A 72089-nucleotide genomic window follows, 5' to 3' on the forward strand; every position below is an offset into this window, starting at 1 on the left:
TCTGGTGAGTGAAGCCAGGCAGATGGAAAGTCCTGTGAGTGAAGCTAAGTAGATGGAAAATCCTAGTAAGTGAAGCTAGGTAAAAGTCCTGGTGAGTGAAGTTAGACAGATGGAAAAACCTAGTGAGTGAAGCTAGGTAAATGGCAAGACCTGGTGAGTGAAGCCAGACACGTGGAGATCCAGGTGAAGGTTGACTGGTGTAACGACCCGGCCCCTTGGGCGGCCCAACTGGCGGCCCCTTGGCGGTCCCTTGGGCGGCCTAATTGGCGACCCAACTGGTGACCCCTTATGTCGTCGACCGACGACCCTCGGTCGTGTCATTACTCACTAGGTCTTCCCACCCTTGGCCAGTGGATTTTTTCCTTCACCAGGATTCGAACTCTAGACCTCCAGGCTAAGTGCTAGAATTTATGAATCCTGGTAGCCAAGTGAGCGGCCGAGGGTCGTCGGTCGATGACATAAGGGGTCGCCAGTTGGGCCGCCCAAGGGGCCGAGGTCCCGGATCGTTACAATAAAAGGCACCTTTTTATTGTAATGACTTGACCCCTCAGCCCCTTGGGCGGCCCAACTGGTGGTCCCTTGGGCAGCCCAACTGGCGACCCAACTGGCGACCCCTTATGTCGTCTACTGACGACCCTCGGCTGCGTCGTTACTCATTAGGTCTTCCCACCCCTGGCCAGTGAATTTTTGCCTTCCCTAGGATTCGAACTCTAGACCTCCAGGTTAAGTACTAGAGTTTATGAATCCTGATATCCAAGTAAAAAAATCTATACCTGATACCATATCCTAGGCTAGTAGTATAGAGTCAGAAGTATCACAAACTACTATAATACTGCTCATAACTACCTAGTTCACATGTAAGGTATACTGTCAAGGTAAGCAGTGTCCAAGCATATATAACAGGTATGTGATAATAGAATTGCGTAAGTAAACAACTAACAACATACACAAACAACAGCAATATAAACATGTAGGATAACAACAGCGTATGCAGAAATGGCCACCCCACCCACCTCTCTGCACCACGACCCCTGTATAGTCGAGAGGCCGGATCGGTGACTATTGAACCACTCTAGCCGTCACCACTCTCGGGTAACCGAGTGGACAGTTTGCTTAGTAGCTATCTAGCTACGTCGCAATAGGGTCCCTGTTGCTCACAACTCTAGCCACCACTACCCATGAGTGACCGAGTGAGTGCATGACAGGACAAGTGGCACACTCCAGCTACCAATACCCATGAGTGGTCGAGTGTGCAGCTCTGGTCAACGACCCTCTCAACCATAAGGAAGATATGGTCGCCAACATGCATGCTATGACATGATGCGGATAATGCAACAACCATCATACGTATACAACAGAAATCAGATATGCTACATGAAGCTGCATGCTCAATACAAAATATAAATAAACAATAGTCACACAAGTAAACATAGTGTCTAGTATCTGCTAATTATCAAAGATAACAACATGAGACTGTATGGATACGAATTCGAGCAGCTCGAAGATTGAGTGGACAAAGTATCAATCACAAGAAACAAATACGAGTGGAGTCAAGATAGATACTACATATCTGAAACTAACTCATGCACTAAGATCGATAACCAAAGAAGTAAGTCAAGAAGTACCCACCTCGAAATGTAGGCTGAATCCGATGTCACTACGTCATGACACCTGCCTCGATCAAAGTCCTGCGTCAACGTACCAATTTTAACCACATACTTAAGTAAATGAATAACTAAGCTAACACACAATACAGGTAATTAAATCCGGGCTCGCTCATCCCCATTTCTGATCTACTCGAACCAATCCAAAACCCTAGTTTTAAACTATCACAATTTAGGGTTACCAATCATGATTTAACCCCCAATTACTAATGAGCGAATATGGTTTAAGCTATAGCAGATATCTAAATTCCAAGATCTTACCTTAGGCCCAAAAATCTCTTCTGTTAGCCCACTGCCAGAAACATAAATCACCGACACCGGCACAGTGGCGCTGCCCGTTGCCACGAATCCACACACCTAGCTCCTACAGAGACTACACACCATTGAAATCACACAAATAGCACACGAGTCACACTGGAAACAACATCAAGCACTCCCGATCTACAACCTAATGCTGTAGATATCTTACCTACTGCCTCACCGCCGGAAATCCCTTGTTGAAGATGCCCGCCAGATGATAATTTGTTGTTGGAATTCTTGGCCGAGACTTGTGCCGTGAGGCATTACCAAAATAGCATTCTCAATCAACACAACCTCACATCTTGCCCTCAACTCACAGATCCAGAGTACCGAAACCCTATTTAAAACCATACCTCAACTTACCTCACTGCCAAGAACCACCACACGCGGCGAAGAGAAGCCCGACCAAAATGGCTCAGCTCTAAGGCTTGGGAAGATGAGGTATCCCCTTGGAGTGCAAATCCTCGACCAGCTACGAGCTCCGGAATAGGTGATTCAGCCCTCAGTGTCTCCGGAGTTCAGGTCTGCTCCTCCTGCCTGATGGTCCTCGTACGAACCCGAAATTCGAAGAGAAGGGCCTCCAGTGATGCTGCAGACAAGGGTAGAGAGCTGCGAGGCTTCGGCGAACGGCGGACTACTTGTCGCCGTGAGCTCGGGTGTGGAGACGCTGTCACGGCGCTGGATCAGCAGACATCGGGCGAAGGGGCGTGAGCTCGGCAAAATCAAAGGGAAAAGGTAGGGAGGCGGCGTTTTCTTTTAGGGCTTGACATTGTAGCTCCTTAGCGGGGTATTTATAAGAGTTGGGTTTTGTTTAACCTTAGGTCCTCCCTTAACCTCCTCAAATGTGATTTCGTTTACCACCTTATACCTAAGGATTTATCCCCTTAAACCCTATCATACGACCTCCAAATAATGCTAGAGAAATGTCTGAAAATTCCCATAAATCCCGATAGGTTATTCTCCTATAACCCTTTATTATTTATTTTACCGTATTTCATAACTGGACACTTGGTGTTGGGAAGCCCAAGTAGGTCAAAGGGTTGACTGGATACTTAGCACAAGGAAATCCAGATGGGTCAAGGGTGACCGGACATCTGGTGGAAGTCCAAGTGGGTCATGGAGGACCGAACACTTGGTATGAGATGGTAAGTCCAAGTAGGTCAAGGTTGACCGGACACTTGGCACGAGAAGAAAAGTCCAAGTGGGTCAAAGGATTGACTGGACACTTGGTGAAAAAGTCCTAGCAGGTCAAGGTTGACCAGATGCTAGACAGAAGGAGTCCCAATAGGCCATAGTTGATCAGATGCTGAGTTTGGGAACCTTGGACTTGAGTTTAGGCAAGTCAAGGTTTGGACAATCGATCAACTGATCGATTGACCTAAGCCCAATCGATCAGCTGATCGATTGGGAGAGTGCTGCAACAAGAAGCGACCCAATCTATCGGCTGATCGATTGGGAGCAATTGTCGCGAGCACAGAGAGCTACCCAATCGATCAGCCGATCGATTGGGGCTGGATTCTTACGAAAACGCGAGCAAGTGTGAATCAATTGGTCAATCGATTTGGGCCTTCTCCAGCAAAGCACAGAGGCACTCTGAATCGATCGACCGATCGATTCAAGCCTGCCCAATCAATTGGTCAATCGATTATGATATGACAGTTGTGAAGGAAACGCTCAAAAGCCTTCTTCCTCGCAGTGATTCGATAACCCTTTTCTCTCCACTTCTTCTTGCGCCGTTCTCATAGGTTCACGTCAGTTCTTGAAGCTTTCTTAGAACAAAGTGTTGCTGCACTTCCAAGGTTAAGATGCGTTCCATACAAGAAGGAGAAGCAAGATAGGGTTTTGCAGATCTTGTAAGATTTGATATTGTATTAGCTTGTTTTTTATTCCTCCTGTATATCTATGTATGTGAGTTTGTATAAGGCTTGTCCGCCTTCGGTAGTTACCGTAAATGAGTGTTTTTCATAGTGGAGAGCGTATCGTGTGTGGATCCTTGGATTAATCACCTCTTCTTGAGGTGGATACCAAATAAATCCTTCGTGTTAGCATTGTAAGTGTGTTTCATGTTTCATTTCGGTGTATATCATCATCACGAAGCAAGATAACGAACGCGATGACCTATTCACCCCCTCTAGCTACAAATCGACCCTAACATAGAAGGCCTTCCAGGCACTTGTAAATGTTCTTTATAAGCAGTGATAAGCAAAGCCTTCACAATAGTTCTTCCATTCTACTCTCTGTCTCTATGCTCAAAAGAACGTTCTGCAAAGCTCTGTGATCAAGGAAGCTCTAGGAAGGGTGAACTATTCTCAGGACTTCCGGATCAGCCACAACATTCTGTTTATGTTTTACTTTACAAGTTGTGCTATATTTTAATATTCTTTTATGCTTGTGATAAAACTATAAGACAAGTTTATCCACCTCCGGAAAGCTTCAGGAAAGAAGACCACTAGTGGATTCATGCTTAAGTGTGTAGGCATTGGACGTACTTGTAAGTACCCCAGGGTGGTTTTGATATGATCAACCAAGTTAAGTTAGGCTATGCTATTTTGATATCTTTTGTCTAAGTGTATAGGGACTTAGGAGCACAAGAAGTAGAGTGAATAAATGCAGCAAGCAAGAAGGATGACACAGAAGTGAGTCGACGGGCTCGATGTATCTAAGGGACTAGGAGCTATAGAAGAGTACATCGATGACAAGAAGGACACGCGCAGTGCTTTCGTGGAACAAGAAGCTAGGGAAGAAGATTGCTCGAGGAGAAGGTAAGAGTTGAGTTTGGGTGAGCTCAACTCTGGACGGCCGGAACATCACCCAAGCAAATGAACAAAGTCAAATGATAAGTTGAATTTATCCAGGCGCTTAGACCAGGTCCAAGTGCTCAGACTCTAGGCGCCTGGACTAGGTCCAAACGCTTGAATTTCATTGGGCCACATTAGCGAGCCATTGTCAAAGAGGATCAGCACGGAGTCTATGTCAGTCAACTATAGGCGCTCGGACTAGGACTAGGTACCCGAGAAGTGAAGACCCATAAGAAAGAAACCGTTGCAGAGTGGATTGAGGCGACGAAGTCCAGGTTCTCGGAAAGGATCCAGGTGCCCGGGAGTTGCCACATCATCCAATGACTAACTTCAACCAGTGGCTATAAATAAAATCCTGGTCATCGAAGTTTATAATAACACACTTGTTTTAACTTCTGTAATCTCTGGTTGAATTGCTAGTACTTTCAACGTTTGTAAGAGACTATTCCGCCTTCATCAAAGGATTCATTTTTAGTGAGCTTACATTTATCTTGGATTAACAACCACCCAGGTTGTAACCAAGTAACTCCTTGCCTATTACTTTTGTTTATTTTTATTTGTTTAATTAATGTGTGTTCCTTACTAAAGATAGAAAGCAAGAGAAAGTATTAAATTTTGATTACAGGGCTACTCACCCTACTCTAGCTGCCTGTTGGATCAACAAGTGGTATCAGAGCAAGGTTCGCTTTAGAAGAACTAACCGCCAACTAAAGCAACAAGGAAATTGACTAATCTAGTATTTACCTGTCAAAATTCGAAGGGGAGTTTGTACTATGGAAGCAAAAATAGAGGTATCCTGTAAAACTAATTTTGACATTTTATGAACTATAAAATATGGATTTGAAGTGCCTAGAGATGAGAATGGAGATGAAAAGTAGCAAATCAAGTTTATAGCAAATAGTAAGGTCGAGTTTCACCTTCTTAGCATGCTACCACCTTAAGAAGTCAATTAAATCGGCACCTACAACTCAACAAAAGAACTCTAGGAAAAGTTCCTAGAGCTACATTAAAGAACATCGGAAGCAAAACTAGCCAAGAGAGATCTTCTCCGGAACCAACTTAGTAACCTTTGACTTGAAGAAGGGGAAACAGTTGCTCAGCTATACGATAAACTCAAGGAGTTGATCACCGAAATCACCAACCTCAGAGAAATGGTAACAAATCAAGACTTGTTAAGATATGCACTTAATGCATTCCTGAGGACCTAAGATTGGACATCGATAATAAATTCTTAGTACATCTCTAAGGCTCTTGAGGTAAATACCTTAGAAAGTTTGTTTTCAACCTTAGAATTACATGAAAATATATGTATAGGTCTAATAAAGAAAAGGGAGTCAAGTCAGAACCTAGCATTCAAAAACTAAGGAGATTGATCCAGACTCAAAATTGTCGCTCGACAAAAATAAAGAAGCCTACATGGTAAGGAAGTTTAGTAAATTTTTAAAAACTAACAATTTTGATAAGAAATAGACAACAAAGCTAATCCAAAGTAAAATGAAGGTTCGGTGCTACAACTATAAAAAAGAAAGGCATATAAAAAATAACTGCTTGAAGCTGGAAAGCAAAGGAAAGGAGAAAGATAGAAGGTCAAGACACAAGAGCCTTAAGGTAACTTGGGACGAAAGGTCATCATTCGAATCCGAGATGGAGCAATATGCCAGACTAGCATTAAAAGTGAGTTACCAGAAAGAAGAAGATAAAAGTTCGTCCGAAATGAGCATCGAGAACAAAATGAAGGGAGAGTGTTGAACTACGGGTCTGACATGGTAAGTGAAGAATGTAACCTTTCCTCTGAGCAATTATATGAAGTTGTTCAAATGCTAAGTATATCATTGTGTAAAAATATAATCAAATACTTAAAATCAAAGAAAGACTTTACATGTCTGTTAGAAGATTTTGATAAAATTCAAATGAAAAATTTTAAATTAAAAGATCAAATAGACTTATTAAAAAAGGGTTATGGATGCTCCAATTCTTTACCAATTTTAAATGTTAGAAATTAAAAAGGGCAATTGGTATTTAAGAAACCATAGGAACCAAATTACAAAAATTCTTAAAAATTATATTCCAAGAAAATTTTTGATAAATCCAGTAAGGGAAAATTTATTTTGGGTTCCTAAATATGTTCTAAACTATTAAATTGATTTTATTTTCATACTTAAATTTAATTTAATTTAATATTGTTAGCAAAATTAATTATTTCGTAAATCAACTATTCATATGTTCTGTTAATTTTTTTTATGCATAAATGAATTAACTATTAGTATAAAAATAATTTTTTATCCAAAAACAAAATTTTAAAATTTAAAATTTTTCAGAGATTAATTTTTGAAAAACCTGATTTTTTTTACCTAAAGACCGTTATATTTTGAATGTTTAAAAAAAATTAGCAAAATTTTTAATTGCTGTATTCTATTTTTAATCTTTTAATTTTGAAATTTAATATTGCTATTCAAAAATATTTATTTTTTTTTAAATTAGAAATATTATATTTGTGAATATTTTTCTATTGGTTTGAATATTCATTCTTCATATTGTCAAAAATTTTAGGATTTTTTAAAACTTAAAAATATTTTTTAAATTATTTTTGTTAAAATATAGAATTAATTAGTAAAAGCTACTGTCTTTGAAAAATAATTTCGGTAAAAAGAAAAACTTTTCTATACTTTGTTTAAAATCTCTAGAAATTTTTTAATATATTTCTATTTTTCATATTTACCTAACCTTTTTTTAATGCGATTAGAGGAGGAGAAGTAAGGATTACATTAAGGGAGAGGTTTAAATTTTTTTATTGAAAATTTATTTACTATTATAAATGAAAATAACTATTTTATTATTTGTTTTAACCCTCATTTAACTTGGGTTGATGCATATTAAAAAGAGGAAGATTGTAAGTACCCTGAGGTGGTTTTGATGTGATCAACTGAGTTAAGTTAAGCTCTATAATTTTGATGTCTTGTGTCTAACTATGCAAGGACTTAAGAGCTCAAGAAGTCGAGCAGAAGACATAGTGAGCGAGAAGGATGACGCATGAAGCGAGTCGATGGGCTTGGTACATCTAAGGAATGAGGAGCTGTGGAAGAGTACATTTGAGGATGAGAAGGACATGCACGGTGTAGGATCGACGACACGTGAGAGGGGGGGGGTGAATCATGTGATTTTAAAAACTATTTCTTTTTCAGTTTTGAAAATAAGTATGCAGTGGAATTAAAAAAAACTAGATAAGAAAATACAAGTATGCCATCAGTTACTTGGTTTGGAGCCTTCGGCGACTCCTACTCCAAGACCGACAATCACTCGGACCATATTAACAAGCAATCCACTAAAAATCTCTTTCGAAACCTTTGAAAGAGGGAATCGAATACAAAAATGATGTAAAAAGGTAGTGTACAACAAAAATAAACAACTTAAATAAAATTGTTACCAATACAAGGTTTGTGGAAGTTGAGAGTTCGAGTATTGGTGTAGGTCTACCGGCAGCGGTTGGAAGTAGAAGAGTGGTAGTGTGGCGGCAGCACAGCAAATTTGAAGTAGTCAAAGTAGCAAGAGGATCATCCAAGCTTGTATGGAAGTTCTATCATAAGCCCTGGCCATATCTTCCTTATATAGATTGGAGGTGCCTCCAATAACACTCGAGGTGCCTCCAACCTCGAACTTCATCCCTGAAGAATAACTCTTCTTATTATCGACGAAGTATTCGCCATTATCCACTTGAGGACACCTCTAACCATGCAGAAGGTGCCTCCACACCAAGCTTCAGGGCACCTCCAACCGCAAGGGAGGTGCCTTCATACCTTTCTGTGTGAGTCTTCGACCAAAGTAGCCGAGGCACCTCTACTCGAACAGGAGGCACCTCAGATCACTATTCATCCAAGGCTTGAGGTGCTTTCCCCCCTACAAAATGTGTTAGTCCCAATAATAGACTATACGTTGTAAAATAGAGTTAGCATAATAATAAAATGACATTATTAATTAGATCATGTCTATCTAAGACTAGGATCTAGTCATGGTCTCAGTTTAGGTATCCAAAATATACCTAAACTAAACCAGTGCCAAGTTCCTAATTAGAACTCGCTCTCACTGGATCTCTCCTCCAGTTTTTTACCTGATCTTGCCAAATATCTAGTTCTCAAGATTTATTTAGACTTTCTTTGGTCCCGCTTAGTGTCCAATAAATCTGATCTACTAAGGCTTACCTGCAACACTAAGTTAGCACAATAGATATAAAACAGTAAGGTACAATAATGTTAGCAGTATTAAGAATTCGCTGGTTGGGTCGACTGTGCGCGGTCGACTATGCATGGTCGACTGGAAACTAGTTGCTCACACATTCTTGGAGTTTACTCCTCCAAGACTTCTCATTTCCTAGGGTTACCTCCCGCTAGGGTTGTCTAGCTTCAATTACTAGGACTTCCATTGTCTGTCTTCGCTTACCAGGACTTTCCCCACCTAGCTTCACCCACTATGGCCTAGCTTCACTCTCTAAGACTTCCATTGACTGACTTCATTCATCAAGACTTTTACCACTTAACTTCACTTACTATGACCTGACTTCAGTCACCAGGACTTTCATAACTTAGCTTCACTCACTAGGGCCACGCTTCACTCACCAGGACTTCCACCACCTAACTTCACTCACTAGGGCATAACTTCACTCACCAGGACTTCCACCACCTAGCTTCACTCACTAGGGGATGGCTTCACATACCAGGACTTTCACCACCTAGCTTCACTCACTAGGGTCTTACTTCACTCACCATGACTTCTTCTTGCCTAACCTCCAGTTAGAACTAGACACTTAGTAGACTTCTCACATGCCTAACCTTCGGTTAGGACTTATCCTTGCTAGTCATCATTCCTGACTAGACTTCTCTCTTCTAAATATCAAGTCTTATTTTGATCAACCCTTGGTCAAATTGACTAGACCTAGGTACATTGTCAAACATCAAAATCTTAGAGGTTAATTGCATCAATAGTCTTCCCCTTTTGATGTTTGACAATTTTCTTAAGTTAGGATTGGGTCTTAAGGGTTTTATACCAAAGTTTAAGAGATTCGAAAAGTTTGGGAGATTAGAAATATTTCTAACTTAAGATCACTCTCCCCCTTTGACACACAAAAAAAAGATATATAAACTTAAGGTCACTCTTCATAAGGTTTTGCACCAATTATAATTTTAGAAAGGCATAATTAAGGCACATATTGATTTTTGAAAACATTTAGAGTATTTAAAATCATTTTCAAAGAATTTTTAAAGATTTTTCAAAACATATGCATTTTGGTACAATTTTCTACCATCATTATGAAAGTATTTTGAAAACTTATTTCAAAGTTTTCAAATATAGTTTTAAAGATTTGCAAAACTAATTTTGAAAGAATTTTAAAAATTATATTTAATCTTTCAATGGACTTCCCTCAACTTGACACACCCTTAGGAATTCTTGTTGACCATAAGAAAAACATCAAACATCCTTTGTGTATTAGGGGTTGATCCAACAAATCAAAAGAACAACTAAAGTATTTTTTAAAAAAATTCAGACAATTTTTAAAAATATTTTTCAAAAACCATGTTTCAAAACTTTTTTTTGTTAAAGAGAAAATGTATTTTCATAGTAATTTTTTAAAAGAATTCTTTACAAGGATTTTAAAAAATTATGTTTTCAACAAGAGTTTTTCATAAGGATTTTGAAAAATTATATTGAAACTATTTTATCAATCATTTGAAGATAATTTTTTAGAATATTTTTCAAAAGATTTTATGTGATTAACTTTGTCTTTCAAATAGTCTCCCTCTTAACTTGACACTTCCTTAAGAAACTTTTATTATTCACAAGGATTGTATACCTATGTATCTGGGAGTCTAGATGTTTTATGGTTGACATAAAGGATCTAGATACTAAGTATTGGTCAACAATCATTTTCAAAAGTGTATACTTTTGAAATCTATACAAGTATTTGCAATTATGAATTTTCTTTTCCTAGCATCTCAACCATTTTAGATTTTCAAATATTGTAACCTTATGTGTTTAAAGAGATGCTTAACATGTATTATCTCAGGTAGACATTATTTGATTTTTTTTAAAAAAAAATTCTAACTTAAATAATCCAAGATTAACCATGAATCTTTAATTAAGTTTGATTCATAAAATCATTTATAAAATTTTAAATTAATCTTGAGTTATATTTAAGTTAATAAGATTATTTTAATATTAACTGATTTAGCTAAATTAATTTTAGATTAAGTGAATTGATTAGTTAATAATGTATTAGGTTAAGATTGAGTTAATTGTTAAATTTTCAATTAACTTATTAACTAGGATTAACTATATTTTATTTTAATTTAAATCATTTTTAAGTTTTAATTGAAGTGTAATTTTAGTTTTAACTTAAGCTTTAATTATAGTTTAATTAAACTTTCTAATTAAAGTTTTACATTTTTTGAAAGTAAAGTCTTAACCTTCGATTTAATTAACATTTAAACATAGTTTCGAATTAAATGAATTAAATTTGGATTAATAAATAAGTTACAATTATTTTAATTAAAAGTTAACTTAAAATTAAATTAATTTTTAGAGTAAAATAAACATTGGATTAATTATTAAAATTAAATAATTAATATTAATTTTACTCAGTTGATTAATTTATTCTAATATTGATTTGATTAATTATTTGTTAATTAAGGAATGATTAAATTCATATTATTAAATAAATTATTAAAATAGGATTAATTAATTAGTTATTAATTTAAGTTGATTGATAATTAAATATGAATTATTACTTGAATTAAATTCAGATTTGATTAAATTAATTGCGATCCATTAGGTTGTTTAAAATAATTTTTTAAATAATTAATTTAAATTAAGATAAAAAATATTGAATTTCAGATTTAATTTATGTTTAAATTTAAGTATTATTTAAAATTTTAATTAAGTTAAAGTTTTAATGATGTTTAATGTTTAGTTAATATTTCAACTAAAATTTTAAATTACGTGTTTAAATTTTTTAATTAAGTGTAATTAATTAATTTAAATTATGTTTTTAACTTCATTTAATTTTAATTTAATTTATTTTTATTTTAATCTAAATTTAATTTAATTTAAATCTATTTTACTTTAATTTAATTTAATTTAGTTTTAATTTTAATTAAAATTTTACTCTTAATTTCGTTTAATAAAAATTTTAATTCAATTTAATTTAATTTTTATTTAATTTAATTTTTATTTGATTTATTTTTTATTTAATTCTATTTTAGTTTTACTTTAATTTAATTTTAATTTTAGTTTATTTTAATTTTAGTTTAATTTATTTTAATTTTAATTTAATTTAATTAATTGAATTCAAATTTTATTTAATTTAATTTTAATTTTAATTTTAATTTTAATTTTAATTTTATTTTAATTTTAATTTAACCTTAATTATCTCACCTTTTCTATGTTTTTATTCAAGGACATGCTATAATTTTGTGAGATGATTATATTTCAAATTTTATTTTGAAGATAGTTTGATTTTATGTTTGATTCAGGTTTAACCATCAGTTAATTAAATATACATTTCAAAAATTTATTTCCAAGCTATGACGAGACACATGAACCTTCTTGGGTATCAGAGCAACAACTACTTCTAGGCAGTTTTTTTAAAGAAATTGGACATTTAATTTTTCTATTGATAAATTTTGGTTTAACTATCTAGGATGTGGTGAGGTTGCTTCAGTTAGTTTTACGGTACATCTTACCCTACTTGACTTCTTGGAGTAACCTTCCCTAAAGTACTAACATCTTTTCCCACCTTGGTACTAGGTTGGATAAAAGTCAAATTATTTTTTTAACCTAGTCCTAATTACCCAATCGGGTAGATTATGTTTTTAAGGTGCCAACTAATTTGGTGTCTTCTCCTAAATCATATAATCTCTATTTTAAGTTTTAAGTATTTTAATTGAGTTAAATCTATATTTAATGAATTTTAATTTATGTTCCTAATTTAGATTAGGTTTGTTATTATTTTTATTGATTAATTTCATAATCAAAGGATATTTAATTATATCTTGGTTTTTTATTTAGATTTGGCTTAGACTTGTAATCCAAGTCATGATTTAGTGAGTTGGTAAGATTATTAATTATCTTTTCTAGTTTATAAATTTTATTTTTCAAAAGACTATTTTATTTTTTTTTATTTTCTAAACCTTGATATGAATTTTTAAAGATTAAAGAATTATTTTTTAAATTATTATTTCAGTTTCTATTAGTTAATTTATTTATATCTAATTGTTGAGGAAAATCTAAACTAGAGCAATAATAATTATCAAAGTTATTAACGTGTGTAGAAAAATAGGATTTTCATGTACTGTAAATTTACTAACCTTTGTCCCGCTAGATTCTTGGGTTTTTTTTTTTTTTTGGGTATTGATGTTTATAGTGACTCATCTGTCTGCACTTGAAGCATTAGATGTGCTCCTTCCCTTTCTAGACTTTTGATATTGATTTCTCCTTTGCCTCTGGTTGTGTGGTTCGAGTCTTATAAGTATGATACTAACTTTTATAATACCCTCTTTCACTGCATTTAAAACATATTATATGACCTTTAACTTTTGAATTTAATAATTTACCTTTTGAATCCTCGTTAGGATTCTCCTCCTTGTCTATTGTCATTTGAGATTTGGTCTCCATCTCTTGCTTTGGCTCGGATTTGGATTCAACTACCTCCTCCGTAGTTATGAGTGCCATGAATCTGGTCTAGTCCAGTTCTTTTGAGTCTGATTCTAATGAAAATTTTTGGGATTTAGACTTAGATTCAAGCTCAAGTTCGACTTGATCTTCTAGTTGTGGCATATCCTTGTGAAGTTTGTTTAGCTAGGTCCAAAAGTCGTAGGCACATTTGACTTCTCCAATTCTGCATATAATTTTATTAGGTAATAATCCTGAAATTAAATTAATTACTTTTTGGTTTACTTCTGAATTTTGGGTAGATTTCTTCAATGGTATGCTGCAATCAAAGTTGCCCATCATAATGAAGCACTCCATCTAATGCTTCCATATTCTAAAGTAGTTCATTTCGTATGGTGATAGTTCGTGGATACTTTATCCTTCTTGATAAGATATTGGTACACTTGAAAGAGATACAGACAAGAAAAATTTCCAAGACTTTGTCTTGGGATTAGTAGTGAGGAAAAAAATAACGCGAAAAGAATAACTTGAGTGGTGTTGCACCAATTTCGAGTACTTCAAAGAAATCATAACGAAAAAATTATCTGAAAAGGTAATTATACTAATTTAGAAAGATTCAAAAAACTTAAAACCAAAATGAAAGAATGTAAAGAAAAACAATACCTTGCACAATTGGTGGTTTCACCAATTCAGAGCAAATAGGGTTCTGATACCACTTGTAGGATCGACAATACGTTAGAGGGGGGGGTGAATCACGTGATTTTAAAAACTATTTCTCTTCCAGTTTTGAAAATGAGTATGTAGTGAAATTAAAACAAACTAAACAAGAAAACACAAATACGTGATTGGTTACTTGATTCAGAGCCTTCGGCCACTCTTACTCCAAGATCCATGATCCCTTAGACCGTATTGACGGGCAATCCAATAAAAACGTCTTTCAGAATCTCTGAAAGAGGGAATTGAACACAAGAACAATATAAAAGGACAGTGTAACAACCTACACTACCTTAGCAACAAAAATAAACAACTTAAATAAAATTGTTACCAACACAAGGTTTGTCAAAGTTGAGAGTTCGGGTGTTGGTGTTGATCTGCCGGCAGCGATCAAGTAGCAGAGTGGTAGCACAATAGTAGCACAACAGATTTAATGCAGTCAAAGTAGTAGAAGGATTGTCCAAGCTCGTATGGAGGTTCTGTCATAAGCCCTAGCCAAATCTTCCTTGTATAGAGCTGTAACGACCCACCTTCTGGGTACTGGCTGTAAGGCCGGTCGCTACAATTATGCTAAACTAACTGTGCGGAAAACTGATCTAATTTAAATTTTTGCTAATCTAATTGCTGGGAACGCTGAAACTGAATGTTCTACATGTACCTAATAATTGTACACATGCTAGGGGAGGTATTTGCCACTGATATCGGACTTCTGATCGGTCCACGGACCGGTCCACTGACACTGGCACGGGGAAGAACCTTTGGATCGGTCGACTGACCGATCCATGATTCACTAGAGTTTCTGTACGCACCTAGATCGTTCTGCCGACCGATCCAGGACCTCACTGATCGGTCGGACTGACCGATCCAGTGGCTCACTGATCGGTCAGCTGACCGATCAGTGGTGTGCTGTTCGCGATCCCGCTATCGGGATTCTTTCTGTTCGCGGCTGGATCGATCTGCTGAACGATCCAGCTGCGAACAGAGAGTTAGGACTGCCGAAACCAGCTCCTTGATCGGTCTACCGACCGATCCGAGACCCCCTGATCGATCTGCTGACCGATCAGGGGTTTCTGATTTAGTATCAGAAAATCTGATATCAGCACTGATACGTGCCAAAATCATTATACAACACTATAAAAGCTAAATGAACATTCTACTAGATAATGGCTAATATACTAAACGTGATGTGAGATATGATTCATTACTTCATGACAAGTAACCACGCTAAGTGCAGAAAAACAACTAACAATGTTCTGATAGTTAACTCTCTAAAGTTGTAAGGCAGTAAACTTGCTAAATATTTCAAAACATAAGATAAACTTGCTAGATCCCTAAGATCTTTATTCCAGGTTCCTCCCACACACATCTTGATCTGCATTGCCCTCTAGCCTCCACTAGTCCACTTTTCTTTTACCTGTATCTGCAGTATAAGAAAAGTAGCATCTGTAAGCTAAAAAGCTTAGTAAGAAACCATCTACCTCACAAAAACATGCATACGATGCAGATATGGTTTTTAAAACATGCCATTTGAAATATACTGACTAGGCTAAACATGGCATGGCATGTGATCATACAAGCATAGCAATCAAGAGCTGAACATAAGCTATCATAATGTATCACAAGGAAGAACTAAACTGAAGCTGATCTCACATAACTGATTGTGAATTTGAAAAGCTATACATATAATAAGTGAAAATACTAAACATGCTGCTGAGGGGCCCTGACAACTGTACTTGCTGTGCGCGCATCCCTATCTAAACCCGGGATTGCAAGTTCCGAATCTAGTAGGGTTTACTAGGTTAGCTAAACCTAGGGATGACTATGGGAGTCCAGCCCAGTGGATATCTAATCCAGTACAGTGCCACTGTTCAAAGTAAAATACTGAATGCTATATACTTATGTTGCTGAATATAGGTTATCTGAACCTAGAACTAGGTTGTCTGAACCTAGAGGCTACTGTGGGAGCCCACCCATTGAACTGTAGTCCTACATAAGTTGAAATAAAACTAATTTGCTGTTTTAAATGCTTCTAGTGCATTTAATAAGTTAATTAAACTGTCTATTACTGAGCTAGACCTTTAATCGAACACCTAGGATACTCTAACTCTTCTCCCTATTAGGAAGACCACCTCTAGGCACCCGACAACGTCTAACCTCCTATCTGAAGAGGGAAAACGTGCCCGGCCCATTTAGAGGTACTCAACTAAATCCCTAATCTGCGAAGAGAGTTAAATACACCCTAGATATCGATAAAAATCTGCATACATCCTAACTAAAGCATAAAAACTCAAACGGAAGCTATTATACTGCAGGTGAGGGGTTTCTTACCTGGTGTGCTAGATTTCTTACAAATCTAATCGCTAGAAATTCCGGTGGAGACGACTTCTCGACGATTCGCTCGCGTCCACGTGCTCTACTCGCGGAGGGGAACGTCCTCGTGCTGAAATCGTCACCGGAAAGTGTCCTTGGGGCCCTAGGGAGAGAACCCTAGGTCTTCTTGGTGTGGCGCCGAGAGAAGGAGGAAGAGAAGAGAGGGCGGCGTGCAAGGTCTCGGTGAAGAGGGAATTGCCGAACCAACACAACCAAATAAACCAAACCAACTTAAGTTCTTAATTTATATTAAGTGGATAACTAGGCCCAACTTAAATATAAATATAAATGTTTCCCTTCTCTTTCAGCATGGCCCTGCTGGGTTCACCGGTTACTAAGGCTAACTAAAGGTTTAGCGGACCCGAGGGGTCCCGGGTTCGATTCCCGCTTAAACCATTTTACTTTTCTATTTATTTTTGCTACTTCCGATACTCGGAAAATTCCGGAAAAATATCTAATAATTCCAGAATAGCATATTTCTAAAATAGTTTTGAGAATTTTCGGGCGTTACAATCCCCCATACCTTATAAAAAGTTCGTCCTCGAACTTAGAATAATTCTGGGTACTTCTGTCTCATGCTGGCTTCTGTCTCCTAAGTTGCCTCTTCTGCTGTGTGACTGTGCCAAATGACTTTGACTAATGGTACTTCCTTGTTCCGCAATTTCTTAACTGCTCGGTCTATTATCTGAATAGGCCGACTATCATAGCTGAGGTCTTCGCGGATCTGTACCGACTGGGGCTCAATCACCTGGGTGGCATCTGGGGTATGCTTCTTCAACATAGAGACATGAAATACGTTGTGGACAGCTGACATTTCCTGGGGTAGCTCTAGCTCATATGCTACCTTGCCCACTCTTCTGCTGATAAGGTATGGTCCCACATATCTGGGACTTAGCTTGCCCCTTTTTCCAAAACGCATTACTCCCTTCATGGGAGCCACTCTGAGGAACACTGAATCCCCGACTGAAAACTCTAAGGGTCTGCGCCGCGTATCAGCATAGCTCTTCTTGCGGCTCTGAGCTGTTTCTATCCTCTGGCAGATCTGCTGTATGGCTGCTGTGGTATCTGCTACTAGATCTGTCTGAAGCTCTAGTTCTTTCCGTTCACCACTCTCATACCAGCAGATTGGAGATCTACACCTCCGCAGGTAGAGAGCCTCGTAAGGTGCCATGCCGATAGTGGCCTGATAGCTGTTGTTGTATGCAAATTCTGCTAAACTCAGATATTTGCACCAACTTCCCTTAAAGTCTAGGGCACACGCTCGGAGCATATCTTCGAGTACCTGGTTTACTCGCTCCGTCTGACCATCTGTCTGAGGATGGAATGCTGTGCTGAACTTTAACTTAGTGCCCAATGCTGACTGTACACACTCCCAGAAGTGTGATGTGAATCTGCTGTCTCTGTCTGAAATGATGGTTCGTGGGACTCCATGAAGCCTGACAATCTCCTGGAGATATAACTGAGCTAGATTTTCCATGGAGTAGGATATCCTGATAGCTAAGAAGTGGGCTGATTTAGTCAACCTGTCGACTACTACCCAGATGACGTCAAAACCACTCGTGGTTCTGGGCAATCCCACTATGAAATCCATAGAGATATCCTCCCACTTTCATTCTGGAATCTGTATAGGCTGCAGAACTCCTCCTGGTCGCTGATGTTCTGCCTTGACCCGCTGGCAGGTGAGGCAGATGCTAACATATCTGGCGATGTCCCGCTTCATCCTGGGCCACCAAAAATGGTTCTTCAGGTCTTGGTACATTTTGGTGGAACCTGGATGCATCACATAGGGGGTCTTGTGAGCCTCATCTAAAATCTGTCTCCGTAGCTCCTCCTGATCTGGAACACAGAGTCTGTCACCAAAATACAACATCCCGCTATCGGACACTCTGAATTCTCTACTTTCTGATTCCGCTAGCCCTTGCTTGATTTTCTGAATTTCAGGGTCCTGCTCCTGAGCTGACTGAATATCACTAAGCAAGGTAGACTCTAAGGTCATAGTAGAGAGCTGTCCAACGATGAGTTCGAGACCGTAATCTACGATCTCCTTCTGTAGGGGCGGTGACATAGCTGTAAGAGATAATAAGGTAGCACTGGATTTTATGCTAAGTGCGTCGGCTACCTTATTGGCTTTCCCTGGATGGTAGAGGATGTCTATATCGTAGTCTTTGACCAACTCAAGCCATCTGCGCTGTCGCATGTTCAGATCCTTCTGAGTGAAGAAGTACTTCAGACTCTGATGATCTGTATACACTCGGCACTGAGCTCCATATAAGTAATGTCTCCAAATTTTGAGAGCAAACACTACTGCTGCAAGCTCAAGGTCATGAGTAGGGTAATTCTTCTCATAATCCTTGAGTTGTCTGGAGGCATAGGCGATCACCTTGCCGTTTTGCATCAGTACTACTCCTAGTCCCAACTTAGAGGCATCACTGTAGATGTCAAAGCCTGTGTTGTCTCGGTAGAGCCAAAATGGAGCACCGGTCAATCTTCTTTTAGCTCATTGAACTGCTCACACCCTCCCACCGAAACTTCCTGCTCTTTCCGTAAGAGTCGCTGGGGAGGCTATCCCGAGAAGTCCTCTACAAACTTTCTCGTAATAACCGCTAATCCCGTAAAGCTTCGATTTCATGGCGCCTCGGTCTTTTCCAGTTACTTACTGCTTCTATTTTGCTGGGGTCTACCATGACACCATCCTTTGAGATGATGTGACCTAGGAAAGACACCTGATCAAGCTAGAATTCACATTTCGTGAACTTGGCATATAGTTGATTCTGCTGAAGTGTCTGTAGTACTGTCTTCAGGTGCTTTGCATGTTCTTCCTGAGTTCCTGAGTAGATAAGAATGTCATCGCTAAACACAATAAGAAACTTATCTAAATACTCCCTGAATACCCTGTTCATGAGATCCATGAATGTAGCTGGAGCATTGGTCACGCCAAAGGGCATGACTACAAACTCGTAGTGTCCGTATCTGGTTCTGAATGCTGTCTTGGGTATATCACCCTCCTTGACTCTGACTTGGTGATATCCTGATCTGAGGTCAATCTTAGAGAACACTGCTGCTCCCTTTAACTGGTCGAACAGGTCATCTATTCTGGGAAGAGGATACCTGTTCTTGATCGTGACCTGATTCAGTGCTCTGTAGTCTATGCATAGCCGCATGCTTCCATCCTTCTTCTTCACGAACAGTACAGGCGCTCCCCATGGTGAGTGACTAGGGCGTATGAAGCCCTTGTCAAGCAGCTCCTGTAGTTGCTCCTGAAGTTCCTTCAGTTCTGCTGGAGCCATGCGATATGGCGCTTTGGAAATAGGATTGGTGCCGGGGAAGAGCTCTATCTCAAATTCAATCTCCCTGACTGGTGCTAGGCCTGGTAACTCTTCAGGGAAGACTGCTGGGTAGTCACATACAACTCGGACCTCTGCTAGCTGTTGGTCCTTGTCCTGGCTGGTATTGACTACATGTGCTAGGTACCCCGTACATCCCGAATCCATCAACTTCTGTGCCTTCATAGCTGAGAGAAATTTTCTGGCTTTTCTCTTTGGTTCTCCGATGTACTCGAACTGTGCTTCTGCTTCGGGTTGGAATACGACTTTCTGTTTACGGCACTCTATGGAAGCACCGTATCTGATTAGGAAGTCCATTCCAAGGATGACGTCGTAGTCAGTCATTTCTAGCAGGATCAGGTCACAAAAGAGTTCCCTGTCTGCTATAATGACTGGCACTGCTCTGAGCCAGTGCGTGGATGCCATAACTTCTCCCGAAGGTAGTGTCGTCAAAAACTGACCACTGAGTACTTCTGAGGGTATTTCTAATTTTCCAGAAAACACCCTGGCTATATATGAATGGGTTGCCCCAGTATCAAATAGAACAGTAGCACTATACTGAAAAATGCTAATCTGACCTGTGACAACTGTCGAGGCATTGGCTACGTCCTCTCTGGTGAGTGAGTAGATCCTCGCATTCGCCGTAGTTGGAGGGGCTTCTAATCTACCCTGGCTGATAAGTGGACCTTCTAGAGCGGCCTGCATCTGATATAACTGAGCTGGCTAGCCTGCATACTGCATCTGCTGTGGCTGAGGAAGACCGGTCTTGTTCGGGCACTGCTTGGCCATGTGCCCTTCTTGTCCACATTCAAAGCATCCTCGTGCGCCCTTGCGACAAAGGTGGAATTTCCACAAGTAGCACACTTTGGATAACTGGGTCGCTTGCTAGGTGGTCCTCCTTTGGGTCACTCCCGATTTGCGCTTCGTTGGAGTTCCCTTTCCGAGCTAGAGCCGTGGCCTTCTTTGTTTTTAGTGTGAGAGTTTCCTTGGCCTTTGGACTCGAGGAGACTTGGCTTTATGCTATTCGTAATGCTCGTGGTCAAGGCACCGCTCACTAACTCCTCGTGGTTTGTGGCCTATGTATGCCACCAGCCACGTTCATCGCTATCTCGGCCTCAGCATCTTGAGCATCAACCGATTCGTTCCTTCTCTGTGCCGACTAGCTCCGGGCATAGATGAGCCAACCTGTTGAATTTCTTCACGGCTTCCTCAACCGAAAGGTTGCCTGATGAAACTCGGTGAACTCGTCGTAGTGGCGGTTTGTGACCCGTATGTGAAAGAACTCCTCGAAGAACTCCTTCTCAAGTCAGCCCATAACATCCGGTTCATTGGGCGCTCGTTCCGATTCTTTCCCACCACATGCGCGCGTCTCACAGTAGGAGGCACACTTCACCTTCTCGTGTTCCGGCCAGCTCCAGTGCTCTCCAGTGTTTTGAACCAGGCTTGTGCATCCCATGGTTCGCTAGTGCCCGAAGTTCTCGGCTTGACTCACGCCACCGGATCGATAGGCTTCCTTTCTTGGCTCAGCTGCTGCGGCTGCTCGCTGGCGCAGTAGGCTGGGCTGGTGGAACCTCTAAGACTTCGGGAGTCGTCTTCCGGGGTGACTGTGGGGGTACTCTGATTAGCCTTTAAGGTGGCTATTTCTTGTTGCTATTCAGACTGAGCCACTAATGCTGTGAGGTCCGGAGGAGGCACCGAACTGCCTTTGGGGCTCAGTGGCTAGTGCCCTTCTAGCTGGGCGTCCTCGTGCCATTTCTAAAGACATAGAGAACATAACATAACTAATGTAATCACAGTTATATAACTACTGATATCATGTTTAAAAACTATCACATACTAACAAGCAGTAGGCATATAAACATGAACTGTAATAACAAAACAAGGAGCATAAATTAAGTAGAGGTATTCTTACTTGGAAGCTGCAGGTACAATGCTGATGTGTATGTAGGAAGTATGGAACACTGCTCTGATACCACACTGTAACGACCCACCTTCTGGGTACTGGCTGTAAGGCCGGTCGCTACAATTATGCTAAACTAACTGTGCGGAAAACTGATCTAATTTAAATTTTTGCTAATCTAATTGCTGGGAACGCTGAAACTGAATGTTCTACATGTACCTAATAATTGTACACATTCTAGGGGAGGTATTTGCCACTGATATCGGACTTCTGATCGGTCCACGGACCGGTCCACTGACACTGGCACGGGGAAGAACCTTTGGATCGGTCGACTGACCGATCCATGATTCACTAGAGTTTCTGTACGCACCTGGATCGGTCTGCCGACCGATCCAGGACCTCACTGATCGGTCGGACTGACCGATCTAGTGGCTCACTAAGGTGGGTCGTTACAATTATGCTAAACTAACTGTGCGGAAAACTGATCTAATTTAAATTTTTGCTAATCTAATTGCTGGGAACGCTGAAACTGAATGTTCTACATGTACCTAATAATTGTACACATGCTAGGGGAGGTATTTGCCACTGATATCGGACTTCTGATTAGTCCACGGACCGGTCCACTGACACTGGCACGGGGAAGAACCTTTGGATTGGTCGACTGACCGATCCATGATTCACTAGAGTTTCTGTACGCACCTGGATCGGTCTGCCGACCGATCCAGGACCTCACTGATCGGTCGGACTGACCGATCCAGTGGCTCACTGATCGGTCAGCTGACCGATCAGTGGTGTGCTGTTCGCGATCCCGCTATCGGGATTCTTTCTGTTCGCGGCTGGATCGATCTGCTGAACGATCCAGCTGCGAACAGAATCGGTCTACCGACCGATCCGAGACCCCCTGATCGATCTGCTGACCGATCAGGGGTTTCTGATTTCGTATCAAAAACTCTGATATCAGCACTGATACGTGCCAAAATCATTATACAACACTATAAAAGCTAAATGAACATTCTACTAAATAATGGCTAACATACTAAACGTGATGTGAGATATGATTCATTACTTCATGACAAGTAACCACGCTAAGTGCAGAAAAACAACTAACAATGTTCTGATAGTTAACTCTCTAAAGTTGTAAGGCAGTAAACTTGCTAAATATTTCAAAACATAAGATAAATTTGCTAGATCCCTAAGATCTTTATTCCAGGTTCCTCCCACACACATCTTGATCTTCATTGCCCTGCAGCCTCCACTAGTCCACTTTTCTTTTACCTTTATCTGCAGTATAAGAAAAGTAGCATCTGTAAGCTAAAAAGCTTAGTAAGAAACCATCTACCTCACAAAAACATGCATACGATGCAGATATGGTTTTTAAAACATGCCATTTGAAATATACTGACTAGGCTAAACATGGCATGGCATGTGATCATACAAGCATAGCAATCAAGAGCTGAACATAAGCTATCATAATGTATCACAAGGAAGAACTAAACAGAAGCTGAAACTGAAACTAAGCTGATCTCACATAACTGATTGTGAATTTGAAAAGCTATACATATAATAAGTGAAAATACTAAACATGCTGCTGAGGCCTGCTGTGCGCGCATCCCTATCTAAACCCGGGATTGCAAGTTCCGAATCTAGTAGGGTTTACTAGGTTAGCTAAACCTAGGGACGACTATGGGAGTCCAGCCCAGTGGATATCTAATCCAGTACAGTGCCACTGCTGAAAGTAAAATACTGAATGCTATATACTTATGTTGCTGAATCTAGGTTATCTGAACCTAGAACTAGGTTGTCTGAACCTAGAGGCTACTGTGGGAGCCCACCTATTGAACTGTAGTCCTACATAAGTTGAAATAAAACTAATTTGCTATTTTAAATGTTTCTAGTGCATTTAATAAGTTAATTAAACTGTCTATTACTGAGCTAGACCTTTAATCGAACACCTAGGATGCTCTAACTCTTCTCCCTATTAGGAAAGCCACCTCTAGGCACCCGACAATGTCTAACCTCCTATCTGAAGAGGGAAAACGTGCCCGGCCCATCTAGAGGTACTCAACTAAATCCCTAATCTGCGAAGAGAGTTAAATACACCCTAGATATCGATAAAAATCTGCATACATCCTAACTAAAGCATAAAAACTCAAACGGAAGCTATTATACTGCAGGTGAGGGGTTTCTTACCTGGTGTGCTAGATTTCTTACAAATCTAATCGCTAGAAATTCCGGTGGAGACGACTTCTCGACGATTCGCTCGCGTCCACGTGCTCTACTCGCGGAGGGGAACGTCCTCGTGCTGAAATCGTCACCGGAAAGTGTCCTTGGGGCCCTAGGGAGAGAACCCTAGGTCTTCTTGGTGTGGCGCCGAGAGAAGGAGGAAGAGAAGAGAGGGCGGCGTGCAAGGTATCGGTGAAGAGGGAATTGCCGAACCAACACAACCAAATAAACCAAACCAACTTAAGTTCTTAATTTATATTAAGTGGATAACTAGGCCCAACTTAAATATAAATATAAATGTTTCCCTTCTCTTTCAGCATGGCCCTGCTGGGTTCACCGGTTACTAAGGCTAACTAAAGGTTTAGCGGACCCGAGGGGTCCCGGGTTCGATTCCCGCTTAAACCATTTTACTTTTCTATTTATTTTTTCTACTTCCGATACTCGGAAAATTCCGAAAAAATATCTAATAATTCCAGAAAAATCATAGCATATTTCTAAAATAGTTTTGAGAATTTTCGGGCGTTACAAGAGCATTGGAGGCACCTCCAATGCCACTCGAGGCGCCTCCAACCTCGAACTTTATCCCTGAAGAATTGGCCTCTTATCATCGACGAAGTCTTCACCATTATCCACTTAAGGGCGCCTCCAACCATGTAGAAGATGTAGGAGCATTAGATTCGATAGAGGGGGGGGGGGGTGAATATCGATTCGAAAAGTCGAGTAAAAATACGTAGCGGAAAAGTAAATGAACACAGTTGTTTTTACTTCGTTCGGAGCTTGTGACGACTCCTACTCGAAGGCCCGTGGTCCTTGACCACTTTCGTTGGGCAATCACTAACAATTCGAATATAATTACAAAATGAATACAGGAAATGCTAGTGAAACAAAGTAATACCGACAAGGAAATTAACTAAAAACCGAAGGAGCACTTTGTCGGAGCTTTGTTGGCGTCGCAGGAACGTAGAGCAGCAGGACCAGCAGTAGAAGAGTTCTCAGATTGATGATACAAGAAGCTCCATCCCTGGGGCTTCTTTTATATGCTGTTCCGGGAGCCTGGATTCCTTCCGGGCGCCTGGAATGTGACGTAGCTGCTCAAACCGAGATGCTCCACGTGGCGACGACTTGGTTGGATATAATTTTCCTTCTGGGCGCCGGGATCCCTTCCGGGCGCCCGGATCCCCTTCGGGCGCCCGGACCACCTTGTTCCAGAAAACTCCCTTTTCCTGCAAAACAAAGTTAGTCCGAGACAATATATATCCTGCAACATAGATTGTTAGCACAATTTATAATAGCATGAATTAGCACAAATAGTATGACTTAGATTCCGTCTTTCCGAGACCGAAATCTAGTCACGATCTCGACTTAGACATCCGAAATGGATCTAAGCCGGATCGACGCCTAATGTTCCCTTCCCGGGAACGTGTCCTCGCAGTCACTCCCCTCCAGTGACTTACCTCACTTACCTGCCAGACGTCCGGTCAGCCCTTCGACCCGTCTGGACTTCTTGCCAACTATCCGGTCAGCCCGTCGACCTAGCTAGACTTCTTGCCAAGCGTCCGGTCAGCCCGTCGACCCGCTTGGACTTCTCGCCAGCTATCCGGTCAGCCCGTCGACCTAGCTGGACTTCATGCCAGACATCCGGTCAGCCCGTCGACCTGTCTGGACTTATCCTGCACACTCGATCAGAGTGTTAGATAACGACGAACCTAACTTAACCTGATTTGTCATTCATCAAAACCTGAGTTAGACCGTTAGTGCTAACCGCACCAACAATCTCCCCCTTTTTGATGGAATGACAACCTGGTTAAGTTAGTGATAAATATATGCAAAAATCAAGCATGATTTTTGAGGTTTTTAAGGTTTTAAGTTAGTTTTTCAAGTTTGCATTTAGTTGCTCTAACTTAACCACCTAACCCTCTCCCTTTGGCATTCATCCAAAAAAAACAAGGGTAACAATCATAGTGTAGAATTACTGTAAAAAAAATAAGCACAGCTAATCTTGAAAAATATCTGAGTTTGGTTCCAAATTCAAAGATAAAAGTACAATTTTTAACTCCAATTAAAAAAAATCAAGTTGACTTGGGGGAGACAAGTTGAATTTTGAAAAATTTTAAAGTTAATCAAGTTTAACTTTTCAAGCGTGTAAAATTTTTAATCAGGTTTTTCAAATTTTCTTTTCAAGTTTAAGTAACATTTACTTTTCAAAAAGATAAATTTTCAACTTCAATTTTTCAAAACAAAGCAAAAATTAAACAAGTAAGATTAAATTTGCCAAAATAAATTTTTAAGGCTAATTTGATAAAAGCTAAATTTGGAAAGTTTAATTTTCAAGCATATGTTACAAAGCTGAATAAGTTTAAATTTGCAATCAGGTTTAAAAATTAGGTGGGATTAAACTTTCAAGTTTTTCAAACACTTAGTTAAATTTAACTTTTTGTAAACTAATGTTCAAACATAAGTTAGTTTTAAAAAGCATTTTTCAAACACACAGAATTTAATTAATTTCTCCCCCTGAACTTGATACATAAATTTAAACAGCTGTCTAACCAATTAGGTACTAACTAACTATCAGAAGATAGTAGCTTTTACTTGGTTAGTCAGATTAAGGTGATTATAAACAGTCAGTGTTTGACTTGACTGATGATCTTAATCTGATTACTGTCTGATTTATATTTAACGTCCAGACTTATGCTGATGCATTGAAATAAGCATCTTAAGTCCAGACAGTTGGCCTATGCATCTCACCCCTTTCTATGTTTGTCAAACACAAGCAAGGTAAACCTAAGGTGTTGGTGAGATGCTCAAAAACTAGTCCTATGGGTACATGCTTTCTAAGGATTTAAAACTAGTCTAAGGCCAAAACTGTTTTTGAAAATCTAAAAATGGAAAGTTTTGAAAACACACAATTTTAACTTATAATTTGAAACAAAATTGTTTTTGAAAAAATTTGAAAAAAAATCCTATTCTATTAAGCACATCCCTAATTTCCGACGTAAGTTGCTAAATTCACTTTCAGGGAGTGGTTTTGTGAAAATGTCCGCTAAATTTGATTTGGACTCAATGTATTTGAGTTCAATATCACCTTTAGTAACATGATCCCTGATAAAGTGGTGCTTAATTTCAATATGTTTGGTTCTTGAATGATGCATAGGGTTCTTGGTTAAGTTAATTGAACTTATATTGTCAATTAATACTTTTACATTTGTGATGTTTAAGTTGAAATCTTTTAGATTATGCATCATCCATAATAATTGTGCAACACATTCACCTATAGCTATGTATTCTGACTCAGTTGTAGATAGAGCAACACAATGTTGCTTTCTACTACACCAGCTAACAAGTGATGAACCTAATCATTGGCATCCACCACTTGTGCTTTTGCGGTCTAATTTATATCCAGCATAATCTGAGTCAGAATACCCTATTAGTTCAAAATTATTGGTCCTAGGATACCAAATTCCTACATTTGTTGTTCCTTTAAGATATCTAAAAATTCTTTTAACTTGTGTCAAATGGGATTCCTTAGCACAAGTTTGGTATCTAGCACACATACTAACTACAAATAAAATATCAGGTCGGCTTGCAGTTAAGTATAGTAGGCTACCTATTGCACTCCTAAAATATTTTAAATCAACTGGTTTTCCATTTGGGTCATTATCTAAGATTGTGTTTACTGCCATAGGTGTTTTTATTTCTTTTGTATTTTTCATTCCGAATTTTTTTAGTAATTCTTTAGTGTATTTGTGTTGATAAATATAATTTCCTTCATTTGTTTGTTTGATTTGTAATCCTAAGAAATAAGTTAATTTTTCTACTAAGCTCATTTCAAATTCTTTTTCCATTAGATTGATAAATTCTTCTAAAAAATCTGAATTTGTTGAACCAAATATTATATCATCTACATATATTTGTGCAATAAATATGTCTGCATTTAATGATTTAACAAACAAGGTTGGGTCAATTTGACCTTGGTTGAATCCTTTAGATGTTAAGTAATATGTTAGCCTTTCATACCATGCCCTGGGTGCTTGTTTAAGTCCATATAATGCTTTCTTTAATTTAAAAACATAATCAGGGTGTTCTAGACTTTCAAACCCAGGAGGCTGACCTACATAAACTTCTTCTTTAATTAGTCCATTAAGAAAGGCAGACTTAACATCCATTTGATATAGTTTGAATCCCTTATGAGCTGCATAGCTTAGTAACATTCTAATGGATTCTAATCTGGCTACTGGGGCATAGGTCTCATCATAGTCAAGTCCTTCAACCTGACTAAATCCTTTGGCAACTAGCCTAGCCTTATTTCTAGTAATTTCTCCAGTTTCACTTAATTTGTTTCTGAATACCCATTTTGTTTCTATTATTTTCTTATTCTTAGGTGGTGGTACTAGGTCCCAAACTTCATTACGCTCAAATTGGGCTAGTTCTTCTTGCATAGCTATAATCCAGTCTGGGTCTAGTAGAGATTCATCCACAGTTTTGGGTTATATTTTTGAAATCAGGGAGATTTGACTCAAGTTTCTAAAAGATGATCTGGTTTGAACTCTTAGGTATGGGTCACCAATTATTTGATCAGTTGGATGGTTGAGATTCACTCTTATAGTTCTAGGGGGTTCATTTTCTTGATGTTGTTCCTCTTCTTCATGACTTAGAGTTTGGTTGGTTTATGGAACAAATTCAGGTGGTTGTGTAAGTTCTAAGTTTTGTTTAGTTTCTTCAAATTTTACATTAGTAGTTTCTTCAATTTTTAAGGTAACCTTATTGTAAATTCTATAGCCTCTACTATTTAGGGAATATCCTACAAAAATTCCATTTTCAATTTTAGAGGAGAATTTTCCTAAGTGTTCTCTTGTATTTAAGATGAACACTGGGCACCCAAACACTTTAAAATATTTTATATTGGGTTGTTTATTATAAAATATTTCGAAGAAGGTTTTGTTATGGGTTTTATTTATTGTAGTTCGGTTCTGTACATAGCAGGCTGTACTAACAGCTTCTGCCCAAAAGTATTTAGGTAGGTTATACTCATTTAACATTGTTCTAGAGGCTTCAAGTAAGGTTCTATTCTTTCTTTCTACAATCCCATTCTGTTGGGGGGTTTTAGGGCATGAAAATTCATGATGGTAACCATTTTCAAGACAAAAACTGTTAAAGTTGTGATTTTTAAATTCTCCCCCGTTGTCACTCCTCATTCTTTTAATTTTAATATCTTTTTCGTTTTCAATTTGTTTGCAGAAATTTATAAAAATTTCAAAAGTTTCATCTTTATGTTTTAAGAATTTTACCCAAGTAAACCTAGAATAATCATCTATAATTACTAAACAATATAAGTTTCCATTTATAGATTTGACTCCATGGGAGTCAAAAAGGTCTAAATGTAGAAGTTCTAATATTGAGTTAGTTTGTGGTTGATTTGTTTGTTTGTGAGAGGATTTAATTTGTTTACCTTGTTGACAATCATTACATATGGTTGAATCTAAGTTGGGTAATTTTGGTAAGCCTCTCACAAGTCCATTTAGTTTACTTATATTTCGAAAGTTGGTGTGAGACATTCTTCTATGCCATAACCATGTTTCTTCTTTTTGTGTTAAGTAACACTTAATGGAAGAAGTGGTTAAGTTGATGGCATAGATGTTGTCTTTTCTAAAACCTTTTAGGCTTATGGTGGGAGTATCTAGATGTTTGATTAAACACTCTGTGGATAGAAATTTAACCTTATACCTAATATCACATAATTGACTTATACTCAGAAGGTTGTATTTAAAATTTTCAACAAGTAAAACATTTGTAATTATAAAGTCTATTTTTAATTCAATATTACCTATACCAATTACCTTGAGTTTGCCGTTGTTTCCAAAGGCAACTGTTCCTAAGCTCTTGTAAGTGAGTTGAGTGAACATGGTGTGATCTCCAGTCATATGTTTGGAGCAACCACTGTCCAAAATCCACTTGGTTTCTTACAGTAAGTAGGATTTAAAGTTAGTCCTTTTATTATGATAATTTTTAAGTTTTAAAATTAAAATTTTGAAATTAATTTTTAAGTTTAAAATTGAAATTAATTTTTAAGTTTAAAATTGAAATTAATTTTTAAGTTTAAAATTAAAATTTTGAAATTAATTTTTAAGTTTGAAATTAAAATTTTGAAATTAATTTTTAAGTTTGAAATTAAAATTTTGAAATTAATTTTTAACTTTGAAATTAAAATTTTGAAATTAATTTTTAAGTTTGAAATTAAAATTTTGAAATTAATTTTTAAGTTTAAAATTGAAATTTTGAAATTGATTTTTAAGTTTAAAATTAAAATTTAAGTTTAAAATTAAAAATTTGAAATTAATTTTTAAGTTTGAAATTGAAATTTTGAAATTAATTTTTAAGTTTGAAATTAAAATTTTGAAATTAATTTTTAAGTTTAAAATTGAAATTTTGAAATTAATTTTTAAGTTTGAAATTAAAATTTTGAAATTCATTTTTAAGTTTAAAATTAAAATTTTGAAATTAATTTTTAAGTTTAAAATTAAAATTTTGAAATTAAAATTTAAGTTTAAAATAAAAATTTTGAAATTAATTTTTAAGTTTGAAATTGAAATTTTGAAATTAATTTTTAAGTTTGAAATTAAAATTTTGAAATTAATTCTTAAGTTTGAAATTAAAATTTTGAAATTAATTTTTAAGTTTGAAATTAAAATTTTGAAATTAATTTTTAAGTTTAAAATTAAAATTTTGAAATTAATTTTTAAGTTTGAAATTAAAATTTTGAAATTATTTTTTAAGTTTAAAATTAAAATTTTGAAATTAATTTTTAAGTTTAAGATTGAGATTTAAAAATTGAAATTTTGACATTAATCTTTAAGTTTGAAATTAAAATTTTGAAATTAATTTTTAAGTTTGAAATTAAAATTTTGAAATTAATTTTTAAGTTTGAAATTTAAATTTTGAAATTAATTTTTAAGTTTAAAATTAAAATTTTTAAATTAGTTTTTAAGTTTGAAATTAAAATTTTGAAATTGAAATTTAACTTTAAAATTAAAATTTTGAAATTAATTTTTAAATTTGAAATTGAAAATTTGAAATTAAAATTTAAGTTTAAAATTAAAATTTTGAAATTAATTTTTAAGTTTGAAATTGAAATTTTGAAATTATTTTTTAAGTTTGAAATTAAAATTTTGAAATTAATTTTTAAGTTTGAAATTAAAATTTTGAAATTAATTTTTATGTTTGAAATTGAAATTTTGAAATTAATTTTTAAGTTTGAAATTAAAATTTTGAAATTAATTTTTAAGTTGAAAATTAAAATTTTGAAATTAATTTTTAAGTTTAAAATTAAAATTTTGAAATTAAAATTTAAGTTTAAAATTAAAATTTTGAAATTAATTTTGAAGTTTGAAATTGAAATTTTGAAATTAATTTTTAAGTTTGAAATTAAAATTTTGAAATTAATTTTTAAGTTTGAAATTAAAATTTTGAAATTAATTTTTAAGTTTAAAATTAAAATTTTGAAATTAATTTTTAAGTTTGAAATTAAAATTTTAAAATTAATTTTTAAGTTTGAAATGAAAATTAATTTTTAAGTTTGAAATTAAAAATTTGAAATTAATTTTTAAGTTTTAAATTAAAATTTTGAAATTAATTTTTAAGTTTGAAATTAAAATTTTGAAATTATAATTTAAGTTTAAAATTAAAATTTAAGTTTAAAATTAAAATTTTGAAATTAATTTTTAAGTTTGAAATTGAAATTTTGGAATTAATTTTTAAGTTTGAAATTAAAATTTTGAAATTAATTTTTAAGTTTGAAATTAAAATTTTGAAATTAATTTTTAAGTTTAAAATTAAAATTTTGTAATTAATTTTTAAGTTTGAAATTAAAATTTTGAAAATAATTTTTAAGTTTAAAATTAAAATTTTGAAATTAATTTTTAAGTTTAAGATTGAGATTTAAAAATTGAAATTTTGACATTAATCTTTTAAGTTTAAAAATTCATCTCACCCGATCTATATTATCAATCAGGGAATCCTATGATTTTGTGAGATGAATTGGATTGTTAATTGTGGAGTTTTGGTTTAACTTGTGTTAGATTCAGATTTAACTTTGGTTTCCACAAATAGGCAATCTTCGGATAAACTTCTAAACTCCATTTAAGGGTAGCTTCGGTCAGTTCCACTTGGCCAAATGCACCAGATCGAAGCCATATCTTTCTAGACATGCGATGCCCAAGCTTCCCTAACGTACTATCATCCAAAAATTTCACCAGTACCATGATTCAAGTTAATCTTGGTCTCTAATCCTAATTACCCTGCCGGGTTAGTCTGTTTTGGGTTACCCTGTCGGGTAAGTTAGTTTTGGAGGTGTCAGCTATTCTGGAGCCTCCCCCTGAATTATTGGCCATTAATTTAAATTTTGGTTTTAGGTTTGTGTCGATTCTTTTTATAGTTATGGTTAACTTGGTGATAATTTTGTTGATTTTTAAAGTGTTTAGATTTTGATTTTGATTTAGGTTTGTATTTTGGATTTTGGTTTGGTTTATTCGATTTTATATAATGTATTTTTTCTTTAGGTATATAATATTGATTAAGTCCTATTTGCGTGGTTAAGCACGCTTTCGGAACCCAAGCTAGATTGGTTGATTTGTATTGAGTTATTAATGATTTGAAGGTTTTATTTGAAATCGACTTATATCCTAGTCCGGTTTTATTATAGCATGCTTTTTGATTATTTAGGATTAAGTCTAGATGTTTTGATCTTGTTGTGAATTTTTCTAACATTTCTTTTAAATTGTTAATCTCATTTTTTAATGATAAATTCTCCTCCTCAAGTGTTAGATCTTGAGTTGGATTTGAATTTTTGATTTGTTCCTTGAGGTTTTGATTTTCCTCAAGAAGTGATTTGTTTTCATTTTCTATTTTAATTAATTTACTATTTAAACAGGAAATAATTCTAAAAATTTTTTTGTTTAAATTAAAATATACCTCATTCGGGCCTTCGGAAACGAGTACGGACTCGTGGCTTGTTTCGGGTTCAGACCCGTCTTCATCTTCCGACTCGTCTTCTGTTTCAGCTTCATGGGCCATCAGTGCGAGGTGGCTCTGATGTTTCTGCTCTTCTTCCTCCGATTCGTCCGAGGAGTCGTCCCACGTTGCTTTGAGGGCCTTCTTTTTGGTTGGCTTAGATTTGTCGAACTTCAGTTTTGGGCATTCGTTCTTGTAATGTCCCTTTTTGTTGCAGCCGTAGCAAGTCACGTTCTTTTGTTCTGAGGGAGAACTGATCTTTTGAAGGTCCTTTTTGCTGAAGCTCTTTTTTCTCCTGGTGAACATTTTTCTTACCAAGTTCACCAGGTGTTCTTCGTCTTCGGAGTCTTGGTCGGAGTCTTCTTCAAATTCAGGCTTGCTTTTCTTTTCTTTGGTGGAACCTGCAAATAAAGCTATACCTTTCTCGGCTCCAGCATTAGTTTGTTCATGTAATTCTAATTCACAAAAAAGCTCATCTAACTTTAACTTAGAAAGATTTTTAGAAATTTTGTAGGCATCCACTATTGATGCCCACAAATTATTACGTGGAAAAGCATTTAATGCGTACCTTATTAAGTCTCTATTTTCCATCTGGTGGCTTATCGCATGAAGCCCGTTGAGGATGTCCTTGATCCTCGCGTGGAGCTGATTCGACGTTTCACCTTCCTGCATTTTTATATTAAAATTTTTATTTAAAAGCAGGTCTCGTTTTGTTACCTTGGCGTCGCTCGTTCCCTCGTGCAGCTCGATCAATTTGTCCCACAGTTCTTTAGCGTTTTTGTGTGGACCGACTCTATTTAGTTCTTCTCTTGTTAATCCGCACTGTAGAGTGTTGATTGCTTTATTTTCTGTTGACGCTTTCTTCTTCAAATCAGCTGTCCAGTCTTCCGGATCCAGTATATTCCCGGAAGTGTCTGCTAGATTTTATAGGGTCTCGTAACGTTCATCCACTGGTCGAAGTCTATTTTGAGGTAAACCTCCATGCGCTTCTTCCAGTACGGAAAATCGTCCCCGTTGAAGAGTGGAGGTCGTACTGTGCTGAAGCCTTCTTGTTGGGACATCCTGTACACAAGTAAATAACCGAAAAAATATCCCAAGACTTGGTCTTGGATTAGTAGTGCGGGAAGAGAAAATAGTAGAAAAATCTAGATTGGTGTTGCACCAATTTAGATTTAATTGCAACAAAAGAAAAATATTAAAAAAATGATAAACCAGTTTGGAGTTTAAGTGTAAAACTGAAGACCGGGAAAAAAAAGGAAAAAAAATTTCACCCCCAGTCTGATTGGTGGTTGCACCAAACCAGAGCGGTACCTGCTCTGATACCACTTGTAGGACCGTTAGATTCGATAGAGGGGGGGGTGAATATCGATTCGAAAAGTCGAGTAAAAATACGCAGCGGAAAAGTAAATGAACACAGTTGTTTTTACTTCGTTCGGAGCCTGTGACGACTCCTACTCGAAGGCCCGTGGTCCTTGACCACTTTCGTTGGGCAATCACTAACAATTCGAATATAATTACAAAATGAATACAGGAAATGCTAGTGAAACAAAGTAATACCGACAAGGAAATTAACTAAAAACCGAAGGAGCACTTTGTCGGAGCTTTGTTGGCGTCACAGGAACGTAGAGCAGCAGGACTAGCAGTAGAAGAGTTCTCAGATTGATGATACAAGAAGCTCCATCCCTGGGGCTTCTTTTATATGCTGCTCCGGGCGCCTGGATTCCTTCCGGGCGCCTGGAATGTGACGTAGCTGCTCAAACCGAGATGCTCCACGTGGCGACGACTTGGTTGGATATAATTTGCCTTCCGGGCGCCCGGATCCCTTCCGGGCCCCCGGACCTCCGGGCGCTCGGACCTCCGGGCGCTCGGACCTCCGGGCGCCCGGATCCCCTCCGGGCGCCCGGACCACCTTATTCCAGAAAACTCTCTTTTCCTGCAAAACAAAGTTAGTCCGAGACAATATATATCCTGCAACATAGATTGTTAGCAGAATTTATAATAGCATGAATTAGCACAAATAGTATGACATAGATTCCGTCTTTCCGAGACCGGAATCTAGTCACAATCTCGACTTAGACATCCGAAATGGATCTAAGCCGGATCGACGCCTAATGTTCCCTTCCCGGGAACGCGTCCTCGCAGTCACTCCCCTCCAGTGACTTACCTCACTTACCTGCCAGACGTCCGGTCAGCCCTTCGACCCGTCTGGACTTCTTGCCAACTATCCGGTCAGCCCGTCGACCTAGCTGGACTTCTTGCCAAGCGTCCGGTCAGCCCGTCGACCCGCTTGGACTTCTCGCCAGCTATCCGGTCAGCCCGTCGACCTAGCTGGACTTCGTGCCAGACATCCGGTCAGCCCGTCGACCTGTCTGGACTTATCCTGCACACTCGATCAGAGTGTTAGATAACGACGAACCTAACTTAACATGATTTGTCATTAATCAAAACCTGAGTTAGACCGTTAGTGCTAACCGCACCAACAGAAGATGCTACCAAGCCAATCTCCAGGGTGCCTCCAACCACATGGGAGGTGCCTTCGTACCTTTCTACGTGAGTCTTCGGCCAAAGCAGCTGAAGCACCTCTACTTAAACAGGAGGTGCCTCAGATCACTGTTCATCCGAGGCTTGAGTTGCTTTATGATTAATCTAAAAGAAGTGATAGGGGGGAGGGGGTGAATATCGTTCGTTAAAAACTTTTTCTTTTATCGAAACAAATAGATCAAAGTAAAGCAGCGGAAAAAGAAAGAGTAATAAAGATGAATCGGGTGGTTACTTAGTTCGAAGCCTATGCCAACTCTTACTCCAAGACTCACGATCCTTGATCGCACTGATGGGTAATTCACTATAACTCTTCTTTTTGAAACCTTTGGAAAGAAATAATTTGTACAAATGAAAAGTATAAGATAGTAACAACCTACTATCTTATTTGAAATTAAGTATAGTGCAAGCTAAATGAAAGTTTACCGAAAAGAATAGTGATGAAGATCATCGGCACTTTGTTGGAGCAATACTTGCTTGAAGATGAGTAGCAAAGTATCATGAATAAGAGCTTTAGCATAGAGTGAATTAGAATTCGATAGTTTGCCTCGGATCTCGAACTCCCCTTTTATAAGCCTTGTTTGGTCGACCGAAAATTCATTCGATCAACTGATCCTTTCAGTCAACTGATCCTCCTATCGATCAACAGATCCCCATGCTTTCCTTCTTCACTGAGATCCAATCTTCACACAATAATGAGCATTAATTGATCGGTTGATCGATCACCTTGTTCGGCTAACCGAATAGAGCACTTTTGCTATTCGTCGAGATTTGAAATTAATTCACCATTAATGTTTTTATAATTCGGTCAATCGATCCTTGGGTTCGGTCGATCTATTGGCCTTGTTTCCATTTTTTACTTTGGAGCGATCTAATCTCTATTTTCTATCAACCTGGTTCGGTCGATCGCTCCATGGGTTTGGTTGATCGGTCAGGTCGATTCCTGCAAAATAGAGTTAAACAAAATATTCCTGCAAAACAAATTTAGGACAGTAATATATAACACATGAGTAGTAATTGATAGTAGAACTGTCTTAATTTTAACTTAGAAACCTTGCCAGTATCTTTAATTGGATCAGCGACATAGAGTTTGTTCCTTTCTGAAACATGACCTCACCGTTACTCCTCTCCAATTGCTTGCCTCAACTTACCTGTCAAACATTAATCCTCCAGACCTGTTTGGACTTTGCCGCTTAGCATTAGATCGGCTCACCAGGGCTTCCTCTCGATACCAGATCCTCCAGACCTATCGACCTTCCCTGCCAAGTATCGGGTTCTCTCGACCCACTTGGACTTCCTGCTTAGCTTCTACAATCTGCTAAGACTTTCCTGGTTGAGTAAACATCCTGCACACTTAGTTAATTTATTAGATTACAATAAGACTTAACTTGAACCTTGACAACAATAAAACTCAAGTTTAATTATGGTGCACCCTGCACAAACAATCTCTCATTTTTTGATATTTGGCAACTGAAGTTTAAATTTAAGTTGAAGATATGAAAAAATAAGTAAACAATCATTTAACTTAATGTAGTGTCCAAAATTACTTATTTAATTAAGGAGATTGAAGGATAAAAAAGGAGCGATAGAGGGGGGGTGAATATCGTTGGTTAAAAATCTTTTTTTTTTCATATCGATTCGTAAAATGAATATCAAAGAGGCAGCATAAAAAGCAATACAAATGATGCAAGATGGTTACTTGGTTCGGAGCCTACGTCGATTCCTACTCCAAGATCCGAGATCCTTGATCGCATCGTTGGACAATCCACTATGATTCTTATTTCTGAAATATTTGGAAAGAAGTAATGCGTGCAAATGTAAGTAGAAGATAGTAACAGACTATTATCTTCTTTCAAGTTAAATACAATACAAGATTAAATAAATATACCGACAAGAATAGAAGATGAAGTTCGGTTCGCACTTCTGGATAGAGTTGCTTTCTTGAAGATGAGAAGCAGAGCAGTAGCATGTGTTGGGACCTCTTTGAGAGCTAGAGGGAGGGGGGGGGTGAATAGCTCCTCGTTCTTCGTCGATGAAGATGTTGGAGCGGATAAATTCGATGTCAGGCTCCCCAATGCTAACACGATGGATTTACTTGGTATTCACCTCAAGGAGAGTTGACTAATCTAAGGATCCGTCCCTCACTCACTCATCCACTATATAAAACCTCCTTCTTGGAAATAACCTGAAGGTGGAGAAATCTTGTACAAACTCACATACAACAATATACAAGAAGAAACAAATACAAGGTAATACTCTATCAAATCTTACAAGATTTACAATGAAGAAACCATAGCTTGTTCTTCTTCTTGCCTTGGAACACCTCTTGACCTTGGAAGTGCAACGACACTTGTCTCCAAGAAGCTTCAAGATCTGGTGAAAGGCTATGAGCTGGGTGGGAGAGGAGAAGTTGAGAGCGTTACTTCAAATAGTGTCGAAAAACCCTTTTCTAGGGTTACCATTGGCGCCTTAATCGATTAAGAGTCTCCTTAATCGATTACAACGTTAGCAACCTGCATCAACGACTATATTTCCAACCTTAATCGACTACCTTAGTCAATTAAGCCTTGCTGAATCGATTGACCAGATCGATTCAACAACATTCTGTTCGATCACAAGAAATAGCTTAAGTGATCAAACTGATCGCTTAAGCTTCAAACAGAAACATTCTGTTCGAAGCAGAAACACACCGTAAGCGATTAACCTAATTGCTTACAGTGTCTAATCGATTACATGAATTGATTAGGAAATCTTTATCGTGATTTTAAGCTTAAGAGACTACTCTAATCGCTCAAGCTATGGTAATCGATTACCAAACCCTAACTTTCCAAACTTAGTCTAGAGTTCCATTTTCCAACATCCGATTAGCCCAGACTTGTTGGAACTTCACACTGCCTAGCATCTGATCATCCTTGACCTACTGAGACTTCTTCACCAAGTATCCGGTCAATCCTTTGACCCACTTGGACATTTCTTCTTATGCTAAGTATCCGTATCCAGTCAATCCTTTGACCTACTTAGACTTCCAAATACCAGATGTCTGGTCAACCTTAACCCATCTAGATTTCTACATGCCTGGCTTCACTCACCAGGACTTCCTTATTGCCTAGCTTCACTCACTAGGGCTTTTACTTGGCTTCACTCACTAGGATTTTCTCTTGCCTAGCTTCACTCACCAGGACTCCATCACCTAGCTTCGCTCACTAGGATTTTCCAACTGCCTAGCTTCACTCACCAAGACTTTCCAACACTAAGTGTCCGGTCAACACTGATCCACTTGGATTTTCATCATCTGCCAATATCTCAGTTGGACTTGCCCTTGCCTAACCTATAGTTAGGACTTCCCATTCAAGCATATGATCAACCTTGATCTACTTGACTCTTCTTCACATCAAACTGGTCAAACATTGACTATAGGGAAATTACACCAACAATCTCCCCAAATCGATTGCACCTACAATCTCCAACCATTGTCAAACATCAAAACTCAAAATAAGACTCAAGCTTGAGCCAACTCAAGCTTAGTTAACTTGGTCAACCTTGACCTAGAGAAATTGTATCAATAATCTCTTCCTTTTTGATGTTTGGCAATACATTTAAGTTAGGCTAATCCCATAGTCTCAACTTCTTTTTTATGCTAAAGCATGAATGAGGGTTTACTTCATTCTCCTCCTTTTCACAATCTCCCATTGTGAACATGGAGAATTTCCCATTCTCCTCCTTTTCACAATCTTCCATTATGAACATGGAGAATTTCCTAACTTAAACCCTTCATTCTCCCCTTTTGGCACACATCAAAAACTCTCCCCTTGAAGAGTTAGCCACATGTTGTTCACAACATCACAATGAATGTCCCATACCCTTCATTGTGCCCAAATGCTCATCCTAGAGCATTTACCTATTACAATGAAGATTTCCAATCTTCCGATCCATTGTATTCTAATGTTCAACCTTGAGCATGCATACCACAATGCCACAATGAAAGTCTCATACCCTTCATTGTGCCCAAATGTTTATCCTAGAGCATACATAACAAAGAAGGTTTTCACCTTCCATTGCTTTATTCGTTTACAACTAAAGTGTAAACTATGTTTTAAGGAGTAGCTCCCCCTCAAAACATGCTCTATCATTGCACCAACAATGACTTAGGATTCCTAAACCTTTAGAAAATCCAAAATTTGAAGTTATGAGGTTCAAAATTCAACATTAAAACTAAACCTCAACCTAAACTCCAACTTAGTATTCCTTAACCATTCCAATCTTGTTTTCATCAAGAAAACTACCCTTAAATGTTCATAAATGAGTTTCTTAGGGTTAGAGATGGTTAAAATGACTAAACATGGCTTAATCAACTTAAATAAACTTATTTAAGCTGAAATCAGGGCCTTAAGCGATTAGAGAAACTTCTTAATCGCTTAAACCATGCCTTAATTGATTTGCACACAATGTTGATCGCTTAAGTCATGTCCTAATTGATTAAGCAGTATGCTTAATCGATTTCGACCCCTTAATCGATTGTCATAATCGATTAAGCCACTTCTGTAAGCTACTATGCTCACGGAAACACACCTTAATCGATTAAGGTGTGGTAATCGATTGCCATAATCGATTACCATACCTGATTTCTGAAATGGAATTCTATCCAAATTCAGAAATACATAAATAATTTTATAAAATTTTAAAAATCATAAAAAATTCTTATGGACATTATTTAAGGTATACTTTATCAGGAAAAAAATAATTTTCTAAGAAAATATCCTTTATTTTCAAAGATTGACACAAAGTTGAAAACTTTTGAAACCTTTAATATTTCTTTCAATTTTGTGTCTAACTTCCTAATGGTGATTCCTACTTGACTCTTCTTCATATCAAACTGGTCAAACATTGACCAGAGGGAAATTACACCAACAATCTCCCCAAATCGATTGCACCTACAATCTCCAACCATTGTCAAACATCAAAACTCAAAATAAGAGTCAAGCTTGAGCCAACTCAAGCTTAGTTAACTTGGTCAGCCTTAACCTAGAGAAATTGCACCAACAATCTCTTCCTTTTTGATGTTTGGCAATACATTTATATTAGGCTAATCCCATAGTCTCAACTTCTTTTTTATGTTAAAGCATGAATGAGGGTTTACTTCATTCTCCTCCTTTTCACAATCTCCCATTGTGAACATGGAGAATTTCCAATTCTCCTCCTTTTCACAATCTTCCGTTGTGAACATGGAAAATTTCCTAACTTAAACCCTTCATTCCCCCCTTTTGGTGTTAGTTAGAGCCCTAGAGACAATCATTTGATGATTGTTGTATGGACTCGTTGTATCATATTCTTATATATAAAGGCATTTATTTTTGGTTATTATACTTACTTGTATTGGTGCCAAATAACTAAGTATAATAGCGTCCTTGAGTAGAAGGTTCTTACCTATATCAATCGATTGGTTGAATCGATAGTGAGATGATATAGGGAACACTACTCTTAATCATTCCTAGTCAAGTATTAACATTCAGGGCAATGTTAATGCGACGAGACTAGCATGTAGGTCAACTCGATGACTTGATCTCACAAGTCATGGATATAGAGATATCAAGTTGACACATGGGTATGCATTGGAGAATGTATACTGAATGACCCGCCATGAGAAAGTATCATGGATCGTTATATGAGTGTCATATACTTTCTCATGTGGCTATTAGTATGACTATTAGTCCTTAGACCTGAAGTCACCATGGTTCCTTACATAAGGAGTTACATACTTTGGCTTCGTCAAACGTCACCTGTAACTGGGTGGACTATAAAGGCGATTACTGGGTATGTAACAAATTATGCGGAGGGATGTGAGTGATGTAGATGGGATCTATCCCTCCTATATGACGGGAGTGACATCGATATTCTTGATAGAGTGAGACCACGAAGTGCATGACCATGCCCAAATGAGTCAATATGAGATATTGAGCTCATTTGATTCAGTGAGTCTACTTGGAGTTCAAGATTTAGATTGATTAGAGGATGACACGGTCTATGCCTCATATTGATCAATCTAGATGTCAAGGATAGAATGACACTTGTCATATATTGTGAAGAGTCACAATTAGTAATCACAAGGTGATGTTGGATCTCAACATTCTTATAACTTGGGTAGTAATGATGTGTTGCTAGATACCGCTCATTACTTATGCTTCTAAATGGGTTTAGGAGCATTGCCAATGTTATAAAACCTATAGGGTCACACACAAAGGGCAATTAGATGGATATTAGGTTCATTTGATGAACCTAAAGGATTAGGTTCATGTGATGAACCAAATTGGATTAAGAGTAATCCAAATTGAGCTAATTGAGTTGGACTCAATTTGGTTCATGTTAAGTGAGTCTAATTTGGACTTAGACTTATTTAATTAATTTAATTCAATGAATAGAGATTCATTAAATTAAAATTGACTTAAACCAATGGTTAGATTAGATCAACCAAGGGAGAGAAGTGGTCAAGTTTGACTTGACTTAAGTAGGAAGATGAAGAGTCAAGTTTTGACTTGACTTTGACTTGACCAATGCCACATCATCAAGGCTTCTTTATTTGGTCAAGTTTGACTTGACCAAATGCCACCTCATGGAGGAGATCAAGAGACTTGACTCTTGATATTCCATGGGAGTTTATAAGCCTAAAGTGGTCGGCCACTTGGAAGTTACACAAGGTGAGAATTCATTCTCATTCATTTCTTCTTCTTCCTCTCTAGGTTTCTTCTCTCCCTCTCTTCCTCCTTGTCGTGACCATAAAAGGTGCTAGCACACCTTTTGTTTGGTTTTATTCATCTCTTGCTTGTGTGGATACACATAGAGGAGTATCTACTTTGATACTCTCGAGATCCGGCAAACCTTGGACGAGCGGGATTTAGCGAAGGGCTTCGCATCAAGGGTAAATTATTATCTTATAGATCTAAAGTAGATCTAGGCTTAGAAAACTCGTACATGAAAGTTTATACGAAATTTTATATCTTCGCACGGATCCAGTGGTGGGGTTTCAGGGTTTCTGCAACGCAAAAAGCGATTTTTGCGGCCCGAAAAACCCTACATTTGGCACACATCAAAAACTCTCCCCTTGAAGAGTTAGCCACATGTTGTTCACAACATCACAATGAATGTCTCATACCCTTCATTGTGCCTAAATGCTCATTCTAGAGCATACTTCCATCATACAATGCTCATCCTAGAGCATTTACCTATTACAATGAAGATTTATAATCTTCCATTGTATTCTAATGCTCAACCATGAGCATGCATACCACAATGCTACAATGAAAGTCTCATACCCTTCATTGTGCCCAAATGTTCATCCTAGAGCATACATAACAAAGAAGGTTTTCACCTTCCATTGCTTTATTCGTTTACAACTAAAGTGTAAACTATGTTTTAAGGAGTAGCTCCCCCTCAAAACATGCTCTATCATTGCACCAACAATGACTTAGGATTCCTAAACCTTTAGAAAACTCAAATTTTGAAGTTATGAGGTTCAAAATTCAACATTAAAACTAAACCTCAACCTAAACTCCAACTTAGTATTCCTTAACCATTCCAATCTTGTTTTCATCAAGAAAACTACCCTTAAATGTTCATAAATGAGTTTCTTAGGGTTAGAGATGGTTAAAATGACTAAACATGGCTTAATCAACTTAAATAAACTTATTTAAGCTGAAATCAGGGCCTTAAGCGATTAGAGAAACTTCTTAATCGCTTAAACCATGCCTTAATAGATTAGCACACGATGTTGATCGCTTAAGTCATGTCCTAATTGATTAAGCAATATGCTTAATCGATTTCGACCCCTTAATCGATTGTCATAATCAATTAAGCCACTTCTGTAAGCTACTGTGCTCACGGAAACACACCTTAATCGATTGACTTAATCGATTAAGGTGTGGTAATCGATTGCCATAATCGATTACCATACCTGATTTTTGAAATGGAATTCTATCCAAATTCAGAAATACATAAATAATTTTATAAAATTTTAAAAATCATAAAAATTCTTATGGACATTATTTAAGGCATACTTTATCAGGAAAAAAATAATTTTCTAATAAAATATCCTTTATTTTCAAAGATTGACACAAAGTTGGAAACTTTTGAAACCTTTAATATTTCTTTCAATTTTTTTTTCTAACTTCCTAATGGTGTTTCCTATCAAAAGATAGCCTTCACCAAGGTTTTCCAAAAGTATTTTGAAATATTTTTTAAAACCAAATTTCCAACCATGACCTTTGGGCTAAATGCACATGTGTTGTACATTTGCTTTCCCCATGATTGGATAACACGTAACTATGTGTTTTGATGAAATCAAAACTCAAAAAGATGCACTAAATCAACATCCTGAATTTTGTTCATCATCCTAACACCTCACTTGTATCTATTGTACACTAAAACACATACAAGTCAACTTATAGTCTTTTGTGAGATATAGATTTTGGTTTTGCCCTAAACTAAGGGATCATGCATATCTATCTAGGCATTTGAATTATGATCATTCACCTAAGATGTCATTTGTTAACTAATGTCATTATCCTTAATTACAAGAAATTAATATAATGCATGATGATTTATGGCATACATCAACATGAATATTTTTCAAAAGAAAACTCTCCCTAAGAGAATGCCAAAATCCCAACTTGGCATTTCTTTGACTTTTCCTATTGTGTCAATTTTAATTAAGTCTAATTCCTCAAATTTTGGCACATTTTACTCTTCAAAAGAGTAAACATTTTACCTTCTCATTTTCAAGGAGTACAACTACCTTGAAAATGCCCTTCAAATGTTAACTTCTTCAAAGTTAGGTTAACTACCCTTCCAATTGGAGTTGACACTCTCTAGACCCATCTAGGGTGTAGAGAACACACCCCTAGGAACCCAAAATCGATTGGTGTTCCTTGGGTATTCTAGGTATTCACTAGGGATAACTTCCCTTGATACCTTCCTAATGACCTTTCTAGGCTTCTTAGGTGCCTTGGTCATGCTAGACTCCTCTAGGTCAACTCTAGGGATAATTTCTCTTATGACCTTCTTAGTGACTTTCTTAAGCTTCTTAGAAGACTTAGTCATGTTGGTCTTTTCAAGGTTAACTTTAGGGATAGTCTCCCTTAAACCCTTGGCTTGACCCTTAGACCTAGGGTTAGTTCCATAACTATATGGAATCCTATTGTAAGAAGGAGCATCCTTCTTAGCTTTAGGTTTGTATCTCAAACCTCTATAGTCATTGGATGACACTTGTTTTCCTAAACCTAGGTTATGCTCATTTTTCCCCTTAAAAGATATTTTTTATTTTTTTAGGGCCTTTTCCAGTCTATCAAGCCTTGACCTCAAGGCTTGGTTTTCCATCCTTAAACACATAGATTTGGATTTTTCTTTAAATCCTTGAACATTTTGATTTCTAGGTTTATATCTAAAATCCTTAGAATTTTTACCTTGATTGTTTTCTACCTTCCTAGTCTTAGGTGTGGTAGTTTTAGCATGATAAGCAACATACTTTTCTTTAATTATACCATGCTTCCTATTTTTATGATAAATTGTATTAAAGTGATATAGGCTAGATCTAGCATGCTTTTTATCATGACTCAAAGGAATTGACTCAATAAATGATACCTTGGGGTTCCCATTAGAAGCTCCCCTTTGACTTGAGTTTCCTCCTTTAAGATTGGTCAGTTTCTTCCCCTTTGGACATTGGCTTCGATAATATCCATTTTGATTGCACGAGAATCAGACAATGTGCTCCTTGCCTTTGCATACCATGGGACCGACCTCTTTGGGCTTCTCCTTGCCCTTTGGTGCCACTTGGCCCTTCTTCTTGGCCAATTTTGGATACTTGCTTTTGTAGTGTCCATTTTCCCTACACTCAAAGCAAATGATATAACTTTTATTATTAAAAATTGAAATTATTATACCTTTTCTTGTAAGGGTGACATATGATCCTCCATTTGATTTTCTTTGACTTATGAAGGTGGTACCATTTCCTTCTTCAATTGATCCGGAAGTAGAAACCTCTTCTTGCTCTAGTGTCAATACATGACGCTCCCCCTCAATCCTAGAGGTGGAGGCCTCTTTATCTTCCTCCTCATGTACATGAAATAAAGAGTATGCTCCTTCTTTGTCTTTATCATTGCACACCATTGAGGATGAATCTTCTTCTTTTTTATCCAATGAGTTGCCATTTGGATTCCTTCACTTCTTGTGCTTGTGTATGGTTTTCATGTAAAGCAATCACCTTGCCCCATAGATCATGAGCACACTCGTACTCACCTACATGAGACATAATATTAGGAGGTAATAAATTTGCTACAATTCTCGTTACCTCCTTATCCGCATCCGGTTGCTCTCTTTGCTCCTTGGTCCAATACCGAGGACGGAGGCGTTTACCCTTATTGTCTATTGGAGTCTTGAATGGATCTACCAATGCTATCCAATGGTTCCACTCCATTTAGAACCACGTCTCCAACCTCATCCTCCAATACTTGAAGTCATCTCAATCATACGGAGGTAGGATCCGGATATCCCATCCTTGAGATCCTTCGGACTCCATCTTCCTCTAGCACTTTGCTCCCTCGGCAATTAGTCCTTTGAAGAGTGACCCACTCTAATACCAATTATTGGGACCTCTTTGAGAGCTAGAGGGGGGGGGGTGAATAGATCCTTGCACTTCAACGATGATGATGTTGCAGCGGATAAACTCAATGTAAGGCTCCCTAATGCTAACATGATGGATTTACTTGGTATCCACCTCAAAAAGAGATGACTAATCCAAGGATCCAACCCTCACTCACTCATCCACTATATAAAACATCCTTCTTGGAAACAAACCGGAGGCAGAAAAGCCTTGTACAAACTCACACACAACAATATACAAGAAGAAACAAATACAAGCTAATACTCTATCAAATCTTACAAGATTTATAATGAAGAAACCCTAGCTTTTTCTTCTTCTTGCCTTGAAACCCCTCTTGACCTTGGAAGTGCAACCACACTTGTCTCCAAGAAGCTTCAAGATCTGGTGGAAGGCTGTGAGCTCGGTGGGAGAGGAGAAGTTGAGAGTGTTACTTCAAACAGTGTCGAAAAACCCTTTTCTAGGGTTACCATTGGTGCCTTAATCGATTAAGAGTCTCCTTAATCGATTACCACGTGAGCAACCTACATCAACAGCTATATTTCTAACCTTAATCGACTACCTTAGTCGATTAAGCCTTGCTGAATCGATTGGCCAGATTGATTCAGCAACATTCTGTTCGATCACAAGAAATAGCTTAGGCGATCAAACTGATCGCTTAAACTTCGAACAGAAACATTCTGTTCGAAGCAGAAACACACCGTAAGCGATTAACCTAATCTCTTACGGTGTCTAATCAATTACATGAATCGATTAGGAAATCTTGCTCACGATTTTAAGCTTAAGTGACTACTCTAATCCCTCAAGCTATGGTAATCGATTAGCCTGATTGATTACCAAACCCTAACTTCCCAAACTCAGTCTAGGTTTCCATTTTCCAACATCTGGTTAGCCATGACCTATTAGAACTTCACACTGCCTAGCATTTGGTCATCCTTAACCTACTGGGATTTCTTCACCAAGTGTTCGATCAATCCTTTGACCCACTTGGACTTTTCTTCCTGTGCTAAGTATCTGGTCAATCCTTTGACCTACTTGGACTTCTAAACACCAGATGCCCGGTCAACCTTGACCCACCTAGATTTCTACATGCCTAGCTTCACTCACCAAGACTTTCTTATTACCTAGCTTTACTCACTAGGGATTTTACCTGACTTCACTCACCAGGATTTCCTCCTGCTTGGCTTCACTCACCAAGACTTTCCATCACCTTACTTCACTCACTAGGATTTTTCAACTGCCTAGCTTTACTCACCAGGACCTTCCAACACCAAGTGTCTGGTCAACACTGACCCACTTGGATTTTCATCATCTGCCAAAATCTTCATTGGACTTGCTCTTGCCTAACCTCCAGTTAGGACTTCCCAGTCAAGTATTTGATGAACGTTGACCTATTTGACTCTTCTTCACATCAAACTGGTCAAACATTGACCAGAGGGAAATTGCACTAACAATCTCCCCAAATCTATTGCACCTACAATCTCCAACCATTGTCAAACATCAAAACTCAAACATAAGACTCAAGCTTAAGCCAACTCAAGCTTAGTCAACTTGGTCAACATTGACCTAGAGAAATTGCACCAACAACATGAACAAAGAATTTGCACAGAGATGAATAGAGAACTTCATTACTACCTCATACCTCATGCTCCCTTTTTATAAGCATTGTTCGGTCGACTGATAAACCCTTTGGTTGACTGATCCGTTCGGTCGACCAAACCTCCTATCGATTAACTAAACCTTGGGCTTTCCTTCTTTGCTGAGATCCAATCTTCGCACATTAATGAGCTTTAATGGTTTGGTCAACTGATCACTTTGTTCGATCAATCGAACAGTGAACTTTCCCTGTTCGTCGGGATTCACACTTAATTCTATATTAATGAAGTGATCGTTCGGTCGACCGATCCCGGGTTCGGTCGACCAATAAGCTTGGATTCCTTCTTTTCTTTGGCTCGATCTGATTTGTGCCACATCATCAACGTTTAGTCGACCGATCTACTAGTTCGGTTGACTGATCAGGTGTTGATCGAACTCTATTCTGCTCTGATCCGAGTCAACCTAGTTTGGTTGACCGATCCCTAGATTCGATCAACCGATTAGGTTAGTTCCTGCAAAACAGAGTTAAACAGAATATCCCTGTAAAATAAAGTTAGCACAGTATAATATATGAGTAGTAAGATGCATGAGTAGTATTTGATAGTAGAACTATCCTGATCTCAACTTAGAAACCTTCCTAGTTTTTTCAGTTGGATCGGTGACATAAGGTTTGTTCCTTTTCAAAACACAACCTCACTATCGCTCTTCTCTAGTTGCTTACCTCAACTTACCTGCCAAACATGGTCCTCTAGATCTGCTTGAATTTTCTCTGCTCAGTGTCTGATCTCTGATCCACTAAGGCTTTTTCTGCAATACTGCATGAGCCAATAGTAATAATAGTAATACAAAATATAATGGTAAAACTAAACTTAGATTTACCAAGATCCGCTGGTTGGGTCGACTGGGCGCAGTTGATCGAAAATCATTCGATCAACCTTGTTTGGAGTTTACTCCTCTAAGACTTCCCGTTACCTAGGGTTATCTCCCCCTAGGATTTTCTTCATCTGGCTTCACTCACCAGAACCTAGAGTTACCTCCCTCTAGGGGTTTCTCCACCTGGCTTCACTCACCAGGACCTAAGATTGCCACCCCCTAGGGTTTTCTCCACTTGGCTTCACTCACCAAGACTCAGCATTGGATCGACCCACCAGGGATTCAATATCAGGTCCTCCAGACCTATCAAATCCACCTGGCTTCCGAAATCTACCGAGATTTTCCTTACCTAGCCGCAACTAGGACTTCTGTTGCCTAACCACAATTAGAACTTCTCTTGCCTAACCACAGTTAGGACTAGTCACTTGGTTAACTTCTCACCCTTGCCTAACTATGACTATGACTCCCCTTGATCAGGATCTATTAAATATATTTGTTGGACATTAAAGCCTTGGAGGTCGATTGCACAAACAGCGATTTATTAGGTTAAATTATAATTTAATTAGAATTCAGATTTATTTGATTAAGAAGATTTATTAGATTAATTATAATTTAATTAGAATACGGATTTATTTAATTATGAAGATTTATTAGATTGATTCTAATTTAATTAGAATTCAGAATCATTTAATTAAGAGGATTATTTGAATAGTTTAGATTTAATTATGAATTTATTAATCAATTATATTAAAAAAAAAGTACGATATAAATATGCATAAAATTTATAAAGCGTTATGAATATCATTATATATGTTATTCATCTAATCAATATAGAAGTAAAATATAAATTTATATTATGTACACAAAATTAAATAAAAGACTAATATATCTATATATATAATACGTGCATAACATTGTAAAATATGTAGTGTATATAATAACTAAGCACTACAATATTACAACATACGAATTATATATAGATATACATACATGTGGATAAATATATATGAGATTCAACTAAATATCAATTTGATGACTTGGTATGTATATGAAATTTATATACCTATGGATTTTTATTATAAAAATTTATAAAGACTTAGTATAAAGTTTTATGTAAAATTTAGCATTTATAAAATCTATCTAGTATGAAAATTTACATGATTTAGTGGATAAAACTTAGACCAAGTCCTAAAACTCCCACCTTCTATAAAACCCTCACCTAAAACTCCACCTTATTTTTGGGATATCCATTGGTCCTAAGCCCCTCACCCTTACTCAATTCCACTGGTTCTAGAGCTACAAGAGAAGACAACAAAAGGAGGAGTTGGTAGCTAAGATTGGAAGGTATGTTCCCTACCTTGTTAATGTTTTAGTTGGTTTCTATAGTTTGTGAAATTTTGGATCCTATGTTTGATGTTCTTAGCCGTTTTATTTGAGAATGATGCCCTAGTTTATGTTCCTTTCCTAAGCTTCAAATGGTTTGTATGAATAGAGGGTTTCGGATTTCTTGAAGGGGGTGGTTTCCTCACTAAATGCTAAAGGTTGTCCATCATGCTTCTTCTTTACAAGTTTGTGCATGTTCTTTGTCTTCTAGATGCTTTAAATCCTTCTTACAATATGAAAAGTTAATGGACCTAGATGGAGAACATTTAGGTGAATTAAGTCTGAATTTAATGTCATTTAATCACAAGTGAAAACATTAGGATTCTTCATACTCCATTAAATCAGATCATTGTTTGTAGTATACATTTTATGTCATTTATTCATTCTTTTGATATATAAAATGACCCTTAAAATTAGAGAACTCATGGTTACTATATGAAAAACATTTAGATGAATTATATCTAAGTTTAATGTCATTTAATCACCGGTGAAAACATTAGGATTCTTCATACTTCATTAAATAGGATCATTGTTTGTAGTTTTAGCATTTTATGTCGGTTCTCATGCTTGTGATGCATACAATGACCCTTAAAATTAGAGAACTCATGGTTACCATATGAATAACATTTAGGTAAATTATATCTGAATTTAATGTCATTTAATTACTTGTGAAAATATTAGGATTCTCCATACTTCATTAAATTGGATCATTGTTTGTAGTTTTAAAATTTTATGTCATTTCTTCATTCTTTTGATATATACAATGATCCTAAAATTAGAAAAATCATGGTTAATATATGGAGAACATTTAGGTGAATTATCTTTGAATTTAATGTCATTTAATCACTGGTGAAAATGTTAGGATTCTTCGTACTTCACTAATTTGGATCATTGTTTGTAGTTTTAACATTTTATGTACTTTCTTCATTCTTTTATGCATACAATGACCATTAAAATTAGGGGACTCATGGTTAATGTATGGAGAACATTTAGGTGAATTAAATCTGAATTTAATGTCATTTAATCACTAGTGAAAATGTTAGGATTCTTCATACTTTATTAAATCGGATCATTATTTGTAGTTTTAACATTTTATATAGTTTCTTCATTCTTTTGATACATATAACGACCCTTAAAATTAGAGAACTCATGATTACTATATGGATAATATTTAGATGAATTAAATTTGAATTTAATGTCATTTAATCACTGGTGAAAACATTAGGATTCTTCATACTTCATTAAATCGGATCATTGGTTGGAGTCATAACATTTCATGTAGTTTCTTCATTTTTTTTATGCATACAATGCCCCCTAAAATTAGGAAACTCATGGTTAACATATAGAGAACATTTTAAGATATTTATCAGATTTTTGGGCCCTTTTAAGATATGTATGTATGTCGTCATGTTCCATGACCTTTCCTTGTATAATGATGTTGATAAATTAGTTTGCTTGATGCGTACCAATTAAATTTTGGTTTACATCATTTCAAATGATATTAAATCAGAGCCTTATTAAATCATTAATGGGATGAAATTTAGGATCTTTAGGGTACAACAGGTCAAGCTAGAAATCATATCTTTCTCTTACAATCATGTTGAGGTCCTTATATTTGCTTTCCGTTAGAAGTGACACTTTCCTTGTTGCTCTAAATTGATTGTATAATTTCTATGTTTCAGATTTAAGAAAAGTCAGTTTTATTCACGGTATTAGGGAGCTTGATCATGTTAGTTTCTATGCATGCTTATGTTTAGGTTACTATTATGCCATGTTTAAGTTGTCATGAATGCTCATGCTATGTTGATGCACAAGTCTATGCTTAAGTTTATGATATGAATTTGCATGCCTATATTTAGGTTTACAATTATGTCATGTCTAAGTTGCTATGCATGCTCATGCTATGTTGATACACAAGTTTATGCTTAAGCTTATGTTATGAATTTGCATGCTTGTGCTTAAGTTATGTTCATGTTCTTCTTATGTCTGATTATGATACCTTAAGGTGATAGAGGTAAATTATAAAATTCTAAGATTAGGTATATGCTTATGTTGCTTCCTACATCTTATCATGATAACATTTATAGGTTACTTGTTAAGTTTGCGAATCCTTAGGATTTAACATGCTATGAAGATAATTATGGTTGATAACCTTGTAGGTATATATTAGTTTTTGGATCCTTAAGGCTTGACATGCTAGGAATATAATCATGCTTTGACAACTTTATAATACATGGTAGCTATGGATTTGAGGATTTAACATGTTATGTACTCAACCATTTCTGGGGTTGATAAGCTATAACCCTAATCATGCTTCTGATAATGAAAATTACTTAATGGAAATACCGTGTGGGAAAAGGCCCCAGAGGGATCCTGTTTAAGGGAAAACGCCCCAGAGGGAGCCCAATATTGGGTGGGTTGACTGTAACAAAGTGATAAAGATAATGATAAATATTTAATGAGGATACCGTGAAGGAAAAGTTTCCAGAGAGAGCCCGTTTATAGGAAAAGGCCCCAGAGGGAACCCAATATTGAGTAAGTTGACTATGATAAAATGATAATGATTTGATGGAAATACTGTAAGGGAAAAGACCCCAAAGAAATCTCATTTACGGGACAAGACCCCAGAGGAAGCCTAATATCAATTTTTTTTCATATTAAGTCATGCCCCAGTGATGAGAGTTGTTGACACCCCGTCGCTAGGTATTATGGTTTTACAGCTAAGATTAATCAATTGTCCATATGATGATAACTAGTCACTGTCAACAATCCCACCTTGCCTTAAAAAGATTTTACGATATATGATCCTTTTTAGAAACATGGTTGTGATAACCATATAAATATGTAACTTGGTATTCATGAATGGTATGGGAGTTATGATAGGTGTCCTTAGCCCGAAAGCTCACTAACCCTATGTAGTTATGTTTATTTTCATGCTTAGCTTATTTACATGCTGATGCTCATGATTAAGTCTATTCTTATGTGTAGGTTTATGCCATGTAAGTAAGCTTATGTCTATGTTTATGTATATGCCTATGATTAAGTCTATTCTCATGTTTGTGTTTATGTCATGCCAGTATACTTATGCCTACATTTTTGTACATGCTCATGATTAATCTATTCTCATGTTTGTATTTATGCCATGTAGTATGCTTATGTACATGCTCATGATTATGTTTATTTCATGCTTAGTATATTTACACACCTATACTTATGTTTATGCTTATATGCCTATGTCGACGCCTATGCTCATGTCCGTAATATGCCAGTAGATAAGTCCTAAGTTACCTAGCCTAGGTATCTGTAACGCCCGAAAAATTCTCGAAACTGCATTATAAATATTCTATGATTTTTCTGGGATTTTTAGATATTTTTCCGGAATTTTCCGAGTAGCGGAAGCAGCAAAAATAATTAGAACCGCAAAATAGCTTAGGCAGGAATCGAACCCGGAACCCCTCGGATCCGATAACTTTTAGTTAGCCTTAGTAACCGGTGAACCCAGCAGGGCCGTGCTGAAAGAAAGAGGAATCAATTATATTTATATTAGAGTTAGGTTCAATTATCCACTTAATATAAATAGAAGAGTTAGGTTGGGTTTGGTTTATTTTAGAAATTGGTTCGGCAAACTCCTCCCCTCCAAACCCTCACGCCGAACACCCTTTCTCTCCTCCTTCTCTCGGCGCCAACCACAAGGAAGACCTAGGGTTCTCTCCCTAGGGCCCCAAGGACATCTTCCAGCGATAACTCCGGCACGAGGACACTCTCCTTCACGAGGGGAACGCTTAGACGCGAGAAGATCGTCGAGAAGTCGTCTCCACCGGAATTCTAGCGAATTGAATTGTAAGGAAATTAGCGTACGAGGTAAGAAACCCCTCACCTGCAGTATAAGTAGCTCCGTTTGGATTTTCTACGCATTAGTTTAGCTATATGCAGATTTTTATCGACGCATAGCGTGAAATTGACCCTCCTCGCAGGTTTAGGAATTTAGTGAGCACTGCTAGATGGGCCGGACACGTAATCCCTCTTCAGTGGGGGTTTCTAGACGTTGTCGGGTGCCTAGAAGTGGTCTCCCTAATAGAGAGGAGAGTTGGGGCACACTAAGTGTTCGATAAAATAGCTAGTTAAGTAAAAATGCAAACTAGGCATTTTAACAGCTCAGTTGAATGCATTAGAAGCATCTAAATCAGTAAATCAGTTTATTCTAGCTTATATGGGACTACGGTCCAATGGGTGGGCTCCCACAGTCGCCTCTGGGTTCAGACAACCTAGCTCTAGGTCCAGATAACCTAGAAACAGCAATTTAGAACAGTTTAGCTATATTCAGTATTTTACTTTTCAGTTGGCACTGTACCGGATTAGATATCCATTGGGTTGGACTCCCACAGTCGTCCCTAGGTTCAGATAACCTAGTAAACCCTACTAAATTCGGGACTTGCAAACCCGGGTTTAGTTAGGGATGCGCGCACAGTAAGTACAGTTGCCGGGCCCAACAGCACATGATTATTATTTTGATCTACTATGCTATTAGTTTTCAAAACTCATAAAATCAGTTATGTTAGTTGAGTTTGATTTCAGCTTCAGGTTAGCTTCAGTTAGCTTAGTTCTCTATTATTGTTCTATGTGATTAGCCTGCTATGCCATGCTTCAGCTTACATGTTCAGTTATTTCAGTTTATGCTTGCAACCAGAGTATGCAATGCTAGTACATGTTTTCAAATAGCATTCTTTAAAAGCATGTTTGCATCGTTGCATGTTTTAGTGAGGTAGTTGGTTTCTTTCTAAGCTTTAAGCTTACAGATTCTACTTTCCTTATACTGCAGATAAAGGTAAAGGGAAAAAGGACTAGCAGAGGAAGTTGGAGTTCAATGCAAAGATGGTGTGTGTGGCAGGAACTGGAATAAAAGATCCTCAGGAGTTTTAGCAAGCTTAAATAGTTGAATTCTTAGTATTTCTTCTTTCATGCATTTTTAGACCTTAGAATGTTTAAACCATGGGAGATTTATTTAGTTTGTTAGTAATTATGTTAGAATGCTGGTTAATAGTTGCTAGAATATATTCCAATTGATTTTAGAATTGTTGTGTGAGGTTTTGGCACGCCAGAGTGCTGAAATCAGAGTTTCAGGGTGAGATCAGAACCCAGATCGATCTACAGATCGATCAGGGTTAGGCTGTGCCACTGGATCGGTCAGCTGACCGATCCAATCACGAACAAAGAGTTTATGGATCGGTCAGCCGACCGATCCAAATGCGAACAGAGGGTGCAGCAATTCACTGATCGGTCAGCCGATCGATTAGTGAGCCACTGGATCGGTCTACCAACCGATCAGTGTGCTCCTGGATCGGTCGGTAGACCGATCCAGCCACATACAGAAGCGATGTGTGCTTCTGGATCGGTCAGCCGACCGATCCAGAGTCTTCTTCCGTGCCAGTATCAAGCTGGATTGATCACTGGATCGATCCGACAGCCCAATCGATTCATGGATCGATTGAAATGCCTTATTACAGCTAGCAGGACATCCCAGAGGCATAGATTATCTTCCCTAGCATGTGTACGACTCCTAGGTACACCTAGAATATTAAGTTCAGATTTTTCAGTAATCAGTTTAGTAAAATTTTAATCAATCCAGATTTTTCGCAATAGTAATTTAGCACAGCATTACGTAACGATCGGCCTCGTAGCCTAGTCAGTAGGAGGTGGGTCGTTACAGAGTGGTATCAGAGCAGTGTTCCATACTTCCTACACACACATCAGCATTGAACCTGCAGCTTCCAAGTAAGAATACCTCTGCTTTATTTATGTTTCTTGCTTTCTTGTTATAGCTTATGTTTATAAATAATTGATGCATGTTAGTATGTGATAGTATATAACATGATAGCAATAGTTATACAATTATAATTGTATTAGTTATGCATGTCCTGTCCTCCATGTCTTTAGAAATGGCACGGCCACTAGAAGGACACCGACCATCGAGCCCCAAGATGAGGCGGGCGGTTCGGTGCCTCCCCGGACCTTAAAGCACTAGTGGCTCGGTTACAGACAGCAACGAGAAATAGCCACCTTAAAGGCTAGTCAGGAGAATCCCACAGTCACCCGGAACCAAACGTAGCAACGCCAGAAGTCTTAGAGGTTCCACCATCCCAGCCTACAGCGCCAGCGACAGAGGCAAAGAGAGAAGCCTATCTAATCCGGTGGCAGAGAGTCAAGCCGAGAACTTCTCGGGGCACTAGTGAACCATGGGATGCACAAGTCTGGTTCAAAACACTGGAGAGTACGATGGAGCTGAGCACACGAGAAGGTGAAGTGTGCCTCCTTCTGCCAGGGGATGCACGCATGTGGTGGGGAGAATCGAGCGGCGCCTAGTGAACCAGATGTTATGGGCTGTTCTTTGAGGAATTCTTTCACATGCGGGTCACGAACCGCCACTACGACGAGTTCACGAGTTTCGTCAGGCAACCTTTCGGTGGAGGAAGCCGTGAAGAAATTCAAGGTTGGCTCGTCTATGCCCGGAACTAGTCAGACAGAAAAAGAACGAGTTCGGTTGATGCTCAAGATCTTGAGACCGGAAATAGCAATGAGCGTGGCTGGCATCAGCCACAAACCACCGAAGAACTAGTCGGCAGTGCCTTGACCACCGAGCACTACCAAATAGCAGAAGCAAATCCTCTCGGAACCTAAGGGTCAAGGAGGCTCGGTACCCGAGGCGGCGGGCCCACGGCCTCATGGCTCTAATGGAAAGGGATGTCCAGTAACAAGCGCAAACCAGGAGTTACCCAAAAGGAGGACCAGCTAGCAAGCAGCCCAGTTATCCAAAGTGTGCTACTTGTGGGAAATTCCATCCTGGAGTTTGTCGTAAGGGCACACGAGGATGCTTTGAATGTGGACAAGAAGGGCACATGGCTAAGGCAGTGCCCAAACAAGACCGATCTTCCTCAGCCACAGCCGATTCAGGAGGCAGCCCAGTTGCATCAGATGCAGCCGCTCTAGATGGTCCACACATCGGCCAGGGCAGTAGCCCCTCCAGCTATGACCAATGCGAGGATCTACTCACTCACCGAGAGGCGTAGCAAATGCCTCGGCAGTTATTACAGTCGATTAGTATTTTTGAAATAGCAATCGCTGTCTTATTCGATCTGGGGCAACCCATTCTTATATAGCCAGGCATTCGCAAACAAGTTAGCAATACCTCCAGAGGTACTCAGTAGTCGTTTGACGACATTACCTTCGGGAGAAATTATGGCATCTACGCTTGGCTCGAGCGATTACGGTCATTATAGCGCATGAGAACTCTTACGTGATCGATCGTGCTAAATATGATCGACTACGACATCATTTTGGAATGGACTTCTTGATCGAATCGGTGCTTCCATCGAGTGTCGTAAGCGAAAGTCATATTCCAACTGAAGCGTATACAGTCAATTCGTGAGAACCCAAAGAAAGGCCAAGAGGTTTCTCTCATGAAGGCACAAAGATTAATGGATTCAGGGGTGCAGGATTTTTAGCACACGTAGTCAGTACCAGGACAAGGACCAACAGCTAGCAGAGGTCCGAGTCGTAAGTGACTACCCAGAGTCTTCCCTGAAGAGCTTAGCACCAGACAGGGAGATTGAATTTGAGATAGAGCTCATTCCGGGTACCAACCTCCAAAGCACCCTACCGCATGGCTCCGGCAGAACCGAAGGAACTTCATGAGCAACTACAGGAGCTACTTGACAAAGGCTTCATCGCCTAGTCACTCACCATGGGGCGCGCCTTATTCGTGAAGAAGAAGGACGGAAGCATGCGACTGTATAGATTAACTATCGAGAACAAGAACAGGTATCCTCTTCCAGAATAGATGACATGTTCGATCAGCTAAAGGGAGTAGCGGTGTTCTCTAAAATAGACCTCGGATCAGGTTATCATGGTGAAGGTTAAAGAAGGGATATACCCAAGACAGCATCAGATACTGACATTATGAGTTCGTAGTCATGCCCTTTGGCGAGAAATGCTCCAGCTACTTTCATGGACCTCATGAGCAGGGTATTTAGGGAATATTTAGATAAGTTTGTTATCGTGTTCATCGACGACATCCTTATCTATTCGAACTGCGGAGCATGACAGCACTCGAGGATGATTGCAGACCCTTCAGCAGAATCAGCTTGACGCCAAGTTCACGAAATGTGAATTTTGGCTAGATCGTGTCCTTCACGGGTCACATCATCTCAAAGGATGGTATCATGGTAGACCCGAAGATAGAAGTGAGCAATTGGAAAAGACCCAAGAACGCCGAGATCGAGCTTTCGGAATTAGCGAGTTACTACAGAAATCGTAGAGGACTTCTCGAGATAGCCTCCCCACCGATGCCTCTTACCGTAAAGAAGAAAATTTCGGATGACGGATCATGAGAATGCCTGAAAGGAGATTGACAAGTGCACCTATTTTGACTCGCCAGAACGCGAGATAGCTTTGACATATATAGTGATGCCTCGAAGTTGGGACTAGGAGCGGTGATGCAAGATGGCAAGGTGATCGCCTATGCCTCCAGACAACTCAAGGATTATGAGAGGAATTATCCTACCCATGACCTTGAGCTTGCAGCAGTAGTGTTCGCTCTCAAGATTTGGAGACATTACTTGTATGGAGCTCAGTGCAGGGTGTATACAGATCATCAGAGTCTGAAGTATTTCTTCACTTAGAAGGATCTGAATATGCGATAGCGCAGATGGCTAGAACTGGTCAAAGACTATGACATGGATATCCTCTACCATCCAGGAAAAGCAAATAGGGTAGCAGACGCCCTCAGCAGAAAGTCCAGCGTTACCCTATTATCTCTAGCAGCCATGTCACCGCCCCTACAGAAAGAGATCACAGATTTTGGTCTCGAACTCATAGTCGGACAGCTCTCTACTATGACATTAGAGTCTACCTTGCTCGGTGACATCCAGACAGCTCAGGAGCAGGATCCTGAAATTCAGAGAATCAAGCAAGGTTTAGCAGAATCAGAAGGTGGGGAGTTCAGAATGTCAGATAGCGGAGTGTTGTATTTTGGCGACAGATTGTGCGTTCCAGATCAGGAGGAACTCAGAAGGAAGATTTTAGATGAGGCTCACAAGACTCCCTATGCGATGCATCCTGGCTCCACCAAAATGTACCAGGACATGAAGAAACATTTTTGGTGGCCTGGGACGAAGAGGAACATCGCTCGATATGTCAGCACCTGCCTAACCTGTCAGAGGGTTAAGGCAGAACATCAGAGACCAGGAGGAGTTTTGCAACCCATTCAGATTCCAGAATGGAAATGAGAAGACATTTCTATGGATTTTATAGTGGGACTACCCAGAACCACGAATGGTTTCGACACCATCTGGGTAATAGTCGACAGGTTGACTAAATCAGCCCACTTCCTAGCTATCAAAATATCCTATTCCATGGAGCAGTTAGCTCAGTTGTATCTCAAGGAGATCGTCAGGCTGCATGGAGTCCCACGAACCATTATTTCAGACAGAGACAGTAGGTTCACATCACACTTCTGGGAGTGTGTACAGTCAGCTTTGGGCACGAAGTTAAAGTTTAGCACAACCTTCCATCCTCAGACAGATGGTCAGACGGAGCGAGTAAATCAGGTACTCGAAGATATGCTCCGAGCATGTGCCCTAGACTTCAAGGGAAGTTGGTGCAAATATCTGAGCTTAGCAGAGTTTGCATACAACAACAGCTATCGTGCCACTATCGGTGGCACCTTACGAGGCTCTCTACGGGTGGAGGTGTAGATCTCAATCACTGGTATGAGTGGTGAGCAGAAAGAACTAGAGCTTGCGGATCTAGTAGCAAATACCACAGCCTATACGAGATCCGCCAGAGGATGAGGCAAGCAGAGCCGCCAAAGCTATCTTGATACAGCGCACCCTTAGAGTTTTCACCGGGATCGGTGTTCCTCAGAGTAGCTCCCATGAAGGGAGTAATGCGTTTTGGGAAGAAGGGCAAGCTAAGTCCCAGATATGTGGGACCATACCTTATCAGCAGAAGAGTGGGCAAGGTAGCATATGAGCTATAGCTACCCCAGGAAATGTCGGCTGTCCACAACGTATTTCATGTCTCTATGCTGAAGAAGCATACCCCAGATGTCACCCAAGTGATTGAGCCCCAGTTGGTACAGATCCACGAAGACCTCAGCTATGATAGTCGAACTTTTCAGATAATAGACCGAGCAGTTAAGAAATTGCGGAACAAGAAAGTACCATTAGTCAAAGTCTTTTGGCACAGTCACACAGCAGAAGAGGCAACTTGGGAGACAGAAGCCAGCATGAGACAAAAGTACCCAGAATTATTCTAAGTTCGAGGACGAACTTTTTATAAGGTATGGAGGATTGTAACGCCCGAAAAATTCTCGAAACTGCATTATAAATATTCTATGATTTTTCTGGGATTTTTAGATATTTTTTCGGAATTTTCCGAGTAGCGGAAGCAGCAAAAATAATTAGAACCGCAAAATAGCTTAGGTGGGAATCGAACCCGGAACCCCTCGGATCCGATAACTTTTAGTTAGCCTTAGTAACCGGTGAACCCAGCAGGGCCGTGCTGAAAGAAAGAGGAATCAATTATATTTATATTAGAGTTGGGTTCAATTATCCACTTAATATAAATAGAAGAGTTAGGTTGGGTTTGGTTTATTTTAGAAATTGGTTCGGCAAACTCCTCCCCTCCAAACCCTCACGCCGAACACCCTTTCTCTCCTCCTTCTCTTGGCGCCAACCACAAGGAAGACCTAGGGTTCTCTCCCTAGGGCCCCAAGGACATCTTCCGGCGATAACTCCGGCACGAGGACGCTCTCCTTCGCGAGGGGAATGCTTAGACGTGAGAAGATCGTCGAGAAGTCGTCTCCACCGGAATTCTAGCGAATAGAATTGTAAGGAAATTAGCGTACGAGGTAAGAAACCCCTCACCTGCAGTATAAGTAGCTCCGTTTGGATTTTTTACGCATTAGTTTAGCTATATGCAGATTTTTATCGACGCATAGCGTGAAATTGACCCTCCTCGCAGGTTTAGGGATTTAGTGAGCACTGCTAGATGGGCCGGACACGTAATCCCTCTTCAGTGGGGGTTTCTAGACGTTGTCGGGTGCCTAGAAGTGGTCTCCCTAATAGAGAGGAGAGTTGGGGCACACTAAGTGTTCGATAAAATAGCTAGTTAAGTAAAACTAGGCATTTTAACAGCTCAGTTGAATGCATTAGAAGCATCTAAATCAGTAAATCAGTTTATTCTAGCTTATATGGGACTACGGTCCAATGGGTGGGCTCCCACAGTCGCCTCTGGGTTCAAACAACCTAGCTCTAGGTCAAGATAACCTAGAAACAGCAATTTAGAACAGTTTAGCTATATTCAGTATTTTACTTTTCAGTTGGCACTGTACCGGATTAGATATCCATTGGGTTGGAGACTTGCAAACCCGGGTTTAGTTAGGGATGCGCGCACAGTAAGTACAGTTGCCGGGCCCAACAACACATGATTATTATTTTGATCTACTATGCGATTAGTTTTCAAAACTCATAAAATCAGTTATGTTAGTTGAGTTTAATTTCAGCTTCAGGTTAGCTTCAGTTAGCTTAGTTCTCTATTATTGTTCTATGTGATTAGCCTGCTATGCCATGCTTCAGCTTACATGTTCAGTTATTTCAGTTTATGCTTGCAACCATAGTATGCCATGCTAGTACATGTTTTCAAATAGCATTCTTTAAAAGCATGTTTGCATCGTTGCATGTTTTAGTGAGGTAGTTGGTTTCTTACTAAGCTTTAAGCTTACAGATTCTACTTTCCTTATACTGCAGATAAAGGTAAAGGGAAAATGGACTAGCAGAGGAAGCTGGAGTTCAATGCAAAGATGGTGTGTGTGGCAGGAACTGGAATAAAAGATCCTCAGGGGTTTTAGCAAGCTTAAATAGTTGAATTTTTAGTATTTCTTCTTTCATGCATTTTTAGACCTTAGAATGTTTAAACCATGGGAGATTTATTTAGTTTGTTAGTAATTATGTTAGAATGCTGGTTAATAGTTGCTAGAATATATTCCAATTGATTTTAGAATTGTTGTGTGAGGTTTTGGCACGTCAGAGTGCTGAAATCAGAGTTCCAGTCGCGAACAGAGAGTTTATGGATCGGTCAGCCGACCGATCCAAATGCGAACAGAGGGTGCAGCAATTCACTGATCGGTCAACCGACCGATTTGTGAGCCACTGGATCGGTCTACCGACCGATCAGTGTGCTCCTGAATCGGTCGGTAGACCGATCCATCCACATACAGAAGCGATGTGTGCTTCTGGATCGGTCAGCCGACCGATCTAGAGTCTTCTTCCGTGCCAGTATCAAGCTGGATCGATCACTGGATCGATCCGACAGCCCAATCGATTCATGGATCGATTGAAATGCCTTATTACAGCTAGCAGGACATCCCAGAGGCATAGATTATCTTCCCTAGCATGTGTTGTAACGCCCGAAAATTCTCAAACTTGCATTATAAATATTCTATGATTTTTCTGGAATTTTTAGATATTTTTCCGGAATTTTCCGAGTAGCGGAAGTGGAAAAAAATAAGTATAAACGAAGACGGCCTAGGCGGGAATCGAACCCGAGACCTATGGTTAAAGGGATAATATTAGTAACCAGTTGAACCCAGCAGGGTCGTGCTGAAAGAGAAGGGAAGCATTTATATTTATATTTGAGTTGGGCCTAGTATCCACTTAATATAAATTAAATAACTTTAGTTGGGTTGGTTTAAGTTTTGGTTCGGCACCTCCTCACCTCACGCCACTTTTCTCTTCCAAAACCTCACCGCCGCCTCTCCCTCCTTCTCCTCTTCCTCACGCACGGCACACCAAGGCAAGGGTCCATAGGTTCATCTTCCGGCGACGACTCCAACACGAAAGAGGTTCTTCTTCGTGAGAGGAACGTGAAGACGTGATCGGATCGTCGAGAGGATCATCTCCACCGGAACTCTAGCGAATAGAATCGTAAGAAATTACGATCAAGAGGTAAGAAACCCCTCACCTGCAGTATAATAGCTCCGTTTGGTTTCCTACGCATTAGTTTTAGCTATATGCAGGTTTTTCGGCACATAGGGTGTGTTTAAACCCTCCTCGAGGATTAGGGATCTAGTTGAGCACCTCTAGACGGGCCGGACACGTCGTTCTCCTTTAGTTGGAGATTCTAGACGTTATCGGGTGCCTAGAGGTGATCTCCCTATTAGAGGAGAGAGTTGGAGCACACCAAGTGTTCGGTAAAATGTGAGCGTAGCTAAATACCACCTCAGTTATGTTTAATAGCTCAGTCAAATGCATTAGAAGCATTTAAAACAGCACATTAGTTTAGTTCAGTTTTATAGGACTGCGGTCCAATGGGTGGGCTCCCACAGTCGCCTCTAGGTTCAGATAACCTAGCTCTAGGTTCAGATAACCTAGAAACAGCAAGTTAAAACAGTTAGCTATATTCAGTATTTTATTTTCAATGGCACTGTACTGGATCAGATATCCATTGGGTTGGACTCCCACAGTCGTCCCTAGGTTTAGATAACCTAGTTAACCCTACTAAATTCGGGGCTTACAAACCCGGGTCTAGTTAGGGATGCGCGCACAATAAGTACAGTTGCCGGGCCCAAACAGCATGATTATTATTTTCACTTATTATGAAATAGTTTTCAAAACTCAAAATTAGTTATGTTAGTTGAGTTTGAATTCAGTACCAGTTTAACTTCAGTTTAGCTCTTCCTTGCTTACACATTATGATAGCTCATGTTCAGTTCTTGATTGCTATGCTTGTATGATCATATGCCATGTTTATATGTTTAGCCTAGTCAGTTTATTTCAAATAGCATGCTTTAAAAATCATATTGCATCGTCGCATGTTTTTGTGAGGTAGATGGTTTCTTACTAAGCTTGTTAGCTTACAGATACTACTTTTCTTATACTGCAGATAAAGGTAAAGGAAAAGTGGACTAGCAGTGGAGGCTGGAGGTCAATGCAGATGAGGAAGTGTGTGTATGGAACTGGAATCAAAGGTCCTTAGGGGACGTAGCAAATTGAGCATTAGACTCTTCAGCATTTAATTTAGCATTTTATTTATTGGTTTTGGTTTTCCTGTTCTAGGCACTTTTAGTTGTGTGTTGCCATGAATTCCTAAACTATGCCCTATGTTAAGTTAGATTACTAGTTTATGTCGTTAAAATGTTATTACATGTTGTTAGAATAGTTTATGATGCATTAGTTAGATGTTATGTTGGGTTTTGGCACGCCAAAGTGTTGGAAATCAGAGTTCCCCGGGTGAAATCAGACTCTGATCGGTCTCCCGACCGATCGTGGCTCGGTTCAGAGTCATCGATCGGCCACCGACCGATCCACCAGATAAGATGCTATCAGATCTCTCGGATCGGTCACCGACCGATCCAAGACAAACAAGAGCGAGTCCCCGGATTTAGTACCGGATCGCCACCGACCGATCCAAAGACAACACAGTAGCGAGTCCCCGATTTCAGTGCCCGGATCGGTCACCGACCGATCAGACACTCTGGATCGGTCCAGACCGATCCACCGGGGAACGAAGCGATGTAGCCGGATCGGATAGCCGACCCACCTGTGGTCTTGTGACCGTATCAAGACGACAGACGGTTCGTGGATCGATCCGAGGGTGTTACCAGTTGTAATTACCTCCCCTAACATGTGTACAACCCCAAGGTACACCCGGAATGTTAGTGTCGAGTTAACATTAATCGATAATTAGCAAAACTCAAATTAGATGGCCATAGCTTAGCACAAAGAAATCAGAGCGATTCGCCTTACAACTTAGTAGTAGAAGGTGGTCACATGAGTGGTATCGCAAAGGTTCCATACTTTCTACACACACATCAACATTGTACCTCAGCTTCCAAGTAAGAATACCTCTACTCTCCTTATTGTTATTGCTTTCTAGTTACAGTTCATGTTTATATGCCTACTTCCTGCTAGTATGAGATAGTCTTTGAACATGATATCAGTTATTATAGAACCGTGATAGTATTAGTTATACACATGTTCTCTATGTCTTTAGAAATGGCACGAGGACGCCAGCCAGAAGGGCACTAGCTATCGAGCCTCAAAGAAGAGGCGTGGTGCCTCCTCCACCTTTACAAGATTAGTGGCTCAACATACAAGAACTAGTCAACAAAGAACAGAAATAGCCACCTTAAAGGCTAATCGGCAGAATACCCCCACTCCCCGGAACCGAATTTGACGACTCCGGTAGTCTTAGAGGTTCCACCAACTAAGCCTACAGCACCAGCACCAGTAGTCTCAGCAGTGAGCCAAGAAAGGAAGTCTATCGATCCAGTGGCAGTGAGTCAAGCCGAGAACTTCTCAGGCACTAGTGAACCATGGGATGCACAAGCCTGGTTCAAAACACTGGAGAGAACGATGGAGCTTCTGGACTGGCCAGAACACGAGAAGGTGAAGTGTGCCTCCTTCTGCCTGACAGGAGACGCACGCATGTGGTGGGAAAGAATCAGAACGAAGCGCCCAGTGAACCAGATGTCATGGGCTGACTTCGAGAAAGAATTCTTCGAGGAGTTCTTTCACATACGGGTTACCAACCGCCACTACAACGAGTTCACAGAGTTTCGTCAGGGCAACCTTTCAGTGGAGGAAGCCGTGAAGAAATTCAACAGGTTGGCTCGTCTATGCCCAGAGCTAGTCAGCACAGAGAAGGAACGAATCCGGTTAATGCTCAAGATGCTGAGGCCAGAGATAGCAGTGAACGTGGCTGGTGGCATACATAGGCCACAAACCACAGAGGAGTTAGTGAGCAGTGCCTTGACCACAGAGCATTACCAGAACAACATAAAGCAGCAGAAACAAATCTCCTCAGAGTCCAAAGGCCAAGGAAACTCTCACACTCAGAAACAACAAGGCCACAGCTCTAACTGGAAAGGGAACTCCAACAGCAAGCGCAAATCAGGGAGTGACCAAAAAGGAGGACCATCTAGCAAGCGACCCAGTTATCCAAAGTGTGCTACTTGTGGGAAATTCCACCCAGGGGTTTGTCGCAAGGGCACACGAGGATGCTTCGAATGCGGACAAGAAGGGCACATGGCCAAGCAGTGCCCGAACAAGACCGGTCTTCCTCAGCCACAGCAGATTCAGTATGCAGGCCAGAAGGTCCACTTATCAGCCAAGGCAGATTAGAAGCCCCTCCAGCTATGGCGAATGCGAGGATCTACTCACTCACCAGAGAGGACGTAGCCAATGCCTTGACAGTCGTCACAGGTCAGATTAGCATTTTTCAGTATAGTGCTACTGTTCTCTTTGATACTGGGGAAACCCATTCATATATAGCCAGGATGTTTTCCGAAAAATTAGAAATACCCTCAGAGGTACTCAGTGGTCAGTTCTTGACGGCGCTACCCTAAGGAGAGGTCATGGCATCCACGCACTGGCTTAGAGCAGTGCCGGCCATCATAGCAGACAGGGAGCTCTTCTGTGACCTGATAGTGCTGGAGATAACCGATTATGACGTTATCTTTGGAATGGACTTTCTGATCAAATACGGCGCTACCATAGAGTGCCGTAAACAGAAAGTCATCTTCCAACCTGAAGCGGCAGTGCAATTTGAATACAGCGGAGAACCAAAGAGAAAGGCCAAGAAGTACCTCTCAGCTATGAAAGCACAGAAGCTACTGGATTCAGGATGTACAGGATTTCTAGCACACGTAGTCAACGCCAGCCAGGACAAGAACCAACAGCTAGCAGAGGTTCGAGTCGTATGTGACTACCCAGCAGTCTTCCCTGAAGAGTTACCAGGCTTAGCACCAGACAGGGAGATTGACTTTGAGATAGAGCTCATTCCCGGTACAAATCCTATCTCCAAAGCGCCTTATCGCATGGCTCCAGCAGAACTGAAGGAACTTCAGGAGCAACTACAGGAGCTGCTTGACAAGGGTTTCATACGCCCGAGTCACTCACCATGGGGAGCACCTGTATTGTTCGTGAAGAAGAAGGATGGAGGCATGCGACTGTGCATAGACTACAGATCATTGAACCAAGTCACAATCAAGAACAGGTATCCCCTTCCCAGAATCGATGACCTGTTCGACCAGCTGAAGGGAGCAGCGGTGTTCTCTAAGATAGATCTCAGATCAGGTTATCATCAGGTGAAGGTCAAAGAAGGGGATATACCCAAGACAGCGTTCAGAACCAGATACGGACACTACGAGTTCGTGGTCATGCCCTTTGGTGTGACCAATGCTCCAGCCACATTCATGGATCTCATGAACAGAGTATTCAGGGAGTATTTAGATAAGTTTGTTATTGTGTTTATCGATGACATTCTTATCTACTCAGGAACTCGGGAAGAACACTCAGAGCACCTGAAACTAGCATTGCAGACCCTTCAGCAGAACCAGCTATACGCCAAGTTCACGAAATGTGAATTTTGGCTAGATCAGGTGTCCTTCCTGGGCCACATCATCTCAAAGGATGCTATTATCGTAGATCCCAGCAAGATAGAAGCAGTAAGTAACTGGAAGAGACCTAAGAATGCCAGCGAGATCAGGAGCTTTCTGGGATTAGCAGGATATTACAAAAAGTTTGTAGAGGACTTCTCCAGGATAGCCTCCCCCGATGCCTTACCGTAAAGAACAAGAAATTTCAAGGATGAGGATCGTGAGAATTTCAATAGCTAAAAGGAGATTGACCAGTGCTCCCATTTTGGCTCTACCGACGACACCAGCAGCTTTGACATCTATAGTGATGCCTCTAAGTTGGGACTAGGAGCGTGCTGATGCAAAATGGCAAGGTGATCGCCTATGCCTCCGGACAACTCAAGGATTATGAGAAGAATTACCCTACTCATGACCTTGAGCTTGCAGCAGTGGTGTTCGCTCTCAAAATTTGGAGACATTACTTATATGGAGCTCAGTGCAGAGTGTATACAGATCATCGTAGTCTGAAGTATTTCTTTACTCGAAGGATCCGAACATGCGACAGCGCAGTGGCTTGAGCTGGTCAAGGACTACGATGTAGACATCCTCTACCATCCGTGGAAAGCCAATAAGGTAGCGATGCCCTAGCGTAAAATCCATGCTACCTTATTATCTCTACCATGTCACCGCCCTACGTAGGAGATCGAGATTTTGGTCTCGAGCTCATCGTGGGACATCTCTACTATGACCTTAGAGTCCACCTTATTTGGTGATATTCACCACCAGAGCAGGACCTGAAATTCATAAAATCAAGCAAGGGCTAGCAGAATCGTAAAGTAGAGAATTCAGAGTGTCCGATAGTGGGGTGTTGTATTTTGGTGACAGACTCTGTGTTCCAGATCAGGAGGAGCTACGGAGACAGATTTTAGATGAGGCTCACAGGACTCCCTATGCGATGCATCCAGGTTCCACCAAAATGTATCAAGACCTGAAGAACCATTTTTGGTGGCCCGGGATGAAGCGAGACATCGCCAGATATGTTAGCATCTGCCTCACCTGTCAGAGGGTCAAGGCAGAACATCAGCGACCAGGAGGAGTTCTGCAGCCTATACAGATTCCAGAATGGAAGTGGGAGGATATCTCCATGGATTTCATAGTGGGACTACCCAGGACCACGAATGGTTTTGACGCCATCTGGGTAATAGTCGACAGGTTGACTAAATCAGCCCACTTCTTAGCTATCAGGATATCCTACTCCATGGAGAAGCTCGCTCAGTTGTATCTCCAGGAGATCGTCAGACTACATGGAGTCCCACGAACCATCATTTCAGACAGAGACAGCAGATTCACATCACACTTCTGGGAGTGTGTACAACATGGCACTAAGTTAAAGTTCAAGACAGATTCCATCCCCGCATGATGGTCGACGGAGAGAGTAAATCAGTACTCAAGATATGCCCGAGCATGTGCCCTAGATTTCAAAGGAAGTTGGTGCAAATATCCGAGTCTAGCAGAATTTGCATACAACAATAGCTATCGTGCCACTATCGGCATGACACCTACGAGGCTCTCTATGGGCGGAGGTGTAGATCTCCAACTGGTATGAGAGTGGTGAACCGAAGGAACTAGAGCTTCAGACAGATCTAGTAGCAGATACCACAGCAGATATACAACAGATCCGCCAGAGGATAGAGACCGTAGTCGCTGAAAGCTATGCCGATACACTACAGACCCTTAGAGTTCTCACCGGGATACAAGGTTCTCGAGTAGCTCCCATGAAGGGAGTGATGCGTTTTGGGAAGAAGGGCAAGCTTAGTCCCAGATATGTGGGACCATACCTTATTAGCAGAAAAGTGGGCAAGGTAGCATATGAGCTAGAGCTACCCCAGGAAATGTCAGCTGTCCACAACGTATTTCATGTCTCTATGCTGAAGAAGCATACCCCAGATGCCACCCAGGTGATTGAGCCCCAGTCAGTACAGATCCACGAAGACCTCAGCTATGATAGTCGGCCTATTCAGATAATAGACCGAGCAGTTAAGAAATTGCGGAACAAGGAAGTACCATTAGTCAAAGTCATTTGGCACAGTCACACAGCAGAAGATGCAACTTGGGAGACAGAAGCCAGCATGAGACAGAAATACCCAGAATTGTTCTAAGTTCGAGGACGAACTTTTTATGAGGTATGGGGGATTGTAACGCCTGAAAATTCTCAAACTTGCATTATAAATATTCTATGATTTTTCTGGAATTTTTAGATATTTTTCGAGAATTTTCCGAGTAGCGGAAGTGGAAAAAAATAAGTATAAACGAAGACAGCCTAGGCGGAAATCGAACCCGACACCTATGGTTTAAGGGATAATGTTAGTAACTAGTTGAACCCAGCAGGGCCGTGCTGAAAGAGAAGGGAAGCATTTATATTTATATTTGAGTTGGGCCTAGTATCCACTTAATATAAATTAAATAACTTAAGTTGGGTTGGTTTAAGTTTTGGTTCGGCACCTACTCACCTCACGCCACTTTTCTCTTTCAAAACCTCACCGCCGCCTCTCCCTCCTTCTCCTCTTCCTCACGCACGGCACACCAAGGCAAGGGTCCATAGGTTCATCTTCCGGCGACGACTCCAACACGAAAGAGGTTCTTCTCCGCGAGAGGAACGCGAAGACGTGATCGGATCGTCGAGAGGATCATCTCCACCGGAACTCTAGCGAATAGAATCGTAAGAAATTACGATCAAGAGGTAAGAAACCCCTCACCTGCAGTATAATAGCTCCGTTTGGTTTCCTACGCATTAGTTTTAGCTATATGCAGGTTTTTCGGCACATAGGGTGTGTTTAAACCCTCCTCGAGGATTAGGGATCTAGTTGAGCACCTCTAGACGGGCCGGACACGTCGTTCTCCTTTAGTTGGAGATTCTAGACGTTGTCGGGTGCCTAGAGGTGATCTCCCTATTAGAGGAGAGAGTTGGAGCACACCAAGTGTTCGGTAAAATGTGAGCGTAGCTAAATACCACCTCAGTTATGTTTAATAGCTCAGTCAAATGCATTAGAAGCATTTAAAACAGCACATTAGTTTAGTTCAGTTTTATGGGACTGCGGTCCAATGGGTGGGCTCCCACAATCGCCTCTAGGTTCAGATAACCTAGCTCTAGGTTCAGATAACCTAGAAACAGCAAGTTAAAACAGTTAGCTATATTCAGTATTTTATTTTCAGTGGCACTGTACTGGATCAGATATCCATTGGGTTGGACTCCCATAGTCGTCCCTAGGTTTAGATAACCTAGTTAACCCTACTAAATTCGGGACTTGCAAACCCGGGTCTAGTTAGGGATGCGCGCACAGTAAGTACAGTTGCCGGGCCCAAACAGCATGATTATTATTTTCACTTATTATGAAATAGTTTTCAAAACTCAAAATTAGTTATGTTAGTTGAGTTTGAATTCAGTACCAGTTTAGCTTCAGTTTAGCTCTTCCTTGCTTACACATTATGATAGCTCATGTTCAGTTCTTGATTGCTATGCTTGTATGATCATATGCCATGTTTATATGTTTAGCCTAGTCAGTTTATTTCAAATAGCATGCTTTAAAAATCATATTGCATCGTCGCATGTTTTTGTGAGGTAGATGGTTTCTTACTAAGCTTGTTAGCTTACAGATACTACTTTTCTTATACTGCAGATAAAGGTAAAGGAAAAGTAGACTAACAATGGAGGATGGAGGTCAATGCAGATGAGGAAGTGTGTGTATGGAACTGGAATCAAAGGTCCTTAGGGGACGTAGCAAATTGAGCATTAGACTCTTCAGCATTTACTTTAGCATTTTATTTATTGGTTTTGGTTTTCCTGTTCTAGGCACTTTTAGTTGTGTGTTGCCATGAATTCCTAAACTATGCCCTATGTTAAGTTAGATTACTAGTTTATGTCATTAAAATGTTATTACATGTTGTTAGAATAGTTTATGATGCATTAGTTAGATGTTATGTGGGGTTTTGGCACGCCAAAGTGTTGGAAATCAGAGTTCCCCGGGTGAAATCAGACTCTGATCGGTCTCCCGACCGATCAGGGCCTGGCTGTGTCACTGGATCGGTCAGCCGACCGATCCAGCCAGATACAGTATGCTACTGTATCCTCCTGGATCGGTCAGCCGACCGATCCAGTACAATACAGTAGCGAGTCCTCGGATTTCCAGGTACCTGGATCGGTCAGCCGACCGATCCAGTACAACACAGTAGCGAGTCCCCGATTTCCAGGTGCCTGGATCGGTCAGCCGACCGATCAGGACACTCCTGGATCGGTCGGTAGACCGATCCAGCTGGGGACAGAAGCGATGTAGCTTCGGGATCGGACAGCCGACCGACCCAGGGTCTTGTGACCGTACCAGTATCAGCAGATCGGTCTGTGGATCGATCCGGAGGGTGTTACCAGTTGTAATTACCTCCCCTAACATGTGTACAACCCCAAGGTACACCCGGAATGTTAGTGTCAGAGTTAACATTAATCAGATAATTAGCAAAAACTCAAATTAGATCAGTTTTCCGCGCAGCTTAGCACAGCAAAACCGTAGCGATTCGCCTTACAGCCTAGTAGTAGAAGGTGGGTCGTTACATGTGTACAACTCCTAGGTCCACCTAGAATATTAAGTTCAGATTTTTCAGTAATCAGTTTAGTAAAATTTTAATCAATCCAGATT

Source organism: Zingiber officinale, chromosome 3B (genome assembly GCF_018446385.1).
Source record: "Zingiber officinale cultivar Zhangliang chromosome 3B, Zo_v1.1, whole genome shotgun sequence".
Lineage (NCBI taxonomy): Eukaryota > Viridiplantae > Streptophyta > Magnoliopsida > Zingiberales > Zingiberaceae > Zingiber > Zingiber officinale.